General features: G+C 45.4%; 1 protein-coding gene across 1 annotated transcript; it reads right to left on the reverse strand.

The window, feature by feature from the left end:
- Positions 1-19,893: 19,893 nt before the first annotated feature.
- On the reverse strand, positions 19,894-54,775 carry GAS2L1 (growth arrest specific 2 like 1). Its single transcript, XM_073554095.1, has 6 exons — positions 54,190-54,775; positions 52,496-53,150; positions 49,128-49,235; positions 40,651-40,747; positions 39,823-40,060; positions 19,894-26,325 (listed from the first exon to the last, which is right to left on the reverse strand). The coding sequence occupies exons 2-6, from the start codon at positions 53,117-53,119 to the stop codon at positions 25,272-25,274; spliced, it is 2,121 nt and encodes a 706-aa protein (XP_073410196.1). The 5' UTR covers positions 53,120-53,150; positions 54,190-54,775; the 3' UTR covers positions 19,894-25,271.
- Between the last annotated feature and the right edge of the window lie 2,064 nt (positions 54,776-56,839).

Genomic DNA, 56,839 nt, shown 5'->3' on the forward strand with positions numbered 1-56,839 from the left:
TCATTTTATTTGCATATTATGGTGGAAAATAAGTATTTGGTCAGAAACAAGCAAACAAGATTTCTGGCTCTCACAGACCTGTAACTTCTTCTTTAAGAGTCTCCTCTTTCCTCCACTCATTACCTGTAGTAATGGCACCTGTTTAAACTTGTTATCAGTATAAAAAGACACCTGTGCACACCCTCAAACAGTCTGACTCCAAACTCCACTATGGTGAAGACCAAAGAGCTGTCAAAGGACACCAGAAACAAAATTGTAGCCCTGCACCAGGCTGGGAAGACTGAATCTGCAATAGCCAACCAGCTTGGAGTGAAGAAATCAACTGTGGGAGCAATAATTAGAAAATGGAAGACATACAAGACCACTGATAATCTCCCTCGATCTGGTGCTCCACGCAAAATCCCACCCCGTGGGGTCAGAATGATCACAAGAACGGTGAGCAAAAATCCCAGAACCACGCGGGGGGACCTAGTGAATAAATTGCAGAGAGCTGGGACCAATGTAACAAGGCCTACCATAAGTAACACACTACGCCACCATGGACTCAGATCCTGCAGTGCCAGACGTGTCCCACTGCTTAAGCCTGTACATGTCCGGGCCCGTCTGGTTTGCTAGAGAGCATTTGGATGATCCAGAGGAGTTTTGGGAGAATGTCCTATGGTCTGATGAAACCAAACTGGAACTGTTTGGTAGAAACACAACTTGTCGTGCCATAGTTGAGGTCTACCTATGATGTAAATTACAGACGCCTCTCATCTTTTTAAGTGGTGGAACTTGCACTATTGCTGACTGACTAAATACTTTTTTGCCCCACTGTATATATAGATATAATCATTATAATTTGAAATAACTATCCGTACTTAGTTACTATGCCCGGGCAGCGCTGGGCTCTTCAGCTAGTACTTAATAGATCAGGAATAAATCATTTGTGTGTCTCTATCTCTGCAGCATCTACAGCAGGCTGCTTCTCTCATACACAGACACAGGAAATACAGTCACATGCTCTCCCTGTGTGAGCTTCCGGAAGTTTTTTTTTTTAACTTTATAACAGCATACAAATCTAGCAACTGAACACTCAGACAGGAATGGAGTTGTTGCACCAAACATATTCCAACACCCCCACTCAACAACTACTTATCCTGTTAGTCCCATTGCGGTTCTGAAATCCACAAACTTGGCTCTTGATAATGGCTTTGTCATACTATCAGCTATCATCTTCTCAGACTCGCAATAAACAAACTTGAGTACACCATGTTCCACTAAGTCACGTAAGTGGTGATGTTTTACATCAATGTGCTTAGTTCTTGCACTAATCTTATCACTGCTAGCAAGTTTAATGCATCCTTGGTTGTCCTCATAGATAACTGTTGGTTGAGCTAATGGCTTGCCGAAATCTTCCAAAAGTTGTTTTAACCAAATTATTTCTTGACTTGCATAAGCAGCAGACATATATTCTGCTTCTGTAGAAGATAATGCGACTGACACTTGTTTTCTCCTGGACCAAGAAATTGAATTTTCTCCCAACTTGAACAAGTAACCACTTGTTGATTTCAGATCACTTGAATCTCCAGCCCAATCTACATCCACATAATCTCTGAAAGTGAGATCTCCTGATGCATATATCTTAAGATTTAGCCTTTGAGTTTCTTTAAGATATTGAAGAATTTTCTTAATTGTATTCCAGTCTCTTTGGCGTGGCTTGCTTACACGTCGGCAGAGAATTCCAACTGTGGCTGTGATATCTGGACGAGTTGTGATTGCCATGTACAGAAGCGCTCCCACTGCTTGTCTGTAACTCTCATTGCTGGGTAGCAGATCTTCTTCCAACTTTAAGTAGGACGTATCCATTAGTGATGCACCTTTGGCTTCTGACATTGCAAAGAAAACTCCAATCTTTCTCTCGCTGGATTTGGATTCCCAAATAATATGTCACATTTCCAAGGTCCTTGATCTCAAAGTGCTGGTTGAGAATTTCACCTAGCTTTGCAATTTCCTTTTCCTTGATGACACATGACTACATTGTCTAGGAAAACATACATCCACTCCTTCGTTACATTTTTCGTATACAAACATGGATCAGCTTGAGATCTTTTAAATCCTTCATCCATCAAAGCTTTGTTCATTTTCGAGTTCCAAGCTGTTGCCGACTGTTTAATTCCATAGAGAGATTTTTGCATTTTACAAACAAGGTGCTCTTCACCCTTTAATATATCCCTCGGGTTGGATCGTGTACAACTACAACTCTTCTTCAATGTCACCATGTAGGAAGGCTGTTTTGATGTCAAAATGTCTCACTGTCATCTGTTGAACTACAGCTAGAGACATTAAAGTTCTGAATGTGGTTTGCTTCGCAACTGGAGAAAATGTAGCATCATAATCTTCACCATACTTTTGCGAGTACCCTTTTGCGACCAATCTTGCCTTAAACCGGTGAACTTTACCTTCTGAGTCATATTTTTTTTTGAAGACCCACTTACATCCGATAGCTCTTTTTGCTTGTGGTAGCTCAGTAAGTTCACATGTCTGGAGTTGGTGAAGGGACTCCATTTCCTCATTAGCGGCATTTATCCACTTCTGCTTCTCGTGGACAGGCAGTTTTCGTATCTCTTGCCATGACTGTGGCTCTGGTTCACGAAGTGTTCTGACCATATAAGAAAGGAATCTAGCTGGGATACCTTTGTTTGGCCTTTCTGATCTCCTGACTGGAGGTTGACATGGTTCTTCTGTGTCTTCCTTGGTGACTTCAGAGCTTATCCACACTTCATTGTTTTGCTTTTCGGTGTCTGGGTTTGGTGATTGAGATTCTTGTTCTTGCTTCTTAGGTTGAATAACAGGATTTTGGTTGCTTACCATAAAATCTGTTTCTCAGTCTTCATTGGGGGACACAGAAACCGTGGATGTGTGCTGCTGTCACTAGGAGCTTGACACTATGCATGAAAAAAATGTTAACTCCACCTCCGCAGTATACACCCCTCCGACAGGCTGTAGGACAATCAGTTCATGAAAAAGCAGTAGGAGGAGACATCATGTAAGTCAATCATATAATCATTACAGATAACAAAATCATGGGAGGCCGCTGTGTCCCCCAATGAAGACTCTGAGAAACAGATTTTAGGGTAAGCAACCAAAATCCTGTTTTCTCTTTCGTCTCATTGGGGGACACAGAAACCGTGGGACATCCAAAAGCAGTCCCTGGGGTTGGAACAGACAGAAACTTCCTTCAGGTTGGAGAACTCACCACTGCCGCCTGCAAGATTCTTCTGCATAGGCTGGCGTTCCCTGAAGCATAGGTATGGACCTTATAGAACCTTGAAATGTATGCACGGATGACCATGTGGCAGCCTTGCACAACTGCATGGCTGATACCCTGTTGTGTACCGCCCAGGAGGCGCCCACCGCCCGGGTTGAATGGGCCTTGACCACAGCAGGGGACACCCTGTCCTTCACCCGGTAGGCTTCCAGAATTGCCATTCTGATCCAGCAGGCAATTGTTGCCTTAGAAGCCGGCAGGCCTCTTTTCACCCCATTGGGGGTAACAAAGAGTGAGTCCGCCTTCCTGAGAGAGCGGTCCTGGCCAGATACACCCTTATCGCCCTGACCAGGTCTAGCTTAAGAACGCTCCAGAGGATGGGTTGGTGCGGGACAAAATGACGGAAGGATTATATCCTCATTTAGGTGGAAGGCCGATACCACCTTGGGAAGAAAATTAGGAGGAGGCCGCAAAACAACCTTGTCCTGGTGCATAATTAGGAATGGAGAGCGACAGGACAATGCCGCTAATTCTGAAACCTGTCTAATAGAGGTGATGGCTACGAGAAATACCACCTTCCAGGACAACAAAGACATGGGAGGTTCCTGGAGGGGTTCGAAGGGTGAACCTGTCAAGGCTTCCAAGACCGAATTAAGATCCCCTGGAGTCACAGGGGATCTGTAAGGAGGGGCCGTATGTGCCACTCCTTGCAGAAAAGGTCCTAACCTGTAAGCGGGAGGCCAAATTTCTTTGAAAATGAATAGAGAGAGCAGATACCTGGCCTTTCAAGGAACTTAGGGCCAGACCGCCATCTAACCCTGCCTGGAGAAAAGCTAGGACAGATGGCAGGGAACAGAGCATAGGTGTGATGTGATTAAAGACTCACACCAGCCAAAATAGGCCTTCCAGGCCCGATAATAGACCCAGGAAGAGGATGGCCTCCTAGCCTGGAACATTGCATTAATGACTCCGAAATGGTCCGAAAATCCCAGGATTAATAGTCCGAAAATCCCGCTGCTCTCAGTATTGTGGTTTCAACGGCCATGCCGTCCAATTGAGCAACCGAGAATTCGGGTGGTAAAACGGCCCCTGAGCCAGAAGATCTGGTCTGTCGGGGAGTCTCGCAGGGGGTGCCTGCGAGAAGATTCATAAATTTCTGCGCACCAGGACCTCCTGGGCCAGTATGGGGTGATCAATGTTACCGGCACCCCTTCCACCTTGATCTTCTTTAGCAGTCTGGGCAGGAGAGAAAGGGGAGGGAACAGGTAAGGGAGCCTGAATTGTGTCCAGGGAATGACCAGCGCATCGACCCCTATTGCTAGAGGATCGTGGTATCTTGGGACAAACTGTTGGACCCTTCTGTTCTGTCGCGATGCCAGGAGGTCCACGTCTGGAGTCCCCCATAGCTGGCATATCCGACAGAACACGTCCTGGTGTAAGGACCATTCTCCTGCCGCGAGCCCCTCCTGACTGAGGAAGTCGGCGGCCGTGTTGTCTGTGCCGGGAATGAAACCTGCCAACATTGCCGGAATTGCGGTTTCTGCCCAGTTGAAGATTCTGGATACCTCGGCCAGTGCACGGGAACTTCTGGTTCCCCCTTGGTGATTGATGTATGCCACCGCCGTGGCATTGTCTGTTTGAATCCGTACTGGCTGGTTGTTGAGGTATCTTTCCCAATGTAGAAGTGCTAGGAAGACCGCAATCAGTTTTAGAATGTTGATTGATAGTGAGGATTCTTGCCTCGACCATCGTCCCTGGACTGTCAGGTGACGGAATACCGCACCCCAGCCCAGGGGACTGGCATCTGTAGTTGCTACCTGTCAGTGGACAAGGGGAAATGGCCGTCCCCAATGAACGAGGAGGGAGGTCAGACACCACTTGAGGGACTCCCTGGTCTGAATGGAAGGGAGGAAGGGGCGATCCAGCGAAGAGATGGACCTGTCCCACTGAAGGAGGATGTTCCTCTGTAGGATCCTGGAACGGAACAGGGCAAAGGGTATTGCCTCTGAAGCAGTCACCATCCTTCCCAGGGCTCTCATGGCAATGCGAAAGGATAGAAGCCGGAATTTCAGCAGAGAGCGAATTCCCTGTTGGAGGGTAATCCACTTTCTGTCTGGGAGAAAGACCCTCGAGCGGCAGGTGTTGATTACCAGTCCTAAGAATTCTAGGCGTTGTGTTGGCGTTAGGTGAGATTTCTCCCTGTTTATGATCCAACCAAACCGGGGTAGCGTGTTTAAAATTACGGCTAGATTTTCCTGGGCCTGAGCGAGGGAGGGCGCTTTGACGAGAATATCGTCGAGATATGGCACCAATATTATGCCTCTGACTCTCAATATAGCTACCATCGCTGCCACAATCTTTGTGAAAATTCTGGGAGCTGTTGCCAGCCAAAATGGCAGGGCCACAACTGGAAATGCTGCTTTTGGACAGTAAAATGCAGAAACCTCTGATGTCCCTGAAAAATGGGGACGTGTAGGTAGGCATCCTGGATGTCTATGGAACATAGGAATTCCTGATCCGCCATAGACATAATTACCGACCGAATCAATTCCATCCTGAAATGGCGTAAGCGGACCCATCTGTTTAGCCTTTTGAGGTCAAGTATGGGACGAACTGAGCCATCCTTTTTTGGTATCACAAACAGGTTTGAGTAAAAGCCGGCAAAATGTTTCTGCTCGGGAACGGGGACGATTACTCCTGCGTTGATTGCCGCAGAAAAACCTAGAGCCCTAGCAGCGTCCTTTGGTTGCGATAGAAAGAAGCGATCTCGCGGAAGCACGTTGAAGTCTATCTTGCATCCTGTCGATACTACCTCCTTTACCCAGATATCCTCTACTGAACTCTGCCAGACATCTCTGAAGAGGAGAAGGCGGCCTCCTAGTCAGGAAGGTACTGGACTCCCTGCTGGCATAAGGCTGAAGTGGCTCTGCCCGGCCATGACCTGATAGCTCTGCTGTTGGAACTGCGGGAATGCCATGAAGGGGTGGCCCGAAAGGATACCTTCCTCCTATCTCTCGGTGCTTGCAACCTCTGTGGGCCCTGAGCATAAGTGCCTGACGCTGGGGAACGGTGAAAGGGCTGAAAGGGCTGAGCCCTATGTTTGAAAACATATTGACGAGGCTTGGCCTGGGGGGAGAAGGAAGCATGTACCCCCCGTTGCATCCTTAATGATTTGATCTAGCATTGACCCAAAGAGCCAGGTGCCCTGAAACTGCAGATTGGTCAGTGATTTCTTTGAGGACAAATCAGCCTGCCAAGCCTTTAGCCAGACCGTCCGCCGGACGGCTACCACGTTACTGGATGCTTGAGCTGCACAAAACACGGCATCCAGGGCTGCTGATACCATATACCTCCCGGCATGGGAGATTTTATCTGCGAATTCCACCAGTTCCACTGGTGGTGCCCCGGCCATTATGCCCTGTCTAAACTGTTTGGCCCATTCTGTAACAGACTTAGCTAGTCAAGCTGTAGCGAAGGCTGGACACAATGTGGCGGCTGCTGCCTCAAAGGCGGATTTTGACAGGGACTATATCCTCTTATCATTGGGATCTTTTAGGGCTGCCCCACTGGCGAGTGGGAGGACTGTATTGGTATCCACCGAAGGGGAGGCGGTCCAGTTGGCGGTGAGATCTGGAGGGCATGGATATAGAATCTCAAAACGACTTTCTCTGAAATCGCCTGGTTGGGTTTTCCCTTTCCCTGGCCAACACTTCCTCAAAATCCTTGTGGGAGGCGAAAACCCTAGAGGGGGACTTATGACGCTTGAATGAAAAAGCCTGATCATTAGGTTTTGATGTAGTGTCCCCAATGTTAAAAGGTCTCATTGACTGCGGCAATGAGGCCCTGAACCATATCCTTGACCTGGGACTGTTCTGGCCCGTACTCAGAACCATCCTCTGAGTGCATCTCCGATAATGCCTCGCCTGATTCCAGGGATGAGGACCGGGAGGAGGCAGACAGCCAGAGGAATTCTGGCGGTGAGACGGAGTGAGAAGGGGACCTGGGTTGATGGTCCTGTCTAAACCTTTTACAGCCTCTAGAAAGCCCAAAAGGAGGCTCCTTTGGTGCGCCTATGTCCACTGGAGTTTGAAGTGGCAATCTGTTAAGCGCCGTTACCAAGGTCTGTGATACCCTGGTAAGGTCGGCCACGGACTTGGATAAAGAAGAGGCCCATCCTGGACACTTGCTGTCTCCCATGGCGATGGATGGCCCCTGGGCGGCAGGCAAGGTGCTTCCTCCTGCTCCAGGGGTTATGTGGGAGCTCTGGCAGGCAAAACGGGTGACACCGTAGGTCTGCTGCAATCTGAGCAGAGTCGCAAGGACTGATGACATTGCATTTGGCACATACAAAATATTTGACCAAGGTCACTGAAGCGGATGAGGAGCGGGACTGCTCTCCCTTGGGCATACTGACAGGTTTTACCTGGTGCCGACCGCCGGGGGTAGAAAGCGGAGTGAGGGAGCAACCTGTAGTGCAGTACTCACATACCCACGACCTGTGTGGCTGCCGCCTGAAGGCTGATGAGGGTGAGAGAGCGAGGTGAACAGCCCTGCCTAGAAGCCTTATGAAATCCCCGCCTGGAAGCGGTGGGTGGGGCCCTGCTCTGGGCTCCTGGAGCACCAAGATGGCGCTGGTACAGGAAGAGTAAGTCAGGGGGTGGAGCCTGGAATCTAGTGTCAGCCTTGCTGGGCTCCTGCTGGAGTCCAGGGCCATAACGCCGCCACAGGAGGAGGCTGGAACCGCACTGCACCGTGTGCTTGAAAGTAAGTGCTGGCTCTTATCATAAGTTTAGAGCCTTGGGCTGTAAGCCCGAGCTTATTACAGCGGTCACATTCAGCCAGAGCAGCTGGTAAGTGGATCATACAACGCTGCAGCCTCTTACCTCCAGTTCACCCCGTAACAGGGGTCGGTTATCTGCATGAAAAGATTGCTGTCCCAACCCTTATCTGCAGGGCATCTCTCTCGATCAGGCTCTGGTGTGCGAGTGATAGGCGACGGATAGGTCAGGACCAGGAGCTGCCACCTGAACACGAGTCCTGTGTTAGGGGATAGGGTCCTGTCCGTGGGATTCATGAGGATACGGGGTGGCGGTACACGCCGTACTCATGATCCCAGTGTGGGAGTACAGATGTAGCAGCTCAACTCTGTATCCCTCCATGGTTACCTGAAAAGGAACGCACATTGAGGTAGACATGGGTCTGCGAGAGACCCCTGTCCACCTCCTGCTGACACTAAGCAAAACTGACTGTCCTACAGCCTGTCGGAGGGGTGTATACTGCGGAGGCGGAATTAACATTTTTTTCATGCATTGTGTCAACCTCCTAGTGACAGCAGCACACACCCACGGTTTCTGTGTCCCCCAATGAGACGAAAGAGAAAACTGGTGCAAATTCATGGAATTTGAGCGATAGAGTTTTCATCAATCACTACATCTCTGCTGATTGTTACTGTGTTGGTCTCTGGCTGCAGGATTCTGTATCCCTTTTGAGTTTCGCTATAGCTCACCAGGAATCCTTGCTTTGCGTGTGATTTCCACTTGAAACGTTTTTCTTTGGGAACATACATAAACGTTTTGCTTCCAAATATCCTGAGGTGCGCTTCAGGTTAGGTTTCTCGCTGTTCCATAGCTCATATGGAGTTTTATTTGTGGCTTTACCTGGCATTCTGTTTTGAAGATAGCAAGCTGTCATGATGGCTTCTCTCCAATACGTTGTAGGTAAATTCGCATCAAACAACATACAGTTGTGGCCAAAAGTATTGACACCCCTGCAATTTTGTCAGATAATACTCAGTTTCTTCCTGAAAATGATTGCAAACACAAATTCTTTGGTATTATTATCTTCATTTAATTTGTCTTAAATGAAAAAGCACAAAAGAGAATGAAGCAAAAAGCAAAACATTGATCATCATTTCACACAAAACTCCAAAAATGGGCCAGACAAAAGTATTGGCACCCTCAGCCTAATACTTGGTTGCACAATCTTTAGCCAAAATAACTGCGACCAACCGCTTCCGGTAACCATCAATGAGTTTCTTACAATGCTCTGCTGGAATTTTAGACCATTCTTCTTTGGCAAACTGCTCCAGGTCCCTGATATCTGAAGGGTGCCTTCTCCAAACTGCCATTTTTAGATCTCTCCACAGGTGTTCTATGGGATTCAGGTCTGGACTCATTGCTGGCCACCTTAGAAGTCTCCAGTGCTTTCTCTCAAACCATTTTCTAGTGCTTTTTGAAGTGTGTTTTGGGTCATTGTCCTGCTAGAAGACCCATGACCTCTGAGGGAGACCCAGCTTTCTCACACTGAGCCCTACATTATGCTGCAAAATTTGTTGGTAGTCTTCAGACTTCATAATGCCATGCACATGGTCAAGCAGTCCAGTGGCAGAGGCAGCAAAGAAACCCCAAAACATCAGGGAACCTCCGCCATGTTCTTTGGTCTTCATTCTTTTCTTCATGCTCAATGTGGTACACAGAAGGACACAGGACAGAGGTTGAGTCAACTTTAATCCATGTCAACTGGCTGCAAGTGTGATTTAGTTATTGCCAACACCTGTTAGGTGCCACAGGTAAGTTACAGGTGCTGTTAATTACACAAATTAGAGAAGCATCACATGATTTTTCGAACAGTGCCAATACTTTGTCCACCCTCTTTTTTATGTTTGGTGTGGAATTATATCCAATTTGGCTTTAGTACAATTCTTTTTTGTGCTTTTTTCATTTAAGACAAATTAAATGAAGATAATAATAACAAAGAATTTGTGTTTGCAATCATTTTCAGGAAGAAACTGAGTATTATCTGACAAAATTGCAGGGGTGTCAATACTTTTTGGCCACAACTGTACTTCTTTGGCTAGTTTCACACTAGCGTATGGAGGAGCTGTTCCAGACTACCATTCCATACAACCCAGAACAAAATGGCATTGCAGAGAAAGAATCGTACTCTCTGTGAAAGTGTAAGGCTAATTTCAGTTTCACACTAGCGTATGGAGGAGCTGGGGAGGGATGCGGACTTCCTCTGTGAAGCTCCGCCCACAGCTGCACCTCCTCCGGTCAGCTCCACCTGTCGGCATGCAGCCTGCATACCCCATCTCCGCATGCGTTGTTTTTGCAGTGACATGGGCTGAACGCAACGTGCTGCATCTTGGTGCGGTCGCCGCACCGTCAAAACGACACGTGCGGAGGCATCCACATACATCAGCACGGCCTGCGTACCCAGTGCTAAAGATGCTGGACCTATCTTCAAAAACAGGAAGAAGGTGGACCCAGGGAATGATAGGCCGGTGAGTCTGACTTCTACACCAGAAAGATTTTTGAACAAATTATTAAACATGTATGTAAGTACCTGGATAAGAATTAAGTAATTAATCAGAGTCAGCATGGGTTTGTAACTAATAAGTCATGTAAAACTAACTAAATTTCCTTCTATGACAGAATCACTGACTGGGTGGATCAGGGAAATGCTGTGCATATAGTATATCTTGACTTCAGCAAAGCATTTGACAAAGTATCTCACACAATCCCTAATGAAAAAATGACTAAGTATGGAATGGACAAGGCAACTGTTTGGATTGATCGAACCAAGAGTGGCCGTATATGGCTGCACATCCAGCTGGAAGAACGTCTCAAGTGGCGTACCACAGGGCTCAATTATTTAGATGAAGGGTACACTGATTAAATTTTCTGATGACCCAAAGCTAGGAGGGATAGCAAATACGAGAGAAGAGAGGATTCAAAAAGATATAAATAAACTAGAGCAGTGTGCAGCAACTAACAGTTTTTAACGGAGAAAAATGCAAAGTACTACATCTGGGCAATAAAAATGAAATAAGCATATACAGAATGGGAGGAATAGGGCTAAGCAACAGCACATGTGAAAAAGAATTGGGTATACTAATAGATCACAGACTGAACATGAGTCAACAGTGTGATGCAGCAGCAAAAATCGCACACAAAATTCTGGGATGTATTAACAGAAGCATTCAGTCTAGATCACATTAAGTCATTATTGCCCTCAACTCCTCTTTGGTCAGGCCTCATCTGGAATACTGTATCCAGTTTTGGACACCCCATTTTAAAAAAGACAACAAACTGGAGCAAGTTCAAAGAGCGACCAGAATGTTGACCAGTCAGCAAACCATGTCATAGGAGTAACGGTTAGAGGATTTGGGAATGTTTAGCTTGCAAAAGACCGAGAGGAGACTTAAGAGCTGGCTACAAATATATCAAGGGCTGTCACATTGTAGAAGGATCATCTTTATTCTCATTTGCACAAGGAAAGACTAGAAGCAATGGGATGAAATTGAACGAGAGGCACAGATTAGATAATAGACCAGGTGATCAGTGAGTGGAACAGGCTGCCACGAAAGGTGGCGAGTTCACCTCCAATCTTCAAACAGAGGCTGGACAGACATCTGTTTGGGATGATTTAATGAATCCTGCTTTGAGCAGGTGGTTGGACCAGATGATCTAGGAGGTTCCTTCCAACTCTCCCATTCTATGATAACAAGAAGGGACCTTATGAAATAAAGATCAGAGCAATAAAGAAACTAGAAGACCATACAGTGCTCAGTGTAAATTAGTACACTCCCTTGAAAAGTAAGATTTTAATCGATATCTTACTGAAAATTGACATTTTTGAAATTTTGAATTTCAAAGAATATGTTTTAACCCGGCCGTAACATGAAAGTAAGGTTAATAATATAACTTTCATTAAAAAAAATCTAAAGATTTATTCAAATTAGTTGATGAAAAAAATGAATACACCCCATATCAACAACAACTCTAGAATTTTTTATTACCTCGATGATTTTTAAGGGCTTCCCCAATTCTTCTTGGCCTGGAATGAGCAAGTTGGCGACATATTGCAATATCTAACTTTTTCCATTCTTCAAGAACAACCTATTTTAGAAGCTGGATGATGGATGGAGAAATGAGGCTCAACTTGTCTCTTCAGAATTCCCCATAGGTATTTCTGTTGGGGTCAGATCAGGAGACATAATTGGCCACTGAATCACTTTCAGTCTGTTCTTCAGAAATGCAACAAGTGTGTGTGTGTTTTGGATAATTGTGATGCTGAATAAGTGCACGTCTACACAGGCAAGGGGTTAAGGCAGCAGCTTCTCTTTCAATATAGAGCAATACATCTGTGAATTAATGATACATTTCATTGATGGTATCTCTCCGACACTAGCAGTACTCATGCAGCCCCACATAAGAGCACGGACACAACATTTCACTGTAGGCACGATGCATTTAGAAAAATGATGGCATTCATTGGCTGCACGAGTGCTGGTTGTTGTGTAAATGCAAAATGACGCCACTGCGTGATGACATCATTGCACCAGCTGAGTCATAGAGAAAGTGACAAGAAGCCAAGAATGGCTTCCTGCAACTATTCCGCAACTCTCTATTTCTGGCAGTGGAGCTACAGGAATGCTCACAGCACAGTGACAAACGCTGGGCATGGTGGCTCAAAATATATTATGATGAAGGCAGTATGGCAAAGGGGAACCCCCTCCAAACCCCGGAGGAGCCCAGATTACCCTCAATATAATCCACCCTTGAAAATATTTATGAGGCTCCTCAATACAAGAAAAAAAAACCATTAGTATGATATGGTGCTCATGCTCAAGATGGCAAAAAATGTGCACCAGAAATATAACTACAATACCAAAAATATCTCAAGTGCCAGTATGATAAATCGGGAAAGAGTTTGTAATCTAAATCACAAATATGATCAAACACAAGACTAGAAAAACATGAAGTACTATCTCCACATTGTCTAACAACCATGTCATCAGCAAAGATTAGCTTGCTCGGGGAAAAAGAACGTTGCAATATTTTAGGATTTCTTAACCTTATATTTTTCTAAAGCCAAGTTTACATTTCTTGTAAGCATTTTATTAAGCCTCATCATTTAGTTTCGTTTTGTAGGAATATTTTTTTTTTTGCATGTATAGTACAGCCCAAAAGCACATCCCCCAATGTTTATATTTATCAGAAGATAAATAACCCCTTTTCTCCAAATTGTTGTGGCAGAGATGTTGTGAATACGTATTGTAGATCAGATCATGAAAGCCACATGGATCCCTAGAAATCAACTACTTCAATATTATGAACAAGTGGAAAATATTTGTGTAAATCTGATGGTGCCCTCACAGCTAGAAGTGCTGAGAAAAACAGCTAGAAAACTTCACACATCCTACACAAGGATCATTGGCTAAAAATAATAGTCATAGACCCTCAGTTGGCATGCTAAAAGCTCCAAATTTAAGAAAGATCATCAGAAGTTCAATACCCTCTGATAAACCGAGTGTAACTTATCCTAGCAGTGTGAAGAACTGCAAAACCTGCACCAACGTAAAGACCACAGACAGGATAGATTTGCAGCGCACGGCAAGTCTAAGATTCCTGTGACATTTACATGGTCCTCTTCCAAAGTGATGTACTTAATTCTGTGCACTATATGTCCTACTGGGGGGGGGGTCTCTATTTTGGAGAAACAGGACAGAACGCGAGAGCAAGGATGAGGTCTCGTCACCACAAGATTACAAAAACCTAATTTCCCTGTGGCTAAACATTTCTGTGGTCCGGGACCCAACGTAAATATGAAAGCTGTCACATTAAAAGACAACTTCAAATCACAAACATCAACGAGTGTGGGAATATACGTTTGTGACCGTCTTTGATACCCCACACACAGAACTAAATCGGTCACAAGGATTTATGACTTACTACAAAATCTGAGGAATCCGCTGGAGACATGGAGGCCCACAGGTCTCTCATCTTACATGGATATTGGGACAATAAAAAACTTTCACACCACTAATCTAATTAAGCATTCACTATATGAGCTCAGTTTTAAATGTCCATTATGTCAGGTCTCTGCTTTTTTGTGCATATATTAGTGTTTCTTCTGATACTTTGTTATGTCATGCCTGATGAAAAGACCTAAGAAGTCTCAAAAACTTGCTTTGTAATATCACTTATGATACCTTTTAATGGCCGACAAAAATAAAATTACCAATTTTGTTTCTCCCACTGGGGACAATCATTTCCGTCTTAAGAATTGCCGTGACGTTTCGGTTTGACAGGTGGGTGCCGCCATGCCCCATCCCCGCCCATTTTAGCGGGTTACCTAAAACTTTCGTGAAAGCACCAAAGGTTGCAACTTTTCTGCACGACTTCGCAACTTTTCAAATGTTTTCTTGGGCAAACACTGATGAATCAGGGCCTAAGTCTTCTAATATAAGCCATAGATTCAGTTTTTCACTGCACTCTCATTGCTTTAGCCCCTTAATGACCGCCAATACATCTTTTAACTGACGTGAGATATAAGAGAATAGCATCCCCATACAGGTGACAATCCAGCAGCTGTCGGCTGTACACTATAGCTGACAAATTGCTGCATCAGCCACGATCAGTGTTTGCACCGTCCAAATCATTTTAACCCCTCAGATGCTGCTGTTAATAGTGACTACATCATATAAATGGTTAAGAGTGTGGGGGCTTCCTCTTTATCCCCATCGGCACCCTGAGATCATGATTATGTGGTCCTGATGTTTCCCATGGCAATTCACTACCAAATAGCAGCCTTAGAGCCTGACGGCTGTTGTAACCTGTTCAGAAGTTAGCGGCATTTAGGTGGTAAAAATACACTTCTTAATTTCTGTCATGGCACTTTGCATTAATTCCTGAATGACCTGAAGGGTTAATAAACATCCTGACAGCAGTTTTCAATATGTAAGGTTGTGCTCTTTTTAAAATGGTATCACTTTTGGGTGGTTTCCAATATATAGGACCCCCAAAGTCACTTCAAACCTGGATAGGTCCCTAAAAATTTTTTTTTGTAAATTTCCTTGATAAAATGAAAAATTACAGCTACATTTTTAAACCTCCTAAAATGCTAACAAAATAAAAACATTTTACAAATGGTGCTGATGTAAAGCAGACATGTGGGAAATTTTATGAACGCATTCAAAGTTTGAAAATTGCTAATTTTTAAAAATCTCAAATTTCTGATTTTTTTTATATAAATAAAAACGAAACATATTTACCTAAATTTACCGTTATCATAAAGTACAATGTGTCACGAAGAAACAATCTCAAAATCACTGGTATTTGTTGAAGCGTTCCAGAGTTATTACCACATAAAGTGACACTGGTCAGATTTTAAAAATCTGGCTCCGTCACTAAGGGGTCGTCAAAATAGATAAGACACAGGGGGCATGTAGGGGACAATATTCGCATATGGACAAAGCCTGCTTTTATTGTCAGGGTACCTGACTCTACAATACCAGGTCAATAACTTCCCCACATGGCTCTTGTAAGCTGAATGTTCATCTCTAAAGTGGTGAAATTATGGTTAGTAATTGGGATCTTTTTCAGAATGAATTTCCCAGCCACACTTCACATTAAATTCTTTGTTAAATGGTGGCGGTTTGGAGGCACTTACTACAAATAAAATTGCATCCTACATTACAAATATCATATAAAACAGAACAGCGAATTGATTGTAGACCATTCCACTTTGCTGAAATAGCGACTATTTGATAGACCTGATTTTCACATCTACTAGTCAATGAATAGGCCCATTATATGATAGGGTGGCATCACCGTACTGTCCAATGTCACATACATGTGCTGTAAGTTTGAAAGACGAACATGGGAGTATGGCCAAAAGCATCATGACACTGGCTCATAGGCTCTGCACAAAAATTGGCCGAACCTGCTAATATCGACTGGTTCAGGTGACAGTCTAATGCGTAGAGGGGTCCCTGACAGATCGTTGTCAGGGGAGATGAGAATCTGTATGATTTCAGACTGCCAATCCATTTGTTCTCGAAAAGGGTAGAGCTGTGTAGCGGCAGCACTATCCTAGAGCTCTTCTGCCTATGGGAGAGTCAGGCAAGATGGCTGGTGGCATTTTTTTTTTTTTTTTTTATAAAACCACTGTTATCAGCTGGAGATGGTTACTAGAAGACTACTTGGCCTGCTGCCAGGTTGTACAACCCCGCACATACCACCAACTGGCAGCTTTCTATGTATACTGTGCATAGGCAGAAAGCTGCTAATCAGTGGTATGGGTGGGGTTATACAGAGCTCAGCATTTAGAGACCTGCTAGATTTGCAGCAGCCAAAAAAAAGTTTTAATCAAAACTGTAGCACCCAATAAAGTGACACATTGCCAGAATCAGAATCTCTGCCCCTACATCATGCTGCTCTCAGATGGGTTAGAATAAAACCTGGTTACAGATTCTCCTTAAGACAGGTCTGAATTTTGACCTTCTCAAAAAAAAAAAAAAGTCCATACCTGATCATTTGTAGCTGGAGAAGCCTATTCATGGACCTGGACTGGTCAGATTTTGCATAGAATGTGTATGTGGTTTATCAGGAGTCAAGACACAAATAACGACAACAAAATGTCCCAAAATATTTAATCAGCAGCAAGAATCAGTATTACAGTAGACACCATACCTCTATATTACATACTTGTCAGCAGCCATTCTTGGTACACAGTGCGCTCACACAGACTCCTCAGAACATGCCACTAATCTATCGCTTACTCCAAGTCCTGGTCTCAAGGACGTAAGCAGTCGCTGAACATTCACTACTCATTCTACACAATATTGTTTTGACAATATTAAATCGCATACCTGGAATTTAATTTCATCAGAAAGGAATCAGGGTGAGGACCAAGCGGATAATCACACCTAAGCTACACCTGCAGAGGCTCAGGAGGGGCCCGATTTAGGATCTGATCCCTTCCATCAAGTTCATTCCTGTTTGGTCAAAGCTGGCCAAGCGCACAGTGAATACTACATTAGATTATCTAGCAAGGAAGGGGTAAAAAGCACCAACATTGCAATCCTGTATATTACACAAAGTCAGTCATCAACTCTTAAAAAGCATCCTGCAAACAATCGATGTCAACACATGAATGGCTTCGTTTACCAGAAGGAACACTTTTTGGTTAGGATTTTCCATCAGTTTCAAGCTAGCCCAACAGGGGCCATTGTTCTATACCGCCGAGCAAAACATGGTCCGTGCGCTCCACAGTGAGTGAACATGTATTCCCGGCAATGGAGACCACACTGCAGGAAGGGGACAGTGGGAAGAAGTACATCTTGTCAGCAGGGAAACTGGTGAAGAACATACATGTCCGTCTTGGCCGCCAGAGTCACATCATCCAGTTGATATAAGGGGGGGGGGGTCTTCACCATAAAAAGCATGACATGCATTGAATCTCTACATGTGGATATAGTGATTGCTTTGACGCTGAGTAATATATGTTTAAATATTGCAATATTATAGAAAGACATTTTGTCTAGAACAGTTTTAACCATCCACCACCCCGAACCTTAGCGTTGGTTTGCTGCATCTGTGGTGGGTGGACGCACTTCTGAATCACAGTGTTCTGGATCAATACAGTTTGGGTCTGCAAGAAGGATAAGAAATCATGACTGACAGACATCACTCATGTTCCAGGGATGACTTGCCACCCCGCTTCAATGCAAGTGTAGAAGGGGTCCTTGCGGGGATCAGGAGATATGACCTCTGGCAGCAGACCATCAGTAAGTAGTTATGACTGTTACTGGTCTACAATGACTAGAAAACCAGATGATTAGCAACACAACAGATATTCCATTGTACCTTAATTTTAGGAGGAACTCCAGGAACAAAATTCCAGGAACAATTCTTCTTTTACAATACTTTTAAGTACACTTATTTAATACACTTGAGATTAGAACTGGCTACCCCCTTATACCTTATAAAGTCCCATATCCCTTATTGCTTCAAATACATTCTATCTTTCAAGTGCTTTGCATAATATATCCAATCATGTCGGCCTTAAGTAAGGCCAGACTCATACTCTGGTCAGCGAGTACTAAACAGACCTTTTTAAAACAGAATTTGTCAGTAAGATAACTCGCCCCTAAGCCATCTATATGGGCATGTAGGTCATAGGAGGCTGAATAAAATGGTACCTCGACAACTGTGATCTGATGTGTTATTCCAGAGATAGCCACTAGTGATGAGCGAGTATACTCACGGCTCGGGTGATCGCCGAGTATTTTGAAATTCCTAACAAACAGGCAACTCCCACATGTAATCAACCTGTCTAGCAGCCGCAAATCATGCAGCTGCCTTGACAAACTATCTCCGAGCATGCCAAAATACTCGGAAACCCAAGCAATGAGTATACTCGCTCATCACTAATAGCCATGTTTTTCTTATACATAAGTGAGCCATTCCAGGCTATGAGAGCACTGATCTGAATCAGAATCTGCCTCCAGAGATTATTGTAAATGATCGGGGGCCGCTCTCCTGATCTCACTGCAGAGCAGTTACATCGGATGAAAAAAAAAAAGTCCTAGGTCCAGCAAGATCAACCTTTCTCCATCAATTTAATACATTTAATTTAATACATTTGGTGGGTTAACTATAACCCACAATGTTGTGTATTGCGTGTATGATTATATCTGACACGTCTGCAGGTTCCTCTCAGCTTCCATCTCACAGGCAGACAGGGCTGCAATATTGTTGTAATACAGCAGAGCTGAGAGAGAAGCAAAAAGTGTTTGTAAGGAGACAAAGTTCAGTTCTATTGGTCTGTGTTAGTTCCATCTCTCACACTGGCATCTCCTCCTTTTATTTAAAATAGTCTTGAATAGCTCATTTACATATAAGAAAAAAAACCACATCAAATCACAGATATCAAGGTATAATTTTATTGAGCTTTCTAAGGCTGGGGTCACACTGCGTTATGGCAGTCCATTAATGCTGCCATTCACTTCCATTAGGAGCACATCGCTAGGGCATGTGCCATCATTCTGTGACGGACCCTTGGACGCGGGCTGCAGCGTCCGGGGGTCTGTCACTGCTAGCGCAGATGAAACATCTGCACGAGTGGGCTCACATAATGCGATCGTATTATGTGAGTAGCGTTAATGCAGTCTGTCAACAATATGCGTTGAACGGACTGCATTAACGCTATGTGAACCTGGCCTTACCTACATGCCCATAAAGACGGCTTATGCCGGTTTCACATTGGCGCATTTTCAGCGCGCGCACGGCCGGGGGTAGCTCCGCCCCCGATCCGGCTCTCTGCCCGGCGTGCCCGCCCCTTGCTTGTAGCGCCGCCTACTAGCGGACAGCGGCGCCTGCGATCGGCGCACCCTATCTTTAGCATAGGGTGCGCAGATCGTGCGCAGGCCGTGCGCTAGTTGCGCTTTGACCTGTGCTGCGCACTTTTGACGGTGCGCCGTGCGCGCCAAAATCAAACTTTTCGGATTTTGGCGCGCACGGCGCACCGTCAAAAGTGCGCAGCGCAGGTCAAAGCGCAACTAGCGCACGGCCTGCGCACGATCTGCGCACCCTATGCTAAAGATAGGGTGCGCCGATCGCAGGCGCCGCTGTCCGCTAGTAGGCGGCGCTACAAGCAAGGGGCGGGCACGCCGGGCAGAGAGCCGGCTCGGGGGCGGAGCTACCCCCGGCCGTGCGCGCGCTGAAAATGCGCTAATGTGAAACCAGCCTTAGGTGGGTTGATCCTACTGACAAATTCACTTTCTTTTTTTCTTTCAGAAACAGCTTCTTAAAGTAGATCATTCACCAGATTGCACAGTAAAAACTGCATACAAAATTATTAAACATCTCTTAGAAATGAAGAGGCTGATGTACTTTGAAAATCCAGCTCAGAATGGTTGTAATGCTTTTTGAAAGCATTTAATGAGCCCAGCTTTAACTTCACTCATAAAATGCTAATTTTAATTTCAGGATAATACATGTCAGAAAGACTTTAAGTAAGCACACCAGCTTCATTAGGTCTAAGATCTATTTGTATTGGAAATCTGTTTCCAGATCTGCTTTAAAGAGGACCTGTCATTTTCTCAAAAAAATGTAGTTAAATACCTGGTAAAAATTTGTGGGCTCTGTTGATTCTACTGTCTTTTCTGTTTAGTGCTAAGTAATAGAAATATTCAGATTTGATTCTTTTGGAGCACAAAATGTGAAATCTTTACTTTGTAGTTTAACTGGACTTTTCTGTAGTCTTCTCAGGGGAAGGTGAGGGGTGGACTTCAACCCCTTCCCTCCCAAATGCTGGCAATTACAGCTCAGCAGCATCTGAGACCAATAGACTGCAAGATCAGCTGCCAAGCTGTGATTGGCAGCATCTAGGAGGTAGGGTTGAAAGTGCATGCCACTCCCCGCACCAGGGAAAACCTTGAAGAAATGTCCAGATGGGTTGCAAAACAGAGATTTCACATAGTGTGCTTCAGAAGAAACTAATGTCAATATCTCTGCACTGGATTCACGAAGTGCAAAATGGAAAAGAAAGGCAAAAATCAGAGGAGCTCAGTGGTTTTTGTTTTTTTTTTTTTTGTTTTTTTTACACAAACCATTTAACTTGTATCTTTCTCAAAAAAGGAAGAAATCATCTTTAAAATGAGTGCCTTCAAAAATGAAGCCCAAGACCAGCGTGAACCTTAGTTCTTAAGTAGACAATCCAATCTTTTTAGCTGGTAGTAAACTTCACAATTCCTATGATCTTTTATTCCAACTGCTCTACAAGTTAAATTCCTATTTTGCTTATATATAAAGCCTAAAATTTTTCCACATACATCAAGGGCTGCAAAAACCCTTATGGTTTGGCTCAAATGGCTACAATTGGTAAGGAGAGCATCATCGGAAGATTAAACTCGCCATGATTAATATAGATGGCGAGAAAACATCTGTTATACCTATTATTCATATTGCATGTATGGTTACCGTATATGGACATCCTGAATTAACAACCTACAGCTATATAGTTAATCTCTGCCCCTCCTTACTCAACGTGGCCCAACTCAAGATATTTCCCTGACAACATTTTAGTCTGCAACATTTCTCACAAGTCTCAGGAGAAGAAAAGTCAGGTTCGGCCAAAATATAGTCAAAACATGAACACTACATCTTGAGATAAAAAAAAAAAAAAATCACGTCAGCATTTACCTTTCAACATGCGTTCAACATTCTTCCTGCTATTTGGACCCCGTTTCCTGAGAAAATTGCATTTTTAAAACCTATTTAAAGTGTTTAGTTCTGCTCTTTAGCAGATTACATTAAGCATTATATACTTCCTAGTAATATTTATTTTATTTCAATCATGGTAACATTGAAATAAAGTAATAAAAGTCTTGGGTCCGACACCTGACATTGTATTTGGGCAGTAGCAGTGCTAGTTAGGGGTACGTGCATATGTCTTTTAGACTAAGGTGTACTTGTCAATTTTGGCTGTTTTTCAAGTTTTTTTTATACATGTATGCTTTAATGGTCAGATCACTTATTTCAACAGTTCTTTGCATAAGTTAAGCGGTTAACAGCAGCTCAACAAGACTGGAAATATGCATTGCAATGTAGAAACCACTTGTTGTGCATATGTTCATTCTTTTTCATGCTTATATAGCGCTTTTCAGGAGGGTACAGAGCCCACCCAATTGAAAGACATGGTGAGCTCATACCCCACTAGCGCAATGGTATTTATTAACATTCTAATAAATGAAGTTCATACAGACTGGTATTTCCTGCCAAAGTAAAAAATCAGCCCCATCGTTCGTACTAAACTCTCAGTGGAACAAGGAAAAAGCTTTCATGGCAAAGACTGCAGAGATGTCAGATCTCAGCAACCAATCACTTCTTGAAAATTATCTTACACGAGTTGTCTGGTTACAGAATCAAGAACTGTGTTTCGGGATGATTGCAGACAAGCATATGACTGTTCATCCCAAAAACTTTTACAATATTTTTTTTTCTTTTTAAATTGACATCTGATTTTTATCCAATCACGAGGTGTTTTCTTACAAACCAATCTGAACAGAATTAAAGAATATGAGTCAGTGTGCTGTCAGATTAAAAATCAGCCAAAATGCGTCTGATCCTCCTCGGGTCCAGTGCAGAGTTTTCATTACTGCTTCTGATATCTTATCTGCAGCACTTACACAATGTCAACAGCGCTGCAGCCAATCAGTGAGCTCAGCGGCTCATGCCATTAACTCAAGAAAATCTGCCGAGTTCAGTTATTCGCTGCTAATAACACAGCTTCAGCACTGCAGACAATAACAGACACCGGTAAGCAGCGCTGGACACTATACTCAATGCTTGTGGAGGGTGACTAAAGCCCAGTGTTTTTATTTTTTTATTTATTTATTTTTTTTTAACAAACTGCAGTTGGGGACAGCGCTTTTTTGTTTTTTTCCCCCCACACCAGGAAATTAAATTTAATTTGTTCTATTGGTCAAAATAAATGAAAATAGAAGAGCTTGTGTCAATCCTTGCCGGAGGCCTCTCCAGCTCAGTGCCAGATCAGACACTCGTCACCAGTAGGAGTCAGAGCGGCATCTGACTAAAAACCGCATAAGGGGGTATTTTGGTTTCAGCAAATAAAAGCACTGTATAGTGAATAGTAAGAATTTCTAAAATTACTCCTATTAAGGCTAGTATAATAGATCATCAATATAAGGCGGGGGCCGTACAGCGACCTGCGTTGCGCCGATAGCTGTTGACAGACAAGTCACGCAGCCAAAAATATTTGTACGACTTGCTGATAGATTATTTTAGTGTGGCGATTCTGCAGCAAATTAAACACGCAGATGGCAGACAAGATACACTTGCATTGAAGACAACGGCAAACGAGTTGTGCACAACTCAGCGACCGTCAAGTATGTCGTCGCCTGCAGTCGCGGAGGGTCACAATGCTACAAAATATAACATTATTCGATGACATGCAACACTGCGATCTCAATGTCACACTACATATGTCAATGAATAGCCCTAGAACCTGTTCTTTACTTCAAGGTAAAAGGAGGATTACACAGAATAATTTTAATCTGCAGAAACCAGAATACAGAAGTCTTCAGGTGCATTTAGATTTTCTAAGACTGTTCATTCGCAATCTTTTGACAAGCACCCAAAAAAACAAGCAAAATGTTCATTCTTTTTGTGTTGCACAAAGGATCATCATTCTCAGGAGCACATTGTCCTGTGTAAACAGCCTCACACTGATAAGTATAAATAAACTGCCATTGTTCTTAACGATTAGTGATGAGCGAGTATACTCGTTGCTCAGGTGATTTCCGAGTATTTTGGTGTGCTCAGAGATTTAGTTTTTGTCGTCTCAGCTGCATGATTTACGACTTGTAGACAGGCTGAATACATGTGGAAATTCCCTAACAAACTGGCATTCCACACATGTAATCAAGCTGTCTAGCAGTCGCAAATCATGCAGCTGAGGCTACGAAGACAATCTCTGAGCACACCAAAATACTTAGACCACTCGAGCATGCTCGGGGACACCCGAGCAACGAGTATACTCGCTCATCACTATTAACGATCTATTACTGATTGTTGAGTACGTGGGTAGGCCTGGGTAAACAGAGTATTAAACAGCCGGATCAGTAAAACTGATAATCAATGGCTGTTTATTGCAACATATTTGTCAGTATAAACAGACCCTTTAGGCCCCTTTCACATTGCGTCCATCCCTACACAGTGGCCCCATCGGGGCTTACGTCCAAACGCACCGAACGACGGGAATCGACATTGTGTGGTGACAGGTCATTGACTATACTGGTGCAGACAAACAACACGTGCTCTGTCGTGCATTATTTTAAGGCATAAATGCCTACTGTTGGGAGGACATCCAAACGTAGCAGACTGCATCTGAGTGTCCATCTCCAGTAGGTCTACACTCCTGAAAATGATGCACTTCAGAGCACATGTTGCCACCATTATATTCAATGGCCCCGTCAGCGCACACACCCAAATCCCATTTTGCGGGGAACTGTGGGACAAAGCACAGTGTGAAAGCACCCTTAGCTACCAATTTAACAAGATTGATGTCTTACATGCCAGTATTAATCTAAATCAAAGACTGGTTGAGAAATGGAAGAAAGAAGGAAAGGGGGGAAGGGATTTAAAAGAGGGAACTTAGTTTTGTTTTAATAAAAAAAAAAAAAAAAGTTAAAAACAATAAAATTCATAGTAAAAAGAAAGTGAAATATTTGATCCAATTGTTTGCTATGGACACCAATAACACTTCTGTACATGAGGGCCTGTATGTAACTATGCCGAATATTTCCTGTGGGAAGCTCACTTGTTCTTACGCTAGTATTTAAAGACCATCAGAAAAATATATGTTAAGAAAAAAAATAAAACTACAAACATTTGAGCAGGTCATTTAGTAGATTAGTAAAGAGAAGAAAAAAAAATTAAAATTCATGGAACTACAAAAAGGGTCTTCTCCTCTGAGAGAAACCATAAGGCTATATTCACAAGGCAGATTTGTGGCAGAGATATCTGTAACCATCCATTCACGCCATTGCTACAGAATAAACCACATTTAGATGAATGGAACAGGTTCTCTGACATGGAAATTTTTGCAACAAATCCATAGAATTTATCTCAAAATGTGGATATGACATGTGCAAAACTGCCAAATACTATTTAGTGTCCTGAGAAGGAAATTGGAGATAGTAGTGATTGTGGTCCCTAGCTATAATATTGGCCTGTGATACTGTACCACAGCTGAAATTAACAGAATTAAATAGCAAACATGGTAATTCCAACACAGTAAAACCTGTCCTGCTCACTTTTTAAAGTTTTTTTTTTTTTTTTTTTGGGATAAAACTGATTCAACAGGACAATAAAATGTAAATATCTAAAACCTAAAAATATGAACATAATAAACTTCTGCCTCCTGGCAGTAAATTGCATTTCTAATGGTTGGCTTTACACCATTTCCCTGCCGTGCAATTGCTCAGTATTGCTGTATAGCAGCCACCTGAAAATGCACATGCTTAAATAATACATTCTAACCTAGGGGGGTATAAATTCGATTGTACTGCCAATCAAGTGCAGAGTGAAACGCCATCCTAGATATGGCTTTATGACATGGCATGCTTGCTTTCAGGAGAAGTCTAGGACTAACTCCCTACTAAAGCATTGATGAAACAGGCTAATGGTAATCCACCCTCCTATCCGGCTCACCCACACGGATTATCTGCTTGTACTCCAGAGTCAGAGAAGAAAACAGCTTGTAGAGATCTCCAAGAACGCCGGGTAGGTGCCGATTTAGGTGGAGAACTTGAAGTTCTGTAGGTCAGAGGAGTGGGAATGCGTGACGGTGACTTATCTGGTTGGTTATCTGCTCGTGGCCGGATCTTTGGCCGTAGTTTAAGTTTATAGATAGAAGGGATTCGGTCTGGCCGTTTTAATGTTTTCTTGGGTCTTAACACCACTTCACTGGACCCTGCATCTCCCTCAGGGATTACAGAGGCCTCTTCTTGCTCAACCTCCTCCTGGAGGTCTTCAGCAGCAGGTGGGCAGGAACTGTCATCGGAGGAGCTGGACAAGGCTGGAAGTCTTCTCCAGGTAGATGCAGGAAGCGTTGCAATATTTCCATCTGCATTCTGCTCCCTTGGTCCTCCAGAGATGTAGAAGTTGAGGGAGGAAGACGAGGAACTAGAGGAACAGTATGCAGAGTCTATAGCAGCTGGCTCACTGGAAGGGGGACTAAGTAACAGAGAAGCCCCTTGTGTTCCCCCAGGGTGTTCAGATGCCCCCAGAAGTCGTGAATTTTCCAAGAATTCTTTCTCAAGACTACGATAAAGTTGTTGCTCCTGACGAACATCTAAAGGTGCATATCCTATCTGCCTCCGTGCAGGAGATTTGGGAGGTTCCGTATGAATCCGATTGTTTGGGGGCTTGGAGGTCACAGGAGTTGTATATGAATGTTGCCCATCCTTGTCCCGTGTAATAAGCAAAACAGCTTTCTTGTTAGCAGGAGGTCCTTGACTTCGGGCCCGTCGACTAGGAGGACCATTCGGACCTTGAATTCTGCCACGTTCAGGCATGACAGGAGGCTGGGATGGCTGAGTTCGCCTTGGCATAGGACCTCTATCCTGAGACTGGCTGCGTGTTATGGAAGAGCGAAGTCCAGGTCTCAATATATCAAATGATTTTCTACCACCAGGGGCGCTCTGAACAGAGGAGGCAGAAGAGTCACTGTCACCAGAATACCGCCGTGGGCGAGGAGGCCTAAAACAGGAGGGAAGGATAATAATCATAGGATAAGACTATGTAAAACTCTGCATAATATCAAAAGGAGTGTAAGAAAAGAAGAAGGACTGTGTCATCAAGAAGACCCTTAGTCAAGAGTATAGCAATTGCAGTACTGAAGTAATAGAATATACACAAAACACAGAAATAAACACATTTAATTATTGTGTAACACAAACAATTAAATATGTATATCAGCATGCAGTGCCACGCTCAGTCTCATACAGCACCATCCTTAAAGTGGTTGTGCACTTCTTGGACAACTCCTTCCAATCACTATATTTCCCTCCCAAGTAAAATAATACCTATTCTCACCTCCGGTGTCATTTCAGCAGTGTCGGCACTGGACCTCCCAGTAAGGCAATCCCTGCCGCTGATCAGTGGCCGATTCATTCTGCCATCCGTCACATAAATCATACATCCGGAGGAAGAGAGTGAATAGCAGCAGCTCTCCTTTCTGCCTGCTGTCAATTACAGCTGAAGTAGGGGACACTGAGGTGGCCGAGGACTGGCTGCAGGGATTGCGCGACTGGGAGATCCAGTGCTGACACGGCACCGGAGGCGAAAATAAGCATTTTACTTGGGGCGAAATCGGGTGATTAAGAAAGGGTTCCCAGAGTAGTGAACAACCCCTTTAAATAAGACGTATAAGTACAGCAAAATTCCTTCAATCAGCATCACGGAGACTGACAAGTTCTGATTTGTTTCCAAATATAAAACCAGAAAAGACTGGTAAAATATTACCATGTAGGAAAAAAAAAAAAATAGTAAAGTGCTGACAAATTAATAAAGATATACAGAAATGACTGTACAAACCAAGCACAGGCATTTTGGGCACCCCATGCTATGGCCAAACATTTCAGTGCACTTTCCCACCTACTTCCTTTCCATCTCTGCCTTCCTCCTCCTTGATTGACAGCTCTGACTTCACAGGAGCCAGAGAGATGGAAAACAAGTAGGAAGATGCATTGAGTACATGTACTTGGCTAGAACAGTCATTTTGTGCTGACAGATTCCCTTTAAATTAGTTTTGCTACAGGCACAAGATAGTTTAAAAGCAACATTTTTTTACACCCCAAATATACCTTGGTGCCATATTTTTTTTTTTTAAAATTCGTTTATTGAACCAAAGGCAGGGTACACAATATGCAAACTGACAATGATGAAAATATCATGTAATACACATACATTTCGCATAGCATTAATGTTAAACAGTATATGTATACCTGCTGTACATAGAATAAATCATACCGTCAATTGCCTCACATTAGTCTGTGTGTTATTATTCAAATAACAAAGCCTACCAAACCTCTAAAGCATTACTACTACTACAAAACCACTATTTGCAGCCCGTGTTCATATAATTAGCTCTTTATCATGCGATATCTCCGTCCTACAGTGTAAGCTGAGAGGAATTCCACCTCTCCCATATCTTCTCAAATTTATCCGGGCACCCTCTGTTTTGATAGAGCGTACGCTCGTATGGTATAATCAAGTTCACCAATTCTATCCAGGCCCTAAGGGAGGGATCCGAGCCCCCCATCCACCGTAGTGCCAGCACCTTCCGTGCCATGAACAGTGTCTCTCGCAAGAAAATTCCAGTATAATGTCCCCATGTCTCATCATCCCACACCCCAAACAGACAAACCAATGGCTCAAGGGGAACCGGAATTTGTGCCAGGGAGGTTAATAATGACGTTACCTCTTTCCAATAATGTATTATAATTAGACATTGCCAAATCACGTGGATAAAATCTGCATCTAATGTATGACATCTCAGACACTCCGAAGATTGAAATCGGCCCATCTTAAAAAGTCGAGTCGGAGTCAAATACGATTGGTTTATAATATAAAGTTGTATCATTCTATTGTTAATTGACGGAGACACTTTAGTTGCTGACTCCAGGATTTCCTCCCACTCCTCTCCCTGCGAATCAAGGATGAGCCTTTCCCCCTAACCAAGCATACGGCAGATTCCGTCCCCACAGATATCACGTGTGTGTACAGAGGGGAGAGGAGACCCTGGGGACCTTGTGATTTAAGAATGCCTATCAAGGGCAGAGATGAAATAGCACTAATCATACCGACACATCTCATGTGCGATTGGAAGGCTGATCTTAATTGCAAATATCGGAAGAATTGTGACCTCGGGACATTGCACTTAACTTGTAATTGTTCAAAAGATAATAATGTACCACATTCATATATATCCCCCATCGTAGAGACATTGCATTGAGGCCAGAATTCAGCGGATGGGTGGGCAAGCAGTGTCGGAAAATAACTAATCCATAAGGGCATTTCAGCTATGATATCACTAAATCCGACCACCCTCTTAATCTGTCGCCACACTAGTCTTGCCAGACGAAGCATGGGTAGCAGACGTGGAACTTTTACTTTTTCCAACTCTAAAAACCCCAGCGGGCAATCAGCATGTGCGGCATGAAGCAAATGACTCTCAGAATTAGGAAGAGGATTCCCGGGCATCCACTTATTTATAGCTCTTGCCTGCCCCGCCAGATAATATAGAAAAAAATTCGGTAGTGCTACCCCCCCCCCCTTTTTTTGGCCTTTGTAGAGTGGATAGCTTAAGTTTGGGCCTAGTTTTCCCCCATATGAAAGACGTAATCTGGGAATTCAAATTAGTGAAAAAAGACTTAAGGCCCCGTCTCACTAAGCAAACTCGGTAGCGAGATCGCTGCCGAGTCACAACTTTTGTGACGTAACAGCGATCTCACCAGCGAGATCGCTGTGTGTGACAGCGATCAGCGAGCGGCCCCCCTGCCGGTATCGCTGAAAGAAACCTCTGGACATTTATTTGGTCGCTGGTCTCCCGCTGTCTATGTGACAGCTCACCAGCGATCACATAGCGACTTACCAGCGATCCTGACACCTTCATATCGGTGTCGGGATCGCTGGCGAGTCGCTTAGTGTGACGGGGCCTTTAGGCACCACCACAGCACTGTGTTGGAGAAAGTTGCTGATCTTAGGGAGTAGTATCATTTTAATTAAATTAATGCGCCCAGCTACAGACAGCGGGAGTTTGCTCCAGATCGCAAATTTGACTTTAACCATCTCCAGTAATGGATATATATTAAGCTGTAGATCAAGCGTGCTGGATTGAGAAATATGAACACCCAGATATTTAAAATGTGGTACAATAGGCAGCAAGGAGAGAGTCTCAAGTTGCGGCATCAGGGCATGAGAAAGAGGCATCAGAGCAGACTTCTCCCAATTTATATACAGGCCGGAATATCTACTGAATTCGTTTATAGTGGCAATCACTCCTGTCAGCGTCTCCTCCACCCTATCCATGAATATTATCATATCGCTGGCATATAGGCCTACGGTGTCTACCCGATCTGCTATCTCTATACCCATGATATTAGGAGAAGTTCTCATGCGAATTGCCAAAGCCTCAATTGCCAGACCAAAGAGGGCCAGGGAGAGGGGACACCCTTGACGAGTTCCCCTGTGCAGAGAAAAAGGACTCTGAAGTGGAACCATTTACAACAACACGAGCTTTAGGTTTCATATACAATGTATACCTTGGTGCCATATTTGATGTGGCAGTTGGTGTGTATTATTAGGGCTGGAAAACCCCTTTAAAAGGCGATGATTGCAAAAAGGAGATTTTTGTGTACTCACCGTAAAATCTCTCTCTCTTAGGCTTTAATTGGGGGACACAGAACCTTGGTGTTATGCTGCTGTCCACTAGGAGGCGACACTATGCATAATCTGAAAAAGATTAACTTTGGCTCCTCCTCTGCAGTATACACCCCTGGACGGCGTCAGCCTTCTCCAGTTTTGTGCCAAAGCATAAGGAGGAACGTAACCAAATAACATAACCATGCCTGTAAGAAGGCTACTATGTACGAGCTCAAAGAACAATATGAGAACTCAACAGGAAACAACGGCCCGTAAGGGCAACAGGGTGGGAGCCGTGTCCCCCAATTAAAGGCTAAGAGAAAGAGATTTTACGGTAAGTACACAAAAATCTCCTTTACTCTGTCGCCTAATTGGGGGACACAGAACCTTGGGACGTCCCAAAGCAGTCCCTGGGTGGGAAGCAGTGGACGAATATTGTGCTGACAGTCCCCTAGACTTGGGGTACTGCCGCCTGCAGAACCAGTCTACCCAGGCTCGCATCCGCTGAGGACTGGGTATGAACACTGTAGTGTTTCGTAAACGTGTGTAGGCTAGTCCAAGTGGCCGCCTTGCACACTAGTTGTGCCGAAGCCTGATGCCGAATGGCCCAGGAGGCCCCTACTGCCCGTGTAGAGTGTGCCGTGATACCGGCCGGAAGAGGGGAACTGTTAAGTCGGTAGGCCTCATGTATGGTGGACCTGATCCACCTGGCAAGGGTAGCCTTGGAAGCCGGCAACCCCTTGCGACTACCTTCCGGAAGAATGAAGAGGGAATCAGATTTCCGGAAAGGTGCAGTCCTGGACACGTAAATTCGCAATGCTCTGACGAGGTCAAGCGTATGCAGAGCCTTCTCCACTCTATGAACCGGAACCGGGCAAAGGGAAGGCAGTGAAATCTCTTCATTAAGGTGAAAGTTGGACACAACCTTCGGAAGGAAGGATGGTACCGTGCGGAGAACCACCTTGTCCTGGTGAAAGGCTAGGAAAGGCAGTCTGCAGGAAAGTGCTGACAATTCCGACACTCTGCGTAACGAGGTGATCGCCACTAGAAAAACCACTTTCTGAGACAGAATGGAGAGTGGAACTCCTCTAAGAGGTTCGAAGGGTGGAGCTTGCAATGCTGTCAGGACCAGATTGAGGTCCCACGTATCCAGCGGACGTTTGTAGGGAGGAACCAATCGGGAAACTCCCTGGATGAAAGTCCTTACTTGCGGTTTAATAGCAATGCGCTTTTGAAAAAGGACTGAAAGCGCCGACACCTGACTCTTAAGCGAACTTAAGGATAGCTTGGCATCTAGGCCCGATTGAAGAAAACCTAGTACCTTCGGGAGGGAATAAGGGAGTGGGACTTGTCCATGAGATTCGCACCAAGAAAAGAAAGCTCTCCAGGTACGATAATAGAGCTTGGCGGAGGCAGGCTTCCTTGCCCTGATCATAGTTGTAATGACTGCCGGTGAAAAACCTGCCTGGGTTAGAATCCAGGTTTCAAGGGCCATGCCGTCAAATTGAGAGCCCCTGAATTCTGGTGGAAGAACGGACCTTGAGACAGGTCATGACGGTCGGGTAGACGCCAGGGGGCGTCTGCCGTAAGTTGGACGATGTCGGCGTACCAAGTACGTCTGGGCCAGTCTGGCGCGATGAGGATGGTCGGAACTCCCTCTTGCTTGATCTTCCTCACGACCCTGGCGATAGGGGGAGGGGTGGAAAAATGTACAGGAGTCGGAACTGGGACCAGTCCTGGACCAGGGCATCCGCTCCGAGCGACCGCGGGTCGTGTGTCCTGGCCATGAAATTGGGAACCTTGGTATTGAGATGGGGTGCCATTAGGTCCACATCCGGGGTTCCCCAGCGTTGACAGATCTGGTAAAAAATCTCGGGATGGAGAGACCACTCCCCCGAGTCCATTCCTTGCCTGCTGAGGAAGTCGGCTTCCCAGTTTTCTACACCCGGAACGTGTACCACAGAAAGTACCGACCTTGTGTCTTCCGCCCAGCGGAGGATATGAGCCACTTGTCTCATCGCCTGGGCGCTGCGGGTCCCGCCTTGGTGGTTCACGTATGCCACAGCCGTGGCATTGTCCGACTGTATCCGTATGTGCGAGGCTGCAAGCAAGTGATGAAAGGCTCTCAGTGCCAAGAGAATGGCCCTGATTTCCAGAACATTGATGGGCAATGTCACTTCCCTCGGTGACCACTTGCCCTGTGCCCTGTGATGTAGGTGCACCGCCCCCCAGCCTGTCAGGCTTGCATCGGTAGTCAGGATCTTCCATTGTCCTGAGAGGAATGGCTTCCCTCGTGTAAGCGAGGTTGGTTTGAGCCACCAATGCAGGGACCTCCTGGTTGATGACGTCAACCTGAACTCCCTGTCAAGGGAGAAGGGGTTCCTGTCCCAAGATCTGAGCATGGCTAGTTGAAGGACCCTGAGGTGAAACTGGGCAAATGGCACTGCCTCTATTGCTGCTGCCATCCGGCCGAGGACTCTCATGGCAAACCGGAGAGATCGAGGAGGACTGCGAAGGAGTGTGCGAACTCCCAGACGGATGGCCAGTGTCTTGTCCTTGGGAAGGAGCACCAGGCCCCTGGCGGTGTCGAATACCATTCCCAGGAATGTTAGAGTCCGAGTTGGGATGGTCGACGATTTCTGTAGGTTGACTAGCCATCCCAGGCGACTCAGAGTGTCTAGAGTGATTGAGACACTGACCTCGCAGTCTTTGAAAGTGGGAGACTTGACGAGGAGGTCGTCCAGGTACGGGACGACTAGGATGCCTCTTGAGTGCAGGACGTCCATGGTGGCCGCCATGACTTTGGTGAACGTTCTTGGAGCCGTGGCGAGTCCGAACGGAAGGGCGACAAACTGGTAGTGGTTTTGGTTGACCGCAAACCTGAGAAACCTTTGGTGGGCGGGAGCAATTGGTATGTGGAGATACGCATCCTGTATGTCTATGGAGGCGAGGTATTCTCCCTGCTCCATGGATGCAATGATGGACCGGAGGGACTCCATGCGGAAATGACGGACCCGTACGTAATTGTTGAGCTGTTTTAGGTCCAGTATGGGTCGGACGCCGCCTCCTCTCTTGGGGACTACGAACAAATTTGAGTAGAATCCTCGGAATCTCTCGTTCGCGGGAACCGGCACCACAACTCCTGATTGAAGGAGAGCGGAAACCGCTTGGTGGAAAACACGAGCCTTTTCTGGTGGTGTTGGAGGAACAGAAAGGAAGAACCGGTTCGGTGGAACGGAAGTGAACTCTATCTTGTATCCGGAAGACACTATTTCCCTGACCCATCTGTCTTCTGTAATAGGCAGCCAGACTTGCTGAAAGAGTAAAAGTCGGCCGCCTACTTGGTGGGGTGTCTTCCGGAGGTCTCGAGTCATGATGAAGTGAAGTTCTGAGGTTTTCCTCCCTTGGGTTTCGCTTGGCCTGCTTTCGACTGCCAAGCCCTGTCCGGTCGCTGCGGAGTCCGTGGGTTGTCTCTGCGTGGAGAACGGTTGCGGTTTTGCACTGGGCGCGAAACGGACCAGCCTGAGGAATTCCGAAAGGATCGGAATCGCGTCTGGTTTCTTCGTTTAAATGTGCGTTTCGGTTTTAGTTGAGTGAGAGAGGTACTCTTACCCCCAGTGGCATTGGCTATCATGGTGTCCAACTTTTCGCCGAAAAGTCTTCCAGTAAAATATGGAAGTCGCGTGAGGGACTTCTTTGAGGCCGCATCCGCTTTCCATTCTCACAGCCAGAGGATGCGTCGGATCGTGATGGCGTTTGATGCTATTCCCGCTACACCTCTGGTGGAATCCAGGGCTGCATGAATCATGTAGTCTGCCACCACTGCCATCTGGACCGCTTGGTCCGAGAGTTCAGGATTTGAAGCCTGAAGACCCTCCTGTAGTTTTTTGGCCCAAGCCAGGATGGCCTTGGATGCCCAAACTGAAGCAAATGCAGGGCCCAGAGAGGCGCCTGCCGCTTCGAAAATAGAACGAGCCATGCGTTCTACTTGCCGGTCTGCTGCGTCCCTGAGGGTTGAGCTATCCGGCAGAGAGAGTAAAGTCTGCGCTGCTAGCCTTGAAACCGGAGGGTCCACTTCAGGTGGATCTGTCCATTGTTTGGTGTCTTTCTGTGGGAAGGGGTACTTCGCTTCCAAATATTTGCGATTAGCGAATTTTTTGTCAGGCTGCGCAAACTGTTTGGTAAGTATTTTCTCAAACTCATCGTGATTAGGGAAGACCTTAGGTGGTTTTTGAACACTTTCGAAACAAATCCTATGTTCTGGGCCTTCCGGGGGCGACTCTGGAATTTTTAGCACCCGATGATTGGCAGAAATTATGTCCTCAACTAGCGCTGTATTGCTAGGGGGAGAAGGTACCACGGACCTGACCGTTTCATTATCTGAGTCGGAGTCACAGATGCCCTCCGAATCCTGTGCCTCGCTAAAGTGATCCCTGGAGGGCGACCTGGGGCGGGGGTCTCCTGTGATGGGGGATCCCTGTGGTAAATTGCACTGTCTGTCTGTGGCAGGGGACTGCCCAGGAGACCTGGAATGACGCTGTCTCTCCCTAGAGGGGGACGACCTTGTGCTATAGTGCGACTTAGGTGATCGAGACCTGTGGGTCCGCTTACGTCTGTGAGAGTCGGAAGCAGCATGTTCCTGAGACAAGCTGTCCGTTTGCTGTGTACCGTCCATAGCCGGGGCCCGACTCTGCAGAGCTTGCAGTAATGTAGCAGTTAGGTTGTCTATGGACTGTGACATAGACTGAGACATCTGAGTTGCCCATTCCGGCGTGGCCTGTGACACTGAAGCGTCAGTAGGGACTCCCTGGGGTTCTGACCCAGAGTTCTGGATGCAGTCCCGGCAGTGCGGATGCGTGCTGCCATTAGGGAGCGTGGCTTTGCAGGCTGTGCAGAATGCATAGAAACATTCCTGCCTGGTTCTCTTCCTTGAGCCCGGCATAGTGCACAGAGGCTGGCTATAAGGGATCGTACAGGGGTGGCTACGCAGAGGAAACCCACAGAAAGCCTTATAGGAAGTATAGATTCACAGCTGAGTAATGAGAACCCAGCTGTGAGCTTACCCCACCGGTGTGCCCCTAGGTCCAGCGCCGACAGATCCAAGTTCTGTGCCCCCCGGAGATCGCTGTGATGCTCCTCTCCTGGATCTCATCCAGAAAAAATGGCCACCGGGGCTCTGAGGAGAGGGAGGAGGGGGCGGAGAGCTGAAAAGGGCGCGCTGGGCTGAGTAAAAATGCGCCCTTTCTGCCTCAATCCGCCCCTTCTATGACACTCCAGCGTGTCATTTTGGTCATCCGGGGGGCGGGGAAAAGGCGGCGGCTTCAGCTAGGCCGAAGCCGCGGCCTAAATTAGAAGCCTGATGCCCAGGAGGGCTCCAGAGCGGCGCGGTAGTCCGGGGGGGGGGCGGATTTGTACCAGACCCCCCCAGAATGGTCGACTGGATAGCGGTGGGGGTAGCAGGGGTAGCGGTTTTTGTATGGGGTGCCCCTGAAGCGCTATGGAGCCGCTGCTGTTGCAGAGACAGGGACGCAGAAAAACCCTGTCTCTGCTGTGCCATCCAGTCCGCACCCTCCCCCGGCCCCAACAGGATCCCTCAGCCAGCCTGGGGTCCCTGGAAGCTGCAAAATGCCGCCTGATCTCCCACCCTACCTGAGGCGTCTCAACCTAATACCCCCTGCGGGGGATTAGGGAGGGTGCGTCTGTCACCGTCAGGGGGTCTTCATCCTCGCCTCAACCCAGACCGCTTAAAGGGGTTGGGGAAGGAGGGGGGTCTCGACCTCGAACCAGGACCCGAGGGACTGGGGAGGGAGCGACATGGGGAATAGCCACCTCGACCTCAACCGGGTACCCCTAATAGGGGACCGAGGAGGGAGCCATGCCGGGAGTCTCGCTGGAGACCCACTTTTCTTCATCTGTATTTCCGTGAAAAAAAGGAAAAAAACGGAAGAAAAAAGGTGTGCCTCCTTGCGACACTAAGCAAAAACTGGAGAAGGCTGACGCCGTCCAGGGGTGTATACTGCAGAGGAGGAGCCAAAGTTAATCTTTTTCAGATTATGCATAGTGTCGCCTCCTAGTGGACAGCAGCATAACACCAAGGTTCTGTGTCCCCCAATTAGGCGACAGAGTAAAGTCTCACAGACTACAGCTACTCCTATGAGCAGGACTCCATAAGGCAAGTATTAAAAATCCATTTACACTTAAAGGGACTGTCAGCACAAAATGACTGTTCATACCAAAGTACAGGCGCTCGGTGTAACAGCGCGGCCAATCATTTAAGCTTCATCTTCCCACCGGCTTGTTTCTCATCCGTCTTTCCCCCTCCACCCTCTGATTGGCGGCTCTGGCTTGATAGAGCCACAGAACGGAGAAGATAGATGGAAACCAAGCAGGTGGGAAAGTTCACGTCTGGCTAACAGGAGTCCTGAGTGTTGGACACTAATTTCTTACAGACACAGGCCTTAGAATAGTATACGGAAAGGAATCTCTAAAGCTTTATAACCCATTTTAAATCATGTTCCTTTGCTCTGGATTAAAGGAATTTTACTGTATACAATAGAAAGGAAAAACAGTAAGTATAACTAATGTTAGATATACCATGTATTCATTACTATTACTTGAAAGAACTTGTACGACCACTAATCCTAAAACACAGAAAAGTCCTCACAAAATAAGTAATTACAGCTAACCAAATAGATTTTATTGCTGACAACTTCAAATGGCTTGAGAGGAAATGTATCACATGAAGGAGCTGGTGAAACAGAAGATTTTTTAATTAGTTCATTTTTGGGATTGCATTTTACATCCACGATTACAGGGGCAGCCATCTTACTTAAAGGGGTTGTCCACTGCTTAAATCAATTCAGGACCGCTCCCTCACACTGCTGCACTGTCCCAGCGACGTCGGCGCTGCTCTTCCCAGCAGGTGACAGGACCTTGTTGCGTCACGTAACTGCTGCAGCCAATCGATATTCTATCGGCGCCAACAAAACAGTAAAGGCTGCAGCTAATTAGCGGCTGCTGATCGGCTGCAGTGGTCACATGATGCAACCGTGTCACATTATCTGCTAAGAACAGAGGAGTTGGCATCGTTGAATGACGCCACTGCGGGAGGAGAATGTACGCAGCTTTTTCTGCTGGGCCTCGAGCAGGGTTTGTCCACTAGTATAGACAACCCCTTTCAGTTGCTCTTACCAGCTTTCATGGGTATGCCTCACAGCAGCCACAGGGACAGAAAACAATAGTCTACATTTGTTCATTGACTTCTATGGAAGAGTTTTCTAAACATGATCTGCATAGGAGGTCAGTGTGTCAGGAGGTGGAGATGAAAGGGGGGGTCATAGTATCTCCATTGAAGTGAGACGACTGCTGAAAAATTGATCTCTACAGAACAGGAAATACTGACAATATTAGGCTTTGTGGCAAGAATGTAAAGTGGAGAATTTTTTTTTTTATACAAATAGTGATTAAAAAAAAAAAAAAAAAGATACATATTATATTTTTTATGATGACATTCCCTTTATAGCAATCCTTTGTTCTCAGTGGTACTATATAATTTTATTTATGATATGTAATTTTAATTTCTCGTTAAAGAAATACTTTGCTACTTAATAATCAAAGAAGATTCCCAACAGCAGGAGTGACTTCTCGCTTACGAGTGTCGATGACTTTATGGCAGAGCTGGAACTATACAGGACAACCATTTACTGCCTTTTTATACCGATTACAGTACGCCCCTTTCCATCAATGAAAACCTAAAGAATAATTACAGGATGAGGCAGCTTGTGATCTCCGCGTGTCCGTGACCTTGTTGGGTGAAGTCAGCTGATTTACAAGTGAAGCGAGGAGACACAACATCCTTTGTTAGCTGATCGGGCATTATTCAGAATACACCTTAGGTATTTATAGCCCAGAATTGCGGGATATTTGCTTTAGGATCTGTAAAAGGTGTAACTATACAGAGTAAACACAGTCTTACCCCAGTATAAAAAGGCCACTATAAAGACACATGGATGGCGTCTTTCACGACTAGTTCATGGATTGTGTGATCAGTGCAGGTAACCCGCCTCTGAGCGCCATGTGTCACCGCTATCCCTGAAATAAGCTGGATAATCTGATACACCTTCATCCAGAGAATGAAACCATTGTCTTTATTTGCTGTACAATTAAGAGCTTTTTCCATTCTGAAAAATTTTGTATAAGGTATAGCTTTGGCTGGATTTACACAGAGCTATAAAAGACAACTGGAACAGCAAAAAGAAATTTGGAATGATCTATCAAACTAAAACTGGAAAGGAACTCTGGAACAAAAGAAAACAAAACACTCCAAACCCAGCGTTTCCTGCCTTGCACCATATTTATTATGAGGATTTAGACACTCATTGGGTCTTACCTGACAAGGAGGTTTGGCCTTGTCCATAAAAAAAAAATCTCCAAATGCAAATTTATGGTACCAAGTAAGCCAAGAGATAGGGGATTTGATAAATCTGTCTATGGCCATGTTCACACACGTTAAGTATTTGGTCAGTATTTTACCTCAGTATTTGTTAGCCAAAACCAGGAGTGGGTGATAAATCCAGAAGTGGTGACGGGTTTCTACTATACTTTTCCTCTGCTTGCTACACTCCGGATTGTAAAATATTGAAATGTGTGAACATGGCCTAATTTTAAGACTGTTCTAGATTAACAGCATAAACTACTGTGATAAATCTGATGCACTTTCAGAATGTCTAGTCTACATTTGCTCTGTCCAAGGACTACATTATTGATAAATGTGCCCCTCTGGGTTTTATAGGCGGCGGCTGCGCTTGACTCCTAGTACAGAAAGGTGTGATACAGATTGCAATCACATCAGAGGAGAGGGTCGGTACAAACCTACCTGAATTATGTTCTCTGGGGTCTCAGCTACCCCCGGTAGCCAAGACCCTGGAGAAATTCTAACTCTTGGGGCGCTATAACCTTATTCCTCAGAGCCGTTAAAAGGCGTATCGGCGGTCGTCATGGAGGTTACTTCATGCTTGCTTAAACAGCACCATCGCAATCTGCAGGGTTTTATGAACATTATTGCGTTCCACGTTGGAAATGTTTTACACCTTCTTTATTCAAACTGTAAATTTCGGGTAACCCCAGCCTGTGTTCTTTGAGGAAGTGATTCTGTCATGAGCACAGTTCTTGTTCTTACAAGAAAAGAAAAAAGGATTGAATACACAAACTTGTAGCAACACTGTCCCAGATATCAAGGGTAAGCAGTGCCGGTATGTGTCAGGACAGACGGCTGTGTAGTTCAACAACGGGAAATTACTTTGTCGATGCATAAGAAATCAGCAAGGGTTTAGCAGTTTTCCTCCAATGTGTTTGTAGTGTTTTTCTAAAGTATATCACTGCAGCTACATGTCATGTTCCACAATGAGAAAGCAGAGATTGATCAGCGCTGAGCGAATGGTAAATTATCCAGTGTGTTTTGGCCATACGTCATACTTGTTTATCTAGAATTGATTGCTGCCAAATGCTGAACTCATCCAGACAGAATAACGCAGATCAGAATACTCCAAACCACATATCCGGATTCAGGTCATGTGTTTGGACTAGTTCATTGGAAACCAAAGATCACCCTATTTTTAGGCTTCTTATAATATACCCAAGGGTTGTCTGTATAGTGTAACCTTATTACGTCACGCCATCCCTGGGAGAACCAGTGCCGAGACCGTAGGCGAGTAGAAGTGTTAGTATTGATTTAGTAGTGGACAACCCCTTCAAGGTCAACAGGCAAACTTTACCATTGTTGTAATCAATGAATACAAGTGAATTACTCAGCTTATGAGCAATGCCTCATACCTGAATGAGTTAATCCCAGGGCGATCTTTCTGAGACACTGCAGTCTTTGAGGTGCTGTTCAGAGATGCAATTGAGCCTGGAACGGATCGCCGTGGAGTGCTTGTTTCTGGGTTCGGAACATTTCTGGGCAGGCCCTCAGAATAGCGTCCTCGGGAAGGGCTGGAGGTGCGGGGGATTGTGAGGTTAGCGCCACGTTGAGGGGAAAAGGTTATCGGGCGCGAAGCTGGAGCACGATGGGCTGAAGATGGGTAATAAGAGTTAATAGAAATACATAACATTAAATAAAAAAATCACAATTAATAGCACGTTAACTCCATTTCTTACATATCAAGCCTAGGTAACTGGCATTATTTGTAGCGCCTGGGGTCAACATTTGGATGGTTGCTATTTTTGTCTAGGATATCCTTACAGCAGCCAATACATCGAGTAACCAGTAGGTGTAAGGGATGCAGTCCCAACTAGACCCTGAAGACTAAGGGAGTCCAAAAGGTCCAGTCGTCCCATAGGAAAAGACTATTAAAAGACTTGTGATAGTTGGGGGGGGGGCTTTTCGAGATGCTGCAGTGGGGCCCACAAGCATCGAGGTACAATGCACATCACAAAGGTGAACAACTGGAATACTCTTGGCTCCAATCACCTCAACTGTGTCCAAAAAAGTCTATGAGAAACTGAGCGTTGCAAATCACAGAAGAGGAGAATGAATACTGTACTCAAACTACGAGCAGAACAGCAGGAAAGCCCATCCTGAGAACTAAACATACTATTTAAAAAAAATTTTTTTTAGAATGACCCTTTTAATTACATTTGCATATAACAGTATACACTTACAAGCAAACTGGCATCTGCAGGGATCATGCTTGTCCAGGTAATGCTCTAGCGTATCCCATCCTCCGCCAACACGAACCATAACATGACTCCGAAGGACCTGCGAGACGTGAAGTGGTTTATTTCGTGCTCCTCCCACATATAAAACAGCAATTGCGGGGCGTCGATTGGTAGGACTCAGTGATGACTCCGTTATTAACTTATATAATACTTTATATAAAACTAGCTGAAGAGGCCGGCGTTGCCTGGGCATAGTAACCAACTGTGGTTAGTTGTAACAAATTATAATGATTATATTGCACATAAAAACCATGCATCTAATCCTATCCTGTGTGATACTGTCTGCTGAGCCGGGTATCTAATACTATTCTGTGTATCTAATCCTATCCTGTGTGATACTGTGTGCAGAGCTGCGTATCTAATACTATTCTGTGTGATACTGTATGCTGAGCCGTGTATCTATTCCTTTCCTGTGTGATACTGACTGCTGAGCTGTGTATCTAATCCTATCCAGTGTGATACTGTATGCTGAGCCGTGTATCTATTCCTCTCCTGTGTGATACTGCCTGCTGAGCCGTGTATCTATTCCTATCCTGTGTGATACTGCCTGCTGAGCCATGTATCTATTCCTCTCCTGTGTGATACTGACTGCTGAGCTGCGTATCTAATCCTATCCTGTGTGATACCGTCTGCTGAGCCGTGTGTCTAAAGGGGGTTTTACACTAAGCAATATCGCTAGCAATATCGCTAAAACGTCACTGGTTTTGTGACGTTATAGCGATATTGCTAGCGATATCGCTATGTGTGATACTTACCAGCGACCGGCTCCCCCGCTGCTCATCGCTGATCGCGCGAGAATGTCCGGCTCCATTTCTCGTCGGGTGATTCCTGCTGGGCTTCCTGCTGTGACGTCCAGCGACGCGTGGAGGCGGGCGGGAGGACGCAGGATCGCTGTGTGTGAAAGGTAAGTATCGTGCGCTGCGTCGCTGCTGCATCGCTGTGAGATCTTTCTGTATGAAAGCTCACTAGCGATCATTTAGCGATGCACCAGCGATCCTGACCGGGTCGGATCGCTGGTTGGATCGCTGGTGCATCGCTAAATGTAAAAGGGCCTTAATCCTATCCTGTGTGATACTGACTGCTGAGCCGTGTATCTAATCCTATCCTGTGTGATACTGGGCTCCCCCTGCAGTCTGTGTCAGAGGGTGGTCTGTGTTGGCACGGTAATAAATTGTGTTATTTCCAGCTTTACAGAAGGATGATAACACCATAGAAATGATAAGAATAATAGACCTCAGTTACCACAACTGTCTACAAAGAAAACTGTTGCTGATAGCAACCAATCACAGCTCATGTTTCATCTTTTAAACAGCTCTGGGACAGCGTGGCGAGTTTTGAGTGGCGACTTTTGTGTTTCGACTTTTATGTGGCGAGGTTGGTGTATGTGTGGTGAAATGTGTGCTGAGGGTGGTATATGTGTTGAAGCACGTGGTAGTGTGTGGCGCATTCTGTGTGTGTGTTCATATCCCCGTGTGTGGTGAGTATCTCATGTCAGGGCCCCACCTTAGCAACTGTACGGTATATACAGTGGGGAAAAAAAGTATTTAGTCAGTCAGCAATAGTGCAAGTTCCACCACTTAAAAAGATGAGAGGCGTCTGTAATTTACATCATAGGTAGACCTCAACTATGGGAGACAAACTGAGAAAAAAAAATCCAGAAAATCACATTGTCTGTTTTTTTTTCATTTTATTTGCATATTATGGTAGAAAATAAGTATTTGGTCAGAAACAAGCAATCAAGATTTCTGGCTCTCACAGACCTGTAACTTCTTCTTTAAGAGTCTCCTCTTTCCTCCACTCATTACCTGTAGTAATGGCACCTGTTTAAACTTGTTATCAGTATAAAAAGACACCTGTGCACACCCTCAAACAGTCTGACTCCAAACTCCACTATGGTGAAGACCAAAGAGCTGTCAAAGGACACCAGAAACGAAATTGTAGCCCTGCACCAGGCTGGGAAGACTGAATCTGCAATAGCCAACCAGCTTGGAGTGAAGAAATCAACTGTGGGAGCAATAATTAGAAAATGGAAGACATACAAGACCACTGATAATCTCCCTCGATCTGGTGCTCCACGCAAAAACCCACTCCGTGGGGTCAGAATGATCACAAGAACGGTGAGCAAAAATCCCAGAACCACGCGGGGGGACCTAGTGAATGAACTGCAGAGAGCTGGGACCAATGTAACAAGGCCTACCATAAGTAACACACTACGCCACCATGGACTCAGATCCTGCAGTGCCAGACGTGTCCCACTGCTTAAGCCTGTACATGTCCGGGCCCGTCTGAAGTTTGCTAGAGAGCATTTGGATGATCCAGAGGAGTTTTGGGAGAATGTCCTATGGTCTGATGAAACCAAACTGGAACTGTTTGGTAGAAACACAACTTGTCGTGTTTGGAGGAAAAAGAATACTGAGTTGCATCCATCAAACACCATACCTACTGTAAAGCATGGTGGTGGAAACATCATGCTTTGGGGCTGTTTCTCTGCAAAGGGGCCAGGACGACTGATCCGGGTACATGAAAGAATGAATGGGGCCATGTATCGTGAGATTTTGAGTGCAAACCTCCTTCCATCAGCAAGGGCATTGAAGATGAAACGTGGCTGGGTCTTTCAACATGACAATGATCCAAAGCACACCGCCAGGGCAACGAAGGAGTGGCTTCGTAAGAAGCATTTCAAGGTCCTGGAGTGGCCTAGCCAGTCTCCAGATCTCAACCCTATAGAAAACCTTTGGAGGGAGTTGAAAGTCCGTGTTGCCAAGCGAAAAGCCAAAAACATCACTGCTCTAGAGGAGATCTGCATGGAGGAATGGGCCAACATACCAACAACAGTGTGTGGCAACCTTGTGAAGACTTACAGAAAACGTTTGACCTCTGTCATTGCCAACAAAGGATATATCACAAAGTATTGAGATGAAATTTTGTTTCTGACCAAATACTTATTTTCCACCATAATATGCAAATAAAATGAAAAAAAAACAGACAATGTGATTTTCTGGATTTTTTTTTCTCAGTTTGTCTCCCATAGTTGAGGTCTACCTATGATGTAAATTACAGACGCCTCTCATCTTTTTAAGTGGTGGAACTTGCACTATTGCTGACTGACTAAATACTTTTTTGCCCCACTCTACTCTTTGGTGCCATCGCTCTCATTCTTTAAGTCCCCCTTGTTCACATCTGGCAGCTGTCAATTTGCCTCCAACACTTTTCCTTTCACTTTTTCCCCCATTATGTAGATAGGGGCAAAATTGTTTGGTGAATTGGAACACGCAGGGTTAAAATTTCACCTCACAACCTAGCCTATGACGCTCTCGGGGTCCAGATGTATGACTGTGCAAAATTTTGTGGCTGTAGCTGCGACGGTGCGGATACTAATCCCGGACATACATACATTGAGCTTTATATATTAGATAACACCTTGGTGTTACCAGTCAAGGTTGGGCCCCTGATCAAAACAACACCTTCTAATCAGTGCCGATTATGGCATTGCTTAGGGAGACACCTCTTTGGCAACACGCAGCTGTCACATTTTTTCATAAATATTCCAAAGGAATAACAGAGGAACAGCACAATGCTGAGATCTAAAAAAAAAAAATGCCCTGGAATTGTTATTTCTTGGGAAATGCAAGTTTTTACTGAAACAAGTCAGGAGTAGTGGCTGAGAGCGGCATGATGCATGGCCAGAGAACCGAATTCCAGCCATGTGTCACTTACTAGGCTGTTTGATGCAGTGTTCTCTGCTGCATTGTAGCCGGTCTCTGAATGCTGAGCTCTGTATAAGGCCTCTTTCACACTTCCGTTTTTTTACAATTAGTCAAAATCTGCCAGGTTTTGAAAAAAACGGATCCGCAATTTTTTTTGCGGATCCGTTTTTTTCCCCATTGACTTCCATTATCGGCGGATTGCCATCCGTTTTTGTGAGGATCCGCCATAATGTTGCTGTCCGTTAACATCCTCAATGATTTCCCCCCCCCCCCTCAGCGGTTCCTTTAAATTTCCTCATTTTGCGGATCCGTCAAAAAACTGTTCCTGTGGCATCCGTTCACATCAGTTAATAACGGATCCGCTTCTCCACCTTTTTGGCGGATTGTAACTGACACAAAAAACTGAAGTGTGAAAGAGGCCTAACCCCGCCACACCACTGATTGGCAGCTGTGCACAGGCAGAAAGCTGCCAGTAGTGGGTGTGGGGTTATACAGAAATCTTGAATGTTTTATCAACAAGAGGCTTAACAAAACTGCAGCAAGCAGCCCAGTAAGTGACACATTGCTAGCATAAGGATCTCTGGCTATACATGATGATGTTCTCCGATTAGGTGGCAAATACATTGTGATAGATTTCCTTCGAACAGAAAAAGAACAGGTTCCTTCCAACAGGATGACTGAACTATAACTAAACTAGTTAGCGGAAGCACCACATTGCCCAGCCACATATCCACAATCATGCATACTGTACATATTACAGGTGAGCGGTATCACCCCTCAAATAGCGATGAGCCTTTGGCTTTTTCACAAACCCGCGAGTACAGGTGACAATTTTCTAGGTCTAACCGCACTTTGAGGGCTTTTTTGGCAGCAGCTATAGTCATTAACTTCTTAATCACTTCCGCTGTTTTTTTTTTTTTGGGGGGGGGGGGGGGTCAGGGAGAGTGTTTTGTTCTACAATGTCCAATCTGCTGTATAAATGATCTGGTTACATGATTCTAATGGTCAGTATGATTACAAGGATACCAAACTTGCACAGTTTTCTTTTTTTCTCTTACTTTCAGTGGTAAAAAATAAAAAAGTTTGATTGGTATGGTGCAGGCTCAGCTCCTGAGCTTGCACCACGCATAGGTATCCGACATATAAGTAGTAATAGTACATCTTGTCGGGAAGGAGTTAATATGCAGGCTTTTGCCATAATATCTGTCTGGTGACCACTGCAATGATCTGACTGGCTACTGGTGGTTCTGGTCACAAGCAGTAAAGTGCATACGTCTTTTAGGCTTGTGCCCACGTTGTGTTTAAGTGTTTCCGCGGCGCTTTTAGATGCGCGTTTCTGCTGCGGAAACGCTTAAGAAAAGTATCCCATGTTATCAATTGAATCCGTACATGTTGTGCTAATGGTGCGCTTTTTTCCACTGTGGAAACGCTTAGCAGAAAAAAACACAACGTGTTCATCAATTTTGTGGAAACGCGTGCGATTCCGCATACATTCAATTGTATTGCAAAACCGCATAGGAAAACGCATGCTAAACCGCTTGACAAAAGCGCTTCATAAAACGCATGCGTTCTCCTGGGAAGAGGGTGTGCGTTTCTGCTCAGGAATATTCTGCATCAAAAAAGCAACGTGGGCACATAGCATTAAAGGAAAGGAGATTCCAGAGTCAATATCTTCAATAAAAAAACAAAACACTTTACTAAAAAGTCCAGTACAAACACATTTCATACTGCTCTCTATAGTCCCTGAATTGGTTCACTCTTCTATAGGCACAGATTAAAGACAGCAGTCTGAAACGCGTTTGATAGCTATGCTCGATACTGGAGCTGTGACTTTTGCTATCAATACTGGCCTAATAAAGTGTGATGTACATGGAGGCCTAGACGCTGGAATCTCCTTTCCTTGCAGCAGATCTCCCAATGGGTGAGCTGATTTTTCCCTCTTTATTACGTGTATACATATTGTCCCCAAGACCTGTCACTTTTACAAAAGAAATGACAAGTCGATTCCAGCTTTGGTTATGGTGTGGAAACATTTTTCAGGGTTTTCTTTGGGTGTGCCTGGGAATCACCATTGTATACAAGGGATGAAAGGGGGGGGGGGGGGAGCAGCAAGGCTATAGACTACAATAAGACGGGAATCACAAAGCCGTCATCTCATGCGCACTAGGGATCTCGTGTGTGCACAATGGTGTGGGAACTCTCGGACAAGAATTCAGGATTATTCACAACGGGAAAGACGAGCGCTGCCATACACTTCTAACAGTGCTGGACGTGTAAAAACACAAAGTAACTGGATCCCATAGCGGTACGAGGACATTGGTTCCATAGTGAACGTCTCCCATTCCTTCTGGTGTCAGACAACACACGGTGCTGGACTTGAGGGTTTACGTTGCTTCCTACAGTCCCGCTGCAGATGTCGAAGACAGCGGAAGTGAAGAACCACCATTTATTTTATCAGGGACCCCAACAATGTACAGAAAATTACTTTTCAATCTCAACTTGTGATTAAAAACTACAAAGTGGGTTCTAGCCATACTAGACATATCGTGCAGGGAAAATACTGATCCGGTTCTGTAAAACACATATTACTAATGGATAAAGCTGGAGGAGAGTATGGGGTGACTAAATAATTCAGGCTCCCGCTCATGTTGCACATTTACTCAGTGGCCGGTCTCATTGTCAGGACTTACTGAAGACAGACTGAATATATTACCCATTCACTACAGAAGTCTGCCCAGACGCCTTTGTTAAGAGCATAACAAATAAGCGGCTGCAATAAATAGAGATAATATAATGCAATATAATATGAGCAAGAAACATTAACTTTGTGGAAAAAGATTTTACATTTACCTTATGGAATTACAGTGGATTTTTACATTGCAATGAAACAGTTAAAATCTGCCACAAATCCTATCCAACTTAAAAGGAAAAAAATAAAATAAAAAAATAATAATATTGGATGTAAAACATCTTACGCTTTCATTGAACACATTTTTCGGGATTTAGGCAGTACATGTATCATATTTTATCATTTAAAAGGAATTGGTCAGCAGGTTCTTGCTATGTAATCTGAGAGCAGGATGATTTGGGGGACTAAAGGCCCCGTCTCACTAAGCGATCTCGGTAGCGAGATCGCTGCTGAGTCACAACTTTTGTGACGTAACAGCGATCTCACCAGCGAGATCTGTGTGTGACAGCGATCAGCGAGCGGCCCCCCTGCCAGTATCGCTGATCGCTGCAAGAAACCTCTGGACATTTCTTTTGTCGCTGGTCTCACGCTGGCCAGCACGCATCGCTGCGTGTGACAGCGGCAGACCAGCGATCAGGTGTAAAAAAATAATAAAAAAAATAAAAAATATAGTTATTCTCACCTTCCGACGTCGCGTTCAGCCATCCTGCCTCTCTCCACGCTCCGGTCCCAGTGATCCTTTGCACGAATGACCGCGAGACTTTGTTATCCCGCGAGACCGTGACATCTCACGGTCATTCGTGCAAAGGCTCACTAGGACCGGAGCGTGGAGAGAGGCAGGATGGCTGAACGGGACGTCGGAAGGTGAGAATAACTATATTTTTTATTTTGATTCTATTTTCTACAGCGATCAGCACAGCGATGCCGGGCGCTCGGCATCGCTGTGCTGATCGCTGGTGAAGCTGTCTGTGTGACAGCTCACCAGCGATCACATAGCGACTTACCAGCGATCCTGACACCTTCATATCGGTGTCAGGATCGCTGGTGAGTCGCTTAGTGTGACGGGGCCTTTACTTGGACTCACTTACTAGGCTGTGTGTTGCTGTAGCAATACAGTGTTTTATCAGCAGGAGATTATCACTACAGACCTAAGTATATCATGCCTCCTAGTCAACTGCTCTGTGCAACATCGCCCCCACAAATGATTGGCAGTATAATATCTATGGTCAGTGTACACAGGAAGCTGTCAGAGGTGTGGGCGGGGTTATAAAAGGCTCAGCATTCTGAGCACTGCGAGATCAGCAGCAAATAAAACTGACTACCAAAATGACAGCAAGTGGAGCAGCAAGTGACACATTGCTGGAATCAGTATCTCTACCCCCTAAATACTGATGATCTCAGATTACAAAACAAAAATATGGTGACCAATTCCCTTTAAGTGATAAAACATGGAAGATTTCAGATCTCATGAATCCCCAATTATAAAGTGGGAGAGGTGGTTTTTTAGAAATGAGCCAAGAAAAGGTGAATTACCGTACTTAAAATTAATCATTAAGGCGGCTTCATAGCGTATGAAAAAAGGATTGTCCGATTTTCATGCAGAAAACTTGGATCCTAGGACATATGGCATCCTGCGTTTAGGCCTCAGTTTACACTGCACATGAACAGATACCGCTTCCTAGGTTAAGTTGTATCTGTAAAAATCAGAATGAATATGGATGATCTGTATGGGATGGGATTTCTTTTGTGCGCCTATAGACTTGAATGGGTGAGTGTGATCCAAAATCCGGAAGAGTAGTGACCGCTGAGATTATATTCACATGGACCTGGAGTCGCTGTGAACAAACCATCTGACCAGCTCTATCGAACAACATTGGTCAGTGCGACATCCGATTACGCGGACGCCGCGTGTCCATATAACATGCTCAGCTGAACGAGCCCTAAAGAAAATACACAAAAGGAATATGACCTGATTTAGCAAGGTTTCATTCTACGCCAGCTTGTAGAACATATTCTGTGCTTACCCGAACAAATATGAGCGTATTACTGTCTCCGACCTGGTATTTTCCTTCGGACACCTTTATCATTGGAAACTGTGAAGGACACTGACAGCAGCCAAGTATCTCCCGGACCTGGAGGACACAACAGAGAAGAGTCACCCTCAGAATGAGCCTTTTAAGAGGCAGTCAGCGAGTTCCCACTTATAGAGCAGACGACATGTAATCCCAGCGTGACCCGAGACGCCACAGGCCGCACAGTCACTCCACTACCCATGTGAGGCGCTGTATACCTAGTACACATTCCTCCATCAGATCTGTATACTGCAGAATTTCCCCTCAGCTACACCCATGATATTGGGACAAGCAGCATTACCTCATGGGGGCAACGTGGTGACACAGTGGGCTTGTCAGTATACACAAGTAGGCCCCCACAAGAAGTGACTCACTTCTGAGCAATAGAAAGCATCACTTATTTCAGGTTTTGGTTTTTTTCCAGGGTGAAAACTAAGAAAAGCCATTAAGCTTTCCTCAGGAAGTCTCAGTCACCGTGGAGATATACAAACAAGTGAAAGGTACGGAAAGACTTGGCCTGACATCACTTCCTTAGGCGGTGGGAGAAGTCCGCAATCTATCATTAGTGTCACTAATTCGCAGCACAATGGCAGACCGGCTCTTCATACTAGGGAGCCCGGGCCGAGGAGACGTGCACGCAGGATTTATAGACATTACTAAGCACGGGCTGACCCGACTGGATGAAGACATAGCAATCTGAAGACAGTCTGCGTGGCAGATGCGGACACGGTTTAGGTTTCTTAAAGAAAGGGACGTATTGCTGCATTGTCTGTACACGCTTTTATATTACTGGATCCATCCCTGAACCTGTGCTCCCCCTCATTTCCCAACATCTTAAAAAGGACCTGTCGTTTGTTTTTTATTTCCTTCCATTCTTGCTACTCCCCCTTAGTATTGTATTTTTTTCCCTTTTTTTAAACCCATACATTTCCAGAGATGGGGTCCTTCATCACAGACCATCCTGACGACATGCCCCCCTTGTAAAGCCCATTAGCACTAAATAAAAAGGCGCATAACAATCTTTATGGAGGATGTAAAAAAAACAACCAAAATACAGAATACTCAGAGGAACAGCGGGCAGAAATTAAGGGCAAAAACTGGACACGTGACCTGGTGACAGCTCGCTTTTAGCCAACGCACTGAACATATTGACTTTATGTCTTGCTGGTGCCTCCATTGGTTGTGTTACCAGTGGCACACGTGGCCTTTCCACCGGTCTGGCTACAACTTCTCCCATCATCAGGTACTTATTACAAGTGTGGATAATCTTCTGAATAAACACACACAGGGTGCAAAGTTCCACATTACGGCTACATAAAAAGAGGTTTGCAGGAGACAAAAGCCTTCATAGCTATTTAATCATTAATTATTGTTAGATGTTCTATTATCAGGGTAAGGAATTGTAGATACAGAAGGCATGGTAAGATAAAGAAGATTAGAGACATGTGTTGCACATCCAGTCTTCTTGATCCACATCTACTTAATCATTTGGAGAATAAAATATAACTCCTAGGATAAAGACAATGAGCATATACCCTGCAATAAGCATATAGTAATCGTACATGTAAATAACATGGGGTACCTAGCGGGCGTAAAAGCCACCCCACCACGACAAGGTGTACCCAATCAGAAGAAGATATAAATGTATTATAGTCCGTGTCAGGAATTGGTAAAAGGGAACTTGTCATTAAGGTTCATCACAAGTCAAGTGGCTGCAGACAGCAGAATCGTGACAGTGTGCAGTCATATGAACGCATACCTGCAGAATAGACACCTGCGCTTCTCAATTCTCTTCTACTGAGTGAAGACAGACGAGTTTAGTTGACACGTGATTGACAGTATGAAAATCGTATACGTGTTCATTTGAGTGACCCCCGAGGAATCGTGACAGTGTGCAATGCACGCCATCATAATTCAGCACTAGAGTGACTGCACACTTTCCCTTTTAGCTCCAACCATCTGTTTAACAACCAACATATTGTAATACATGAAGCAAACATGTCTCCAAAGATGCTAGAACGATAGCGTTGAAAGTGTAGTACACTATGAAAATTGTTTGATAAGTGTCATGTGGGAGTAGCCACAATGCAGAAGAGTCAGATCCCCGGCAGAACCGGCAAGGAGCGGAGCGCCAGGTCTCTGCGACGTTCACCAAACGTTGTATTCCGACTCCGTGCACAGAAAACATCTGCCAAAGCGGATAACTGCTGATCGGCTGGGGTCCCGAGTGTTGGACCCTAATGATCCAATACTGATGGCTTACCCTAAGAATACGCCATCACTTTCTAAATGGACGACACCTTTAAGGCTGTGTGCACACGATGCAGATTTGCAGCGGTTCCGCAGCGGATTTTACCGCGCAGAAACGTTGCATATCCGCATTGTGATGTACAGTAGCCTTAAAATCAATGTAGAAAAAAAACCCAAAACACTGCTGTACAGATGCTGCGGATTTTTCCGCGGTACAAAATCCGCAGCATGTTACTTCTTTTGTGCGGTTTTCCATCTCCCCTGTCACCAAATCCGCAGGGGGAAAACCGCGATGGAAAACCTCATGAAAAATGGAAGAAATCCGCAGTGGAAAACCGCACAAAAACAGCATGAAAACCGCATGAAAAATGGAAGAAATCGCAGGAAAAATGCAGGTCATTTGACCTGCGGATTTCTTCCATTCTGCGCGGAAAATCCGCAGGGCCAAAAAGTCCGTCTGCACTCAGCCTCATAGTGCTGAAACCGAACACCAGTGGGGTTTTTATGATCTACATGCCGCTGCCATGTAAAAAGCTAGCAGTACATGGACCAACGTACATCAATGTGCTGGTTCAAGTAAATGCTATTCCACATGGACCGAGAGGCTGTGCAAGGACTAGATATATACGATATGCATGATGTAATAATAATAATAATAAATAATAACAACAACAAAAACATGGTACAGTAAGTACTCTAGACCGTCATCTCCTTGCAGATTGACGATATGGCTTATGGGATTTGCCTGCCCCGACAGAGATAAATGCTGAAGGATAAGAAGGACTATTCCAAAAGATCCCATCCATAAATCCCACCCCAGGCCAGAAACAAGAACCTTTTATTTTCCCATACATGTACAGATTTTTTCCTCATCTCTAATGAGAATTATTTTCTTTCCTTGTGACTTTTTCCTCCAAGGCTTACATTGTTCTAGATCCTGCAGTTACCAAGATCAATAAAGCAATGGGAGCTTAGGAAAGACAATGGACAGAGAAAAGACTGCAGTGGTGTAAACCGATTACATAGATAAATAATAAGACCATATTCAGCCCCTCCAGACATGAGCTCACCAATTCATCCAAGTTCTTCAGGTCACATATAGTACGAGGAGGCCTGGTAGGCATTTGAGGCCGTGGGCATCCTTTCTGATCGGCGTTTGGTCGGCCCCTGCTAAGTTCTTCTTCAATCTCCTCTTCCATCTGAATCAGTGTTGGTGCTGGCATGCCAAAACGTGCACCTCTCCGGGCCACCTCAAGCAAGCACAAGACAAAACTCTTCTCCCCCTTCCTCAACACCAGGTCATTGGTCTCAAACATCAGCACCTCCGGTATGCCAAGCTCCTTGCGGCACCAGCCGATGAAGTTTGATACATTGTCCCTGGCAAGGAATGAGCTGGGAAGGGCTCCCTTCACTTGGAACGTCACCTCTTTTTGTGGTAGCCTCATGGTAGCCGCAGCATCTGGATATTGAGTTTTAAAGTCTCTAGCCAATCGGTTCAGATTGTTAGCATGCTGACATAACGTGTAGCCGGTCTCCAAGGCCTCAAGAAACGTGCCGGCTTCCATGTCTAAATCATAAAGCATATTGAGCCAATCCGTAAGGTCCTCCTTCATGGCCTCCAGGTACTCCTCGCTGGAGCGGAACGGTCGGATGCTCTTGGAAGCAGATGACTGGATTTGGCTTTGGTCTGCCATTTCTTCTCATGCCACTCTTCAGTGATGTGACCTAGGCAGAGAGCAGTCAGTGATTACTTGTTATCAGAGCCATCAGCACTTTTATCACCTCATTTAGGAGTAAAACATTAAAGGCAGAAGGATCATGTTCTAAAGCGGGAGGGGAATTGTAGCCTACAAATATGTGAGAACTAATATACATCTATCCACAATGACCTACGAGTATCTGCTACATCAGCGCAAAACCCAGGGTTCTACAACAGTGAGCCACATGAAGAGCAGAGGCACCCTGGTTTTTTAGGCCAAGGTCACGAGTGTATACGGAGCACAATGCCCAGACTGACCGCTGATCTCCCAACTATAACTAAAAGCCTTATAGAGACACACGAGGCTGTAAGTTGTGTTGGAAGACCCATCGTCAGATTGGAAATGAGAAACCCATCCATAAAATGCTACAGGTCTCAGATGTGAAATCCGTCATCTTGGACCACCACCGATTTTTAGATTCTGTACTGGAAATCGGACATACAGCTGTCATTCTAACCAAAAGTCCACGGATTGCGATGGCCATGTGGGTCGGCTCTGTACAGAAAGCTTCCACCAGAAGTCCATTCCCACTACATATACCTCCGACACCAGGCTCAGACCTAGGCGGGCATGTCTAGGGTTCTGTGTACAGGAGGCAGTGGACCTTTTCTCCTGATGGTCTTCTGTGTGGTCTGTAGAACTATATGATATTCCATTGCGCCCCCCGTCAGGTGATCGGGGCCTAAGGACGCATCTAACTTCTATATAGCGGGATCTTTTAGCGCCGTATCCAGCGCATTCCTATATGTACAAAGGACCCTGCCGTTTTTTATTTTTAGGGGTGTGACCCTTGTTGTATCAGGTAAAGCCGAATGTTTTAGATTATGAAGCCTGACACCCAAAATGGCCAGGTGTACCCCGCTACAGGTGGGACAATATGAGGCTTCCTGGAGCCACAGGGATAATGACAGAAGAGAGCAATGTGGTTATTCCCAGGGCCGACCCGGAGACACTCTGCTATCAGCACACGGACCGTACACCGACCCGCACCGGGCGCCGCTTACCTAATGTCTGCGGCTCTTCACCCCCCTCAGAGCCCGTGCACACAGGGGGGCTGCCGCCCATTGCCGCACGCACAGGGTGTCGCGCTCATCTCGCCCTGGGAAGGTCTCTGGCAGCGCCACTTCATCCCGGCGGAGCCCCCTCCCCGCGTGATCCGGGCTCCCTGCACTGGGTCCGGGCAGGACAACCCACAGAGGGCGGTGGAGCAGACACAGCCTCGCCCTTCCACAAGGTTAATCGGCGGCTGTAATCCTCTGCCGGTAGCTGACAGCAGCATCCCTGTCACGTCAGCCCCGGTCTGGTCCCGTCATGGAGCACGTGATACAAGACCCCCCCGCTCCCTCCTTAGCTCCAGGGGGCTTCATTACAACAGCCCGGGGCGTCCATTCCTGAGTGAGCGGAGAAGGTGACGCTGCGCTTCTCCTGCGGCGGCCGGGGAGGAGGGGGATTCCGGTACTCCTGCCGCAGGGCACAGAACCGGTCATTTCCCGGCATTTAGTCATCACTGGAGTCATCCCGGCCAGGGAAGGGTTAACAAGAATGTTTAACACTATCATTGCCAGAGGTAACGGCGGTGACCCGCAGAAGCAGCGGCTGCAGCAGCCTGCGCCTTTAAGGATGAGCTGCCGCCGGGCGGAGGAGGGCGCGGCCCCGGCTCCTCCACACTCCAGACTTCTTGGCCTCAATCCCAAGATTAAATATTTTAACGTCTCGGCTAATGCGGAAAAAACACGGAGTGGCCGAGCTGTTAACCCCTGCAGAGCCGCCCTGCAGAAATAAAAATGTAGAAGGACCAGTTTTACCTGGTGGACAAACGATTTCCATAGACATCGGCTGCCGAATGCTGAGGCTCCTATAGACCAGGGTTCCCGAACTCCGGTCCTCGAGGCCCACCAACAGGCAGGGCCGGGTTTAGGCAAAGTGGGGCCCTAGGCAAAGTTTAAAATGGCCCCCCAAATGCTCACATATTGCACATCACACAGAAGCATTTCCGTTGTATTTACATGCGCTGAGTTCAGGCCACTAAATTAGTTTGATCGACAATATTGAAGTCGTTCAATACTTGTTTCCCGACCTCTTTCCACTGTCTGAGAAAAAATGATGGGGACAGAACAATCACTAATGGATGACTAGCAGATCACCATACAGTGTCATATCAGCAGCACATCTACAGTTTACACCCCATAGTCCTCCATATAGTATAATGTGCCCCATAGTCCTCCATATAGTATAATACACGCCTCAGTCCTCCATATACTATAATACACTCCTCATAGTGCTCCATATAGTATAATACACGCCTCAGTCCTCCATATAGTATAATACACTCCTCATAGTGCTCCATATAGTATAATGCACTTCCATAGTCATCCATGTAGTACAATTCACTTCCCATTGTATAATGCACCCCATAGTTCTTCATATAATGTATTCCCATAGTCCTCGATACAGTATAATGCAGCCCACATACAGTATTGTGCAGCCACCTCATAGAGCATAATGCAGACTCGCCATACAATATAATGTAACCCCACATAGAATATAATGCAGCCCCCCTCTTATAGTATAATGCAGCCACCCTTTAAAGCATAATGCAGCTACCCCACAGAATATAATGCAGCCACTCCACAGAATATAATGTAACCCCCCCCTAGAATATAATGCAGCACCCCCTCATAGTATAATGCAGCCCCCCCATAGAATATATGGCAGCCCCCTCAGAGTATATTGCAGCCCTCCATAAAATATAATGCAGCCCCTTATATAGTATAATGTAGCCCCACCTCCATAGAATACAATGTAGCCCTCCTCATATAGTATAATGCAGCCCCCATGGAATATAATGTAGCCCCCTCATAAAGTATAATGAAGCCCCCATACAATATAATCAGCCCCCCACAGATTATAATGCAGCCCCCCATAGAATACAATGTAGCCTCCTCATATAGTATAATGTAGCCCCCTCAGAGTATGTTGTAATCACTCCCCCATAGAATATAATAAATATAATACAGCCCCCCCCCTATAGAATATAATGTAGCCCCAAATAGAATATAATGCAGCCCCCCATATTATATAACACAGCCTCCTGTTATGATTGGGTCACCGAGGAGGAGAGCAAGCCCAAGCTAAGCCACATAAAACCAGAGAGGTTGGTAACTAAGCGGATTGCAGACCCCTGATCCTATCCACACAACTAGCAGTAGCCGTGGAGCGTGCCTACGATGATCCTAGACGCCTCGGCACAGCCGGAGAGCTAACTAAGCCTAAAGCAAGAAAGGGGAAATCTAAACTGCTCCAGAGCAGACCCCGAAGGAATAGATCGCCCCCAAACATATATTGTCGGTGAGACAAGATCCAGCGATCTGTATAACGACCTCGGCAGTCATTTGTACCTTGTCACACAGCAGCTTTTCAAACAATTCCCGCCTGCATCCCTGAGTTCTGCGTCGCCAACGAGGTCACGGGACGACGGCGACGAAAAAAATGGCCCAGGACATTCAGGCACGGTCAGCGATATCCAGCGGGGGTGGGGGGGATTTCGCTGCTGCGTGTCACATGTAGCGAGACCACTGGTGGGATAGCTGTTGCATCACAAAAAGTGACGCTTTAGTGATCTTGCTAGCGATCTCGCTATGTGAGAAGGGGGCT

Source organism: Dendrobates tinctorius, unplaced genomic scaffold, assembly GCF_039654945.1.
Source record: "Dendrobates tinctorius isolate UK_male_01 unplaced genomic scaffold, ASM3965494v1 ptg000206l, whole genome shotgun sequence".
Classification (NCBI taxonomy): domain Eukaryota; kingdom Metazoa; phylum Chordata; class Amphibia; order Anura; family Dendrobatidae; genus Dendrobates; species Dendrobates tinctorius.

What these genes read in the sequence shown, in the direction of transcription:
- GAS2L1 (XM_073554095.1), bottom strand. Translation starts at nt 53,119, where the DNA reads ATGGCAGACCAAAGCCAAATCCAGTCATCTGCTTCCAAGAGCATCCGA. An exon ending in TGAAGAACTTGGATGAATTG is followed by an intron (nt 49,236 to 52,495) that starts GTGAGCTCATGT and finishes TGTGTCCTCCAG; the next exon opens with GTCCGGGAGATACTTGGCTG. An exon ending in CCTGGGATTAACTCATTCAG is followed by an intron (nt 26,326 to 39,822) that starts GTATGAGGCATT and finishes CTCCTGTTTTAG; the next exon opens with GCCTCCTCGCCCACGGCGGT.